The sequence below is a fragment of the Atractosteus spatula genome, chromosome 5 (genome assembly GCF_055471065.1).
Source record: "Atractosteus spatula isolate fAtrSpa1 chromosome 5, fAtrSpa1.hap1, whole genome shotgun sequence".
Taxonomy (NCBI): domain Eukaryota; kingdom Metazoa; phylum Chordata; class Actinopteri; order Semionotiformes; family Lepisosteidae; genus Atractosteus; species Atractosteus spatula.
The window spans coordinates 27,543,472-27,615,560 of NC_142710.1; the positions used below are offsets into that span (position 1 = coordinate 27,543,472).

A 72,089-nucleotide genomic window follows, 5' to 3' on the forward strand; every position below is an offset into this window, starting at 1 on the left:
ATAATGAGGCTCTTCACAGAACTGCTGTTGGAAGTGTGTGACAGTGACACAATGCAATACATAGCAATACAATTTTTATACAGTGACATTAGTCAGATTAAATTTGCCAGATCAAACAAAAAAAAAACTTTTAAAATGGGACTTTAATGCAAAGTACCAACCTTACTGGGCATACAGTACTTTTGAACAGCTTTATGAATTTATGATTGCTTAAGGAGTTACATTCAGAACTACAGAGAGAAGATTAGCTAATTTAGATGCCTTTGTTATCTAGGCAGCATAACATGATACAGGATTATAATTCAGACTAGAACAGGGTGATTTATATTGGACCTAACATTATTAATGAGATGGTCTGCCTTAAAGACTGAATTGTTTTCCATTAAAAATGCTGTATTTCCCACAAAAAAGTCAATGACTAGGGAAGCTGCTGTAATTTCCGTATTGTGGGGGATAGAGCAGTCTGGACAAATAATCTGTTTTTTTGTTCTACTATAAATTTTAAATGAAAGGAAATTACATTGGCATAAATCCATACAATTTGTATTGCACTCTGAATAAAATTACTGTTTTTCCAAAATTAAAGGACAGTTTTACCAGAATTGAACAAATGCTGTAATGTTTGGAGGAATTACAAAGGGTGTAAATTTGAACTAAAATGTATTGCTCTTTTACTGGCAATGGATTAAACAACAGATATGCAGAAAATAATCTAGTTGTGAAAATATTCCCTTTGAGGACTGAGATTAAACTATTATTATTCTTATAATGTATATAAAATGATTTCATTGTGACAAATGAGTTGAGAAGACAATAAGCAGAGAGGTAATAATCCAGGAATTCTCATGAATCCTGTTGCATTGCTTATTAATATACTGTAACTGTAACAAAAAATATTTAGTCTGCGCTTTATCGTGAGAGCTGCGTTCTTACTCTGACATTTATATTAATTTGATTTTATTTGTTATCTCCTGTAAGACAGACCAGGTGACTGAACTAGCACAAAGTTTGTTATCTTTCATCTCCACACAGATCCATATGGATGTTTTGACTCTGGATGTTGTTATTCTCCAAGTTGCCATTTTCATCCCTGCCCTAACATTTTTGTCACAGACTGACAATATTCCATTCTACACTCTACATAGTATACCAAATGCAATAGATCACACTGCATGAGCATGACCATATAGTGGCATCATGAATCATAAGCAAAATAGTGGTTATTAGCAGAAACACAGTGTTTATTTTCTCTGATGTTTCATGATTTGTCTAGTCGTTGTTATAAAAATCTCTTTATTCCTTTTGAAGTTATTTCAGATTCATATCATACTGTAAAATCTTATTTTATGGCTATTGACTCCTTTCGCAGAGAGCCCTTGAAGTCCATTCCATCTCCTGTGCAGGAAGATATCTGAACAGTGAATTGCTTCTCCTGACAGGAAGTCTTTCTCTCAAGAGGATAATTTCAGACTCTTTTGAGGATCTCTGCCTGGTCATTTGTTAGTATTGATTGCCCTGGTTAATGCACTGGATGCAAGAGAAAAATGCATAAAAAAGATTAAACCAAAACATCACCATAGAGCATTGCTGTTGAAATGACTTACCTCACTCATTAGCACTGGTGAATATTTAAACACAGTTTGATACTCTCCAGCACTGCCTGTGTACATGAGCAGCATTCGAAGAAAGTACACTTGGTCATTACAAGAAATGTTTTATTCAGTGTGCCATAGAGAATAAACAGAAAGGGTGAACAAAAAGCAGGATAGGGAGAAAAAGACATGAAACACTAAATTGATTTGAAGTAATTAAAGATTTAATACAATTTCAATTTATTTGGAATGCATTTTTTCATTGTTTAATTTGCTTTAATGTGTTTTTTTATATCAGAGCTATTTTCCAACGAATTTATTCCTCTGTAAAATATTACATTCGGATTTATGGCTTCCTGTTTGTTGTGTTACGAACAAACTGAAATCTAGGTCACACAATGAATTCAAATTTGGCTTCATTTTATGCTCATAACCAATGCATGAGTAACACGCTCAGGACCTTTCAATCTTTTGAACGTATCATTCTCCTTTATCTTGTAAATGCTTCAAAAGCAGCATTTATACCATTAGTAAGCCTATTTACTAAGTAGCAGAACAGGCTTTGTTCACAGAGTTGTTTTGTGAAATACTGCTAAGCCTCACTGTGAAGTAAAATGGACACACAACTTTAAAATGTTATTTTAGATCTTTCCCAGGCTGCATGTGCATTTTTAAGAATGATAATTAATGTACACAGTGATTGGTTGGCTCATCATTATTCTGGTTGTTCTCACATATTATGTTAGTGCAGACTGTTCTGATCCTGTCCCAGCCTCTTCTCAATCTCACTGATGTTCTTGTCCAATGGAAACGCCTTCCCCTGCCCTGTGATTAACAGATGAGAGACCTTGTCTGTGCAGCTTCTTCCTGCAGGACATGACTGATGAATTCCAGATGGCGCGAACAGGTGGATGCCTGCTACACCTTCCATAATGGATTCTACCCACTTCCTTGATTCCAACTGCCCATCCGTAGCAGTGCAGCCTAAATGGAGGACAGCCACTCCTCTGAGAGAGCAGAGATGGGGACCTCTGTGTGGGCAGCCAGACACAGCACACAGGGACAGCTGCTGGTCTCACATTCAAGGCACAGCCATGGTAGAAGTGCAGTCTGCCTCATGCTTGAACAGCAAACCTTTGACGGGATTAAGACACACTTAGCTCTGTTAGCCGCAATTATTTACAGTCTGTCACAAAGTTAAATTAACAACTAACACCAACATGAAATAGTTCATCCCAAAGGCAACACAGAATTGCTTTGGTATTTGGAGCTCATCTCAAGATTAAACTACAGGGCTCAGGAGCCACACTTTACAGTTTATCTGTGATGTGAGAAAAATAAGAAAAGCATTTAAAAGTTAGAATCTTAAAAAATGTCCCTGCAATATCATGATGTTAAAAACAAATGGAGCATTAGAGTCTTTTAAAATATTTTTGGTTACTTATTCACAAAACAGGTACGTCATGTATTTATGAATATTTGCTAAGTTTTTATGTTTTTGCCAAAGTTATTGAACAGCTTTTGGGGATTCAGAGCATATATTCAAATCTACATGTAAAGATACATATTGTATTACACTCTCAGGCAAGTGGTCTTTGAGTGTGTGATCTTGTCACTGCAATTCCCCATCACAACACATTAGCAGAGTTTCCAATCTTCATCAGTGGCAGAGTCACAGTCCATGGGGATCAGCGGCTGTGCGCACTCTGAAAAGAAAGAATTACAATGTCTAGAGCTGTCAATCTGCCTCACTCCACGGACTGCAATCACTGGTTTGTCATTGCGCTGCAACTCCTGCAACAGAGAATGGAGAGACATTAAAAAAGGAGCTTAATTTTGGAGGTTTTATTTCCTGAAGTGTCCATCTCTGTTCTTTTATTCACAGTGTTTTCTGTTTTTAAAAAAGAGATTTATCACAGATACAATAAAATCCCTCAAGCATGAAATTCCACTCAGACTTTGTTTTATTGCTATACTGAATCCTTTTCCAAGTCTGGTATGAAATGAATTTTGCTGAAACAGTTTATGGATCATTTTCTCTCCAAAGATAAATAGTGAAGATGCCATGAACAGATCAATACTTAAGTAATGCATCTCCAGTCATCTCTGATTGGGCAGGCATGGGAAAAAAAATAACTTAAACAAGAACAGAATTCTTAAAGAACATACAGAAATAGTTTCTAAAAAGATTTATGGTTAACATAACGCAGGCAAAAATCTATTGACATCGGATACATTCTTAGAAGCCTAAGGAAACTTGATAGTTTTAAAGTGAGGTTGTATGTTCAACTCTACACAATACCTGTCATTTGTATGAACTGAAACTTTACAGAGTTTATCCCTGGTCTCTGGATATTGCTTTCCAATCTAATAAGAAGTGTCATCATTTCAATATTTTTACAAAAAGTAGTCCAGAACTAGCATTGCAATATTTTGGGACAGGTATCAAACACACGAGTGCTCCCTTACCAGTGTGTAGTCTGACAGCTAGGAAGTGAGACTCCTTTTTTACCACAGAAAATACATTTTAAAGTAAAACCATTGACTTACATGAACTTACCTCTAAGCTGTGGATAAACCCACAACAACTATTTTACCACAGAACAAAACCATCATTTACAGTGGCTTGCTTCTGCTCTGCCAGTGTCAGGGCCAGTCATTTGAGCCTCCCCTCTGCACTCTCAGGACAGCAGCCACATGCCACAGATTCTGCTCTGAGACTGTTTCTTTTGTCTTTTATTTCTGTTTCTTGGAAACTATTGTCTGTTCAACATTTTTTTATGGTCTCCAATATTTTTCACTGCAAGGTCACCCCATGTCAAGGTCTAGAGAGCAGGGGCCAAAATGGTTTTAAAAATATAGAGGGAAAGGAGCGCTTAATAAAATGATTAGAAATAATCTGGTGACATATCTTTTTAATAACAAACTCTTCTATCCTCTCTTTTCCTTTTCTTTTCTCTTTTCAGAATCCAAGATAAACACCTGGCGGATGACATTAATGCAGGCAAGTGCAGAGTGTTACATGCAGGTAGCAAAAATGTAAACTATAAATGTTAGATGGGAAACACTGAGCTTAATGAAGCTTCTTATGAAAAAGACTTAATAGTTTATGTTGATATTATTTTCATATTCTAAAAAATATGTGGTAGTAACAAAAATGGCAACCAGAATGCTTTGCTATTCAATTAAAAGTAAAATTTTGATCAAAGAACACTATAGAAATTGTACAATGCAGTAGTAAGACCTCATTTAAAATATTGTTCACAGTTTTGGTCATGAGGATACAAATAATTCTGTACAAGAATCAACTGATATAAAAGCAACCAAATGCAACCAAATATTCCTAGGTTTAGAAACATCCTGGACGACAAGCTAAAACAACTGTATCTTTTCAGTCTTGAACACGAAATTCTATGCAGAGTTATTTCAAGTATTTAAAATCATTAAAGATATTAGCAAAGTCAAACCAAGAGATTTCTTCAAAAACAACAGTGAAACCCAAACAAGACATAAATGTAAACTAAGAGAAACTGTATTTAAAATTGAAAAAAATAGGAGTTACTTCTTTACTCAAAGAATTTTGGGAGTCAGGAAGAAATTAACGCTATCATGTTCTCCTGTCTCCTTTCAAGAAACACCTGGATCAACCTACTAACAACCAAATGAGCTAGATGTGCTTAATGACCTCCTTGTGTTTTTAATTTTTTGTATATTCTTTTTTTTTATTGAAAACTAACTGGAAACCTAGAGGATGATTCTCCAGTTCAGCAGATACACAGAGATCTGTCTTGCCACAGACATGATTGATTATTTTTGTTGGTCTGTTATTATCAATTTTGCTTAAAGATGACCTTGCAATGTGTTACAAAAGCTACAAAAAGCTAAATCAATTCCTTATTCACACATTCACCGCTGAGGTCATTCAATTATTATTTCAATAGTCTATAACATTTATCCTTTTAGTGAAGGAAATTTAAATCAATCACATGTCATTAAGTCTTGCATTTTACTGTGGCATTACAACCAGTGTGGTGTTTTGGCAATCACTTCGGCAGTGCTTTTGCACAAAAAGGAAGAGTAAAGATTTTAAGGATTAGTGCTTCAGTACCTGGCTCTAGGTATTGCATTTCTAGTCAAAGGCTGCAATCATATGAAATGCAACAGATTCTTTCTGCATTCACAATACGATAGTTTGAAGAAAGAATACTGTATTCACTTGACTGTGCACAAATTAATCAATGAAAAAGAACACAGTATATGATGACAGCATTAGGCAGAATGAGAGAAGGCAGAGGAAGATGCAGATTTCTAAGGTGAGAGCAAAAAAGATTCCAGAATACATAATGACTGCTTGATTAATGTCCACCATTCTGGCTGGGACTGCTTGAGCAGACCCATTTACAAAGCGTCCATTCATCCACATAAAACCCTTTGTGAGTATACAGTGCCATTGTTTCTGGTACTCTAAACTCCTTTGACATTACTCAGTGTGCAGAAGTAATATAATCTACTCCAAAATCACATTACCTTTTTCTCTAATCACTCTTGAGAAAGGAAAAGAACAAGCCAATAAAGTTAATAATAATGTAGTGGAAATGGGGGAAATTATTTCCCCATCCAAGGGAGATTCATGGATACTGGATGGAATGGAATATTACTCTTGACCCACAAGTGTAGAACACAATTACATGAATCTTGTAAATGTCTTCAAAACTGAACTCACTCTACTGATTGAATTATTGTGGATATTGTCAGTGCCTGCATACAGAGGCTATACAAAAAGAAAGAAGCCTGATGGAGGGTGTATTCCTCTGTACAAATCAGTGTTACGGATGAAGGGCAAACTCTTAACGGGTGAAGACGCAAGCATTCTTCAGATACTGTCAAGACAAATACACTCCAAAACTGCATGATGGTTGACCTGACATTTTTGTTTTTATGTGAAGCATCCCAATTTTTTTTTTCTGCACACTCTGTATTAATCTACTCCTATAGTGAGTGCATCTGGACTATAACCTTGTACTATTGATTTGTTATAGTGAAATGGGCTTTGGACACAGGAGGGAATGTGGATTGGGATGAAAGCTGTTAGTATCATCTGCTAGTCTATTACCCCTCAGCAGTCATGCATTCCTGAATCTGCAGGAAGGACATTATCTTAATTGAGAGACTGTTAATTAGTAACTAGCAGCTGAGATGCTGTACAGAAATCAGTTTGCCCCTAGTCCAAAGGAAGATACAGTTTAAGGCTGGAGGTTTGAATCCTCTGTTAAGCACTCCTAATTCTTGTTAAGATACTACTACTACTAATACTACTACTACTAATAGTAAAAAACCACGGACAGGATACCAGTCCATTACAGGATGTACACACACTGTGGCAATTCAGAGTGACTTTGTACTGTGGAAGGAAACCAGATTATCCAGAGAAAAAAAGGTGCAAACACAGGACCTTCAGGAAATGCAAATGACATCCAGCATTTTAGGAAGCTATCCTGGCAACCAAAATTTTAAGAGAACACATTAAGTTTTAATTAAGATTTAGGAATTCCTACCTAATTTCTGCCGTTTCCTCTTTCAACTAAAAAGCTCTCAAAAATATGAAGCTTGTTATAAGAACTTGCATAGCTCATTTAACTGTGATACATACAAATGTTGTAATGATTACATCCCTGATAACATCTAAGGTGTTTTGTAATGATTATATAAAACAAACCAAGACAAGAACTTCTATTTCAGCTGATACTTTATTTTTTTTTATCTGATAAGTTCCTATATCTATTTAAGCGCTCTAGTGTTTCATATATTACTGATGTAATTGCTAATCAAGTTTCAATGCAGGGAAACCTAGAGTTTCAAATTTAGAGATTTAGACCTGCAGTGTTATGATATTTGATATCACCTTAGTGTCCGGTTTTAGACTTCTAGACAGTCCTGGAACAGCGGATGTCAAAGTCGTGAATGGCATATCTTATCTCTGGCGGTGCTCTAAGCTAGTTCAGAACTTAGCTTTCTGTTATTCCTTTGATTTTTTTCTTTTTATGAGTCGCCTAGAAAATATGAAGTTGAAGTTAAGTTGCAAAGAACGACTTAGTGTTTACTCTTGTATTACGCAGATGCAGAGGGCTTTGTCGACTGGTGTATACGAGCACTTATGAAGTATACTGTACTGTAGGAATACTTAATAAACCAATTTCTCCAGAATAAGAAGTCACAGCTTCTGAAATTACCAAATCCAATGTATTTGTTAATTTCTGTGTAAGCACCTTGATATTTAGGAGCTAAATGCCTTTGAAATTTAAGAACTGAACACTGGATATTAGAAAACATGTCCCAGGATAAACCACAACCTCCACAGAGGAAGAAGAGCACTCATTAAGTAACTTAAATGTCTCCACCTCATATGACCATGGTCAATGAAGTAGTGAGGTGGTCTTAGACCTTGAACAAGGAGTTGGATGTGAATTGGAGTGGATAAATATTAAGAATTAATAAGAAGTGCTCTATCATTGTGGCACTAGAAGTGCTGAGCATTACAAAAAAGAAGAAGAGATGAAAATCAGAGTGAAAACAAAAATATCTCAAATATTCCTTAAAGATTTGAAAAAAAAATTAGAAAGTGCCACAATATGACCACATTTTATTTGAAATTCACAAAATGCTAAAAAATATATACCTTTCTTCTGGAATGTGGTAACTAGTGTGTATTTTAATTACCATTATTTCTTTTCTTGTACTTGTTTTTTAAATTATTTCCCTTTAAAAGGTCAAATTACTTCCTCTATAAAGTTAAATACACATCATGACATTGCAACCTTCTATAAGAATAAAGTCTTAAATCACCTGACAACTCAATTCAGAGTGCACCTCTCTCACTGGAGAATTGTGCACCTTCAATGAAGATGTAGCTGTGTGGAACAAAGACAGGTAAGTAGGTTCTCTAGGATATATGTACGATATAAATCAGTAGTTTCCTTTGAGACACACTCTTTTCATTCTCCTAACCAACATGTTTTTTTGGATCCTCTTCTGATATAAAAAGAGGGAGAATGGGCATGATGGGTATAGCAAGTTAATAGCACATCGATATTTCACATCCATTCTACAGAACTGAAATCTATGGAAATTATTATTTCATCAACAGAACAGTTGAAATCTATTGTATACTGTACTTTGTTTAACAGTACATACTCTTTTGTAACACATAAGAACATCTGTGACAAGAGCTAGGTCACTCAGCTCATCAAAGCTCTCCCTATCTGTCACGATCGTCAATCCCTCCTTTAGAGGGCACTCCACCTTGTATTATTTGCCATTACGCGCACCTGTCCCCTTTTCCACCTCTTATTATTTAAGTCTGGAGTTTCAGGGCTCTGGAAGAAGGATGCCCGGAAGCCCGCCTATCACCGGGTTAAGGAGAAGCCCAAGGGCACAGGCTTAATCACGGCGTCCTGACTACTGTGCCCGGGGCTCAGAGCCCCTGGCTCCATTATGGTTTTAACCTTCTATGTTCCTGGATTCCCTTTTCCCTGTGTTCGTTTGGATGGATCTCCCGGTACTTGGACCCTGGACTGCACCTGATTTCCCCCTGTTGGAGTTCCTCCTGGACAAGTGTGCACTCGCTTCCCCCGGCGCACCAGATCACTGTCTACACTGTCCCCTGTTCATCATCCCGTCTAATCCTTGCCGTGTCTTCCCCATTGTCCTTCTCCAGTCACTTCCAGATTATACTGTCATGCACAGGGTCTGTACTACGCACCACACAGAAGTCAGGAGCAGCTCCTGTGACATTATCCTTTTTATTGTCACAGCTTCAGTGTAAAGGTAGAAAGACCTAAGAACATGAACATACTCAATGTGTCTGGGCATTTTTTACATGCATTGATTCTCTGTGTATGATGCAGAATGTGTTCTACGGTAGGTACATTTCCTTTAATATGAGAACAATAATTGAGCTTGGAGGGAATATCACAGGAATACCCATGAGAATACAGCACACCTCACTCCCATGCTTAAAAATGATTAATATCCTCTGATGGGAGCTTAAAATCCAATAAGCTGTTCAGTAAAATCAATACATTAAAGTCCTTTTAGGAAGTATAAATAAAATCAGAATGATAGTCTCTAATTGTTACAATACAAGAACGAGAGCTTGGTGCTTCCTTCTTGCTGGCAGCCATTTCCTCTCACTACAACAAGTGAGTTTATGTGAAGCTCATTAACAGAAAGTCCTGTTGCTAGTGTGATTTTCTTCACCCTTAGTCTTATAATTGTACACAATTTGTGACTTGAATCACTTAGATGTTCGTTAACTGAATCTTTCCTTTTCTGAATGCTTTCTGAATTATTTTATCTTGCTTATGCATTCTGTTCATTCAGCTAATGACCCCTATCACACAGTTTTCAAAATTACAGAATGGGGATTCAACCACATGTCTGAAACGCAAGAGCAGTAATGTGACATTTGCGGCATTTCTTTCTCAAAAATACAAATGTCATAATGCGTACTGGTATATTCTTCAGCTGGAAGATTTTATTTAACATTAACCTCATGTGAATAAAAAAATTAAGCCAAGGAATGAACCCCTTTAACACATACACTCCCACCACTATCAAACAAACAGCACATGACTAACCTAGGGAAGCTTTGTTTAATACTGAAATACGTTCAGACTTATTCAGGCTCAGGAGCCCTGCCAGCAAGGAGGAAGGCAGCAGATGTCTATGTGTGCTGCCTGCCAGTGACTTCCATTTCTGTGGAAATTATAGAAATTAAGAATCAGGGCATGGAGAAGGGGGAGTATGCTATGGAATTCTGATTGTACTGCAGTTACCAAAGAGCCTGAGCAAATCAGGAAGATGCATGCATATTAATCAAAATTTTAATAACATCATAACAGTTATTAATGCATTGAACAATCCACTAATATATCTTACAGTGACAAGCATTGTTTTACTCAGTGCTAAACTAAAATGTCTTTGGTGACGCTATGTGCTCCGACATTAAAAGCATGTCTGGACTAATTAAAGTAGTGGTCTGTGGAATTCGCAACAGACTTGCGAAAGAGCACTGTCTGACCAGAGGGCCTTAATTTAAAGGTCATACGGACACTTAGCCAAGAAACTTTTCAAATAGTTATTAATGTAACTACAGCTATGTTTGATTTACAATTCTGTGTCCTTCTGTGTCTTGTGTAAAACTTAAGATTCTGAAGCTCTTTTACATTATTATTATGTGAGTTTCAGAATGTGAAAGAGTACAAGAGAACACAGATCTTACAAGTGCCCACGGGTCTGTTAAATTCTTCCACTTATTAACTTTCTAGTAAAAATGTGGCATACTGTGATATAATCCTGTAAAGCTACAGGCTGTACAGTAAAATAAATTTATGTGAAGTAATGGGAAAGGCAGATGCAGCATGTAAACAAATGTTAGAACTAGTCACCTATTCAATATGACATGCACAATTAGCATGACATTAGGAAGCAAAGTGAAAATGAAATAAAGCAACCTGTTTATGTATGATCAACAAAATGTATTTTTTAGGTGTCCCAGTTCCAGACCACACCTGTTTCAGTTGAAGCATAGAGCAAACCTTACCTAGCACTGTGCATATGATGTCAATCCATTGGTGAACCAACTTTCATAGTCAAAATGCATACTGTACTTTGGACAGCCATTTATCTTTTGAATGATTTCATAAAACAACTTCTAAATTATCTATCTAAATTGAGAGCAAACTATAATTCTTTATTTGATTCGGTTATTTTAAAAAATACTGTACTTACAGAAAAGGCTGGAGGAATGTTTTATAGCTTTACTGTTTCAGCCCAGTATTTGATAGCACAGCCTAGTTGCGATAAATCTCAGCCATCTGCTCTTTGGATACACTCACCATTGTGATTGATGAAGGAATTAACACTTCTGTCTAAGGACTCTGGCCTTGAAAATTTCCCAAGATGCCTGAGGGCTACTCAATATTCTGATGACACTGTACCTGCAGTATGTCAACGCCCTTATTGAACTGCCTCCAAACTTCACTAAACTAATATGAAAGGGTTTCATTGTGTCCAAAACAGTTTTCCTTTAAAATGTATGCCCTGGTGCACAATCGAATTCTTCAGACTAGTATCTCTTTTCTGGCACACACTGGAGTTTACAGTACGTAATGATTTTTCTCTGGTTAAGTGCATTTTCATTTGTTTCGTATAGCAGCCGATGAATGTGTGGTCTTGTTGTGTGGTAATATTATTGTTGCTGTTTCGTGCTTAGCAAATACCCTTATCCAGGGCAATTTACATTATACAGTACAGTATACCAAGTTTAACATTATGCGATAGTACAGTAGCAAGGAATCATGCAATTGTAGTTACTGACACCAATACGACGTCATTTAATAATTTATTTGAATATATACAAATGACAATAAAATTATACAGCTTTTTTTCTTTATTTTGATGGTACTGTATGAGTCTCATGCTTAGAGTGCCAGGATGGGGTGTATCAAAACAGAAGAGTGGAAATCTCAAGCTTCACTGCTTCACAGCCACAGTTATTTCTTAGTGGAACTGGAAAGATATATGCTGGGAATACCTTAATTGTTATAACTTGGAATCCATAGTTGTGTTACAAAATATGAAAAAATTGAGTTAGGCATATGTGCAATACAGCATATCTAAATTCACCATAGCCATCTTTTTAAAATTGTATTGTTATTTTTCTTGCCTCACTACTGTGTGCATATATTTTACTGTGTTGTTTTAAACTCTATTATATTGTAGTGATGTAACATGTTCTGCCAAGATAAGGAAGCCAGCAGGGTTTTAAGTGCCTCAGATTTTGTGTCCCACATGTTCTAGAACTACTGGAACTGGAACCTGGTGTCATCAGATTTGACAAACTTTTGCATTCAGCTATACTGTATGTGCTCAATACTTTTTCCTTGTGGTGCCTTAAATATTGCAAGTTTGCAAGCACAGCTTAGCATTCATAATATGTTATGTAAAATGTACAGCATTTGTGTCCCATTGAGAGTGTACTGTATCTCGTCTTGCGTCCATTGCTTGTCTGGATAGTCTCCAATTTCTTCATGATCCTTGATTGCATGAAGCGGTAGAAAATGGATCATTTTTGGACTTGTTACAATATTATGTGTGCTATATTATTACATCCACTACATGTGTTATTGCATTAGCTATAAACACAAAATTAAAAAAAGAAAATTAATTCTTACACTTATCTTTTGTTGAACCACATGTTTTCTGTCTAATCACAATCAACCCTGGGCACTTATTCAAATAACAACAACAAAAAAGCTACAAATGAGGCTTAATCAGACTGTTCTATTTTTTTTTTTAAATACAAATGTAAAGCATTTTTGCAAAAACCCCTGGCAGAAGCTGTTCCAGTCAAACAGCAAGAAACTAAACTGGAATTTTAACAAAAGGGCTTTCAGGTGAAGGATCATAGAATCTGCTTAATCAAAACTCATTTTTCCCAAAACAGAATATGTGTGAAGGAACAATCTTTTCTTGTAAGAAAGGAAGATACAGAACATTTCAGACTGTAATATGAGCTAAGAATATCTTAGACATAACCATGTCAGTCAGTCTTTTGAATTCTATACTAATTAATATTTGTTTACCTGGCAGATGTCTATTTGGCTAGATGAACAAAGCTCAGTAGCGCTGACAGGAAAATGCATCAATAATTACGAAATCACAAACCTCCAGCAACAAAATCTGCTGTCACTCTTGGACTATTATTAGTGAACGGACTGTTCATGATTGCCGGAAGGCACTTCGACAGTGACCAAGGCTTCTGGGTGGAGGCATTCAGAGTGATATCAGGATTCCTCCCTTTTCTTATTATTTATCAGTGTTTTGGGGTTTTCTTTATAGATCCATCAGTGCTGCTAAGTTTCCTATTTTGGTATTATCTGCAAATTGTGTACAAACTATTGCAGTGTACTAACTGTTCCAAAATCCAGATCACTGATATACAGTACATTAAGAAGAGTAGTGGTCCTAATACAGATGTCTAGCTCTATTCCACTAATTACTGTATATAAGTCATTGATCATTCACCCCTTATCAGTCATCTGTTTTCTATCCATTAACCAGTTATCAGTACAAAGACACTTACAGTATTTCCTTGAATATTTGCTGTCTGCATTTTGAGAATTAATCTTTTAGGAAAAACTTTAGGTAAAGCTCTTCTGAAAATCTAAATATACAGTACCATGACATACAGTATGATCCACTGTATTTGCTACCACGGGAGCCTATTTAAAGAACGTTAAGAAATTAGACATGGACTGTGTTTCCACACACATTGGTGTTAACTACAGCATTCTTAGAATCCCGTGATTATACAGGTCATTCTCTAGTTCTTATCATCAGTTCTGTAATCTTACGTAAAGTAGAAGCAGAACACACACGTATTGATTGTGAATAAAATTAACCATCCTTTTGAACTTCAGGCAGGAATCAAATCATTTCTACTTAGAATTATCACCCTGTAGAAGAAACCATATTTACTTCTTATCCTTCTTAAATCCATTCCTTTATACTTCATGCTTACTATACTTTTTATTATAGCGATCTCTGCAGCTATTGCAGCTAGAATGCTTTTGGGATATAAATTTAAATACCTTACTTGAATTAAATATTTAACTACAGGTCATGTCATGGAATCTAGAGTAGAGATGGGCAACTCTAGTACACTGAACACTTGAGGACTTCATGGCTTTTGAGGACTGCTGCCACTCCTGATCTAGAAGACCACTACCTGCCAAAGCCAAAGCATATTATTATGCATTTAAATCATAAACACTTCACAGCATTGATGAGATGATCTTTTCACAAGTTTCACAGAAACCTTTGCTGTCTACTAATTGATATTTTAAGCCTTCTGACATTTAATTATTGCAGCTTCCTCTTTTATTTCCTGAGCTTCAATTGCACTCAGAAAGTGATCTCCTAGAGATACAATATGTATTCTTTACAAGTTCTAAAATCTCTCAGTGCGTTTCACCTCAGGCAAGAGACAGCATGAACACATTTATAAAGAGCTGATATTCTAAGAAAGTACAACACAATCCTGGGCAACAGTGAGCTTTGATAATGATCTCTCTAAGGTTCTGCTGAATATAATTCTGCTGATTGATCTTTGGTGAGCTGAAAAGCAGGCCCACCCCTTTCAAGATGCTTTGCCCCTTTGTGCAGTCTGAAATTTCAATCACAAAAAGGTTGCTCCTTTTTGATTTAATTTAAAGCTAGTACACATTACAAAAGTTAGAACCAAAAAGTACACTTCTATCTTCTTGTTTATGTACTGTACTTGTACTTTCAGGTCTCTATCACTTTTACTGTAGGTTCTTATAAACTTTCAGTGAGGTTATGTCAAACCTAATAGCACAGAGTATGTGAGATGATGACCACCCATTTCTTCCCAGAGCAGAGTTCAGCACTCTTCCCTCGCTAACCAGTCAAAAGAGAGAAAAAGAGAAGAATATTTACTATAAAACCTGCAGTCAGTGAATGGAAACATGGTAATTTCTGTGGTATGTAACCAGTGTAGATTACCTGTACTTCAGTTTGTGTACTGTATGTCACACAACAAAGGAGGTTGTACAACTAAACTATAACATAGTGTCTCACGTAGAAACACATACTGTATAGCCCCAAACTCATATTGAGTGTTCAGTTGAACAACATCTACAGTACAGGTAGGATACAAAATCAGACATTTTCTGGTTAAAGTGCCTTCTGTTTAAAATCTTACTAGTGCAACAATTTACATAAAACGTTGATCATTGTTTTATTTCATGTTGCATGATGGTTTGATGTAACGGATTATGTCACTTTAAAAAATGAGATAAAAAATATGTGAATGAAATAAAGTGCGGTGGTCTATATCGATTTCTGAGTGTAATGAAAAACAGGAAAAATAAAGCAAAGTAGACTGTCCGGAGTGTCTGAAGAATAGTTTTTACAAGATCATTGATCAGTGTCACAGCCCTTGCTCGCTGCATGAGAATGGAAGCCAGCGTACCAAAGATAATCGATATGCCGTACTTTAAAATGGTCGAACACAATGGTAAGGACGCAGACGCATTTTTAACATTATAAATTATTAACCTACGTGTGTTTACGCGCATGAAAGTCTCTGTTTTCCATTTTAACTCCCCCTTCAATATGTGTAATTATTGTTTTACGCCTACATTGTTTAAACAGCTATTTGGTACATACTGTACGTCCAAATAGTAGAACGACATATATTTAAGCCATTTCATTTTTTTGCAGTATGTGGTTTCGGTACATTTATAATTATATATAACTAATAATATACTCTTGGCTAATTGACACGTCCTATTGCAAACAATTTGGTGGAATTAAAATAATATAAATGATGCAATTATATACTCTTGCTTGATAAATAATTCACACTCAACAAATGAAACGTAAGAAGAGTCATTCCTCCCTGGGAACTTTTCCTGCGTGAACGCTTTTCCTACACGGACTTGAAACGCGTCACTCGATGAACATTGGCTGATGTCTACTTCCTGTTTACAGTGGGTTCGCTTGGTAAACCGGTGTGCAAAGCGAGAATCTGGATTTATTCTTATAATTTTATTTTGAGTTGCCATCCCTCAATATGAATCCCATTACAGTGAATATCAAGCTGTCAGCGCGGACGTTGACGGGTGCTCTCAGCATCCAGAATAAATCAGCCGTGCACTGGTGAGTAAATGCATCGAGGAAATGCATTTCTGGTAGCTACTGTATAGTTCATAACACGACGGCAACCAGGAAGCGTGTCAGTTATTTACGAGTAAATATTTTTGCATTAAAGGTTAAGACACCTTCACAGGTCCCTATTGGTTTGCTTGTTCTCACTTCCGTAACTGTGCACGAATTCCCTTTCTCAGTTACTCTGTAATGTGAAATGCTTGGTTGGTTTGTTGTTAATTAATCAATGCTGTTCTTCTAATAATAAACAAAATATTAACCAATTATTTGGCTTCTCTGTAGCAATAATAATCACATGAATATAGCATTTTTTAACCTAAGGGAGCGGAATGTACATAGTTCATGCGTCATTGCCGTTAGTGCACCAGCTGATACGTGGCAGGCATGCTGAACCAGTAGGTTCACTGCATAACAGATCAGGTGGAGAAGTAAGAAATTCTCACTCGGGAAGGTCAAATGGTGCAAACCAAGACTGGTATTTAGCAAAAACCATGTGGTTAACAACTCTTCTCATACAAATAATGACAAGGTTTCATTAACCAAGTAGTCAGGACATCAAGCTAGAGCAGGAATAGGTCATCCTGGTCTTTTAGGGATGATGTGTCAGCAGGTTTACAAGGTCTCTTAAAAGCTCCGACACCCGAAGAGCCAAGAGAAGATGTTAAATTGGTCTCATTAAGACTGTAATGAGCTAGTTTAGGCCTTTAAGCATTGGAATGAAAGTCTGCATACCAGCTCTCCAGATGGGCCAAGATCGCTCATCCCTGGGCTAGAAAGTGGTAATGATGCTATCTAATGGGCTATTGTAATTTGTTTATGTGTCTGCTTTCACCTGACAGCATCTTGTAGATCTCATGCATGTGCTGAGTCATTACTGTACCGGCAATCCCAGGTGTAAAATGAAAAGTCTTTTTGGAAGTCAAAAGCATCCTTGCACTGAAGGAAAGTGAATGGTTAGAAGGGAACATAAGGAAATAAACTAATTCACTTTGAAAAAAGAATGGATAAGAAACAGTGATAGTGATCCAACTCAGGCAAAGTGTCTGTGTGCAAAGGCTCATCCCATGGGAAAATCATGGCCCTGAGGGATATCAGTGGAACACATGTAATGGACCACGTACTGTTCAGACTCAATCCAATTATTTGAATCAGTAGAAACAAGTTTGTATTAAAAATATAACATGTTATGCACATCTTATTTTGTCTTTACGAAGTTTAATTTTATATAATCTGCTATGACTTTGCTGTATGTTTTAGATGGCATAAGCAGAGCTCCTAAATAGATTAAATGTGAAAAGACGCAATGTTACTTAAACTTTGAAGATTTTTATGACCCTGTTTTCTGTTTATACATCAGTCTTTCTCTTCATTTAATTTTATGTATATGTAAATATGAGAAAAGCAGTAGAGATAAAACAACTGCGCTGCTTTTTGACAGAGTCAGCAATGGAATGTCAGGCTGCTCTTATACTGTAGGTCTTCATCCAGTTTTTAGCTTCTCTGATATAACACTACACTGTCAAAGCACCTGGTTTCACTGCCCCTTAGTCTCTGTTTAGGAATATTTTTTTCACATCTTGTCTGTGTTGGTTGACTGATGTGAAGTGTATGCATACTGTAATCATATTTATTTTCAGTTTCTCTAGTCATTTCGAGTACTGCAGTGAAGCTCTTGAGTTCTGAAGAGTACTGTTAAAGGTGACGTCAGGTTGTTACGTGTGCTGCTAGTACTGTAATTGGGTTTTGTTGTCCTTGGAGAAGTGATGTCTGTCTGTTTCTGTCCTTCACAGGGGCTGGCAGGGATTGATTGCTCAAGGCTGTCATTCTGTTATCCTGATCATTGATCCTAAAACTGCACAGACCATACAGGTCCTGGAGAGGCATAAAGCTAATGTTGTCAAGGTAATCCACGCAGCCTTTGTATTTTGTGCAGTACCAAAGGTGAATTAGAGATCATTGTCTGTATTTGTCAAGAGCTCTCAACCCTGTTCTGTGGAGCTTTTTATGAGAGCCAAAAGCAGACTGTATAATGCACTGAAATTATGAAAATGACAAGCAGGGTGATTAATTACATGCACTATGCATACTTAGATATTCTGTTTCTTGGTACCAGTGTATTTTTTTTAATTTAATATGTTGTGATCTGTACTAAATGAAAGAGTTCTTGACAAAGGGTGACTTAATGCACTCGGTATGTACAAAAGTATTCTTTGTGTCCACTGAAAATAGTTTCACACTTCCAAGAAAAGTGTGATAGGAAGTGGTAAAACTAAAACAAAACTTTCAAAATGTTTGATGATCATCTGCTTTTCTTTCAGTTCACTATGAGTGAGTGCTGGAGTAATAGTTGTCCATTGTTGAATAATTTATAAATGCTTGTCCTCAGGATTCTTTAGCTCATTTCTCACATTGCAGTTTAATTTTGTAAACCACTTTTGTAAACTGCATGCACTTTTTTTTGGATGATACAAAACATCTGTAACTATATTGTAAAATCATTGTTTGCTGTCTGTGAATATCAGGGCTGGTTCTGCTGTTTATCACAGGGGTGATGATCGGTATTTTCAAACAGGCTTGTTTCCAATAGGTGAAATGGGCTAGGGAAAACTACCACCACAGCATGAGATCCCCATACTCTCTGCGCCTGGCGTCTGCAGACATGTCTGGGAAGATCATTGTGTGGGATGTGGGGAATGGCACAGCGCGCTGTGAAATTCAGGAGCACTCCAAGCCAATTCAAGGTGAGGAAGGAGTGTATTATAATCCCTGCTGTACAGTATTCAGGAAGTTTGGCCGGGTGGATGTGCAAACTAGGCCACAAGCTGTTAATTCACTACAAGAGCTCAGTGCTTTTTAATGCGTGCCAAGGAAGGCTTTAGCAAGTTTAGTATTATTCACATTGTTTTGGCTCCTTATACATTCTGATGAAGACATTCAGTGTTCATGTTGATTTTTCTTTTGATTTACAGGATTAGTTATGTTTTTGTGCCTTTACTTTTTTCATGACCTGGCCTGTACCCTTGTGTCCCTGTTGTGCTGTGATACAGTGGGTCAATGCTGTTTGCAGATGGTAAAGGAGCCAATTCATGGATACTATAACAATTTGGACACCACCGAATTATAGAATTGCCTCAGCCATGTTTTGCCAGAGGTTGTTTGACAAATGAGCTCTTTTGCCGCCACCATTCCACAGTGCCGGCCCTATGGGGTGCTTAAGTGGCTGAGGATCTCCATGAGTAAACTGAGACTGCCTTTTCAGAATCATCTCATGCTGCGAGGCAAATGTACTGGGATCTTAGACTTTAAAACATCACTGCAACATTATCATCCTTCTTGGCTCATCAGAGATCACTGACTATGCAGTGTTTATGTGATTCTGCTGTGTTGTGAAGAATTAATGCACAAGGCCCCAGTGATGCTGTGACAGATCTGTTACTCTTGAGTCAAAGCTGAATACGTACAATAGTGCTTCTTTCTCCTTCTTTTTTAAAATGCATCTGCAAGTCTTTAATTCCTCAGTGTTCCTGCTGCCTCTACCATGCCAGAAGGAGAGGATGTTTGTTTTGATGCTTATAATCCTCTATGGGATTTTGTCCCACTCAGGGGTAGACAGCAGGTTTTATATTTCATACTTCACTAACCTCACTTCCTGGCCACTGCATTTCCCAAATTCATCACATCTGCAGTGTAACCCTACTCTGTGTGCGTGGATCTTCAGAACAGTTCTTGCTGCCGTGGGAGTAATTAGCTGATTGTCACCCACTCGTCTTCCCCTCTGAGCTTCCTTCATTAAACTGTGAAAATTGTCTCTCTAATGCCTCTCATTCCATTAAGGGATTACCAATTTTAATGTCTACGACTAACTTTCTTTCACTGTCTTTCATTCCTTTTCTACTATTGATGTTAAAGTCCGATAGCCATTAGTAAAACCTGTCACTGATGAAATCTGCTAACCATTAACGGAACTGAACACCTGCAAAAAAGCCTGAAAGGAGAGAAGTGAGGGTCAGTGCGTTATTGCTACACTAAAGGAGTACATCTGTACAGAATTGTGTGGTCCTCACCATGTTCTCTTGTGAAAGGTGGAGAACAGGAAAAAATGCTTTTAAAAGCCTTTCACTGTTTCTAAAATGCCCTGTATCCTGCAGAAAGAACAGACAGGGCTTTGTGTCTCGTTTAGTTATAAAATGGAATTGAAGAGTTTTGCAGTTGTTATTAAATTTACCTTATGTGCAGGGTGGCGAGTAGAGTCTGTTCTCGGGTAATAATGGAATTATCCCCTCTGGGAGTGGGTAGCTGGTGCAGAGTGGGCTGTGCGTTCCAAGCAGTGAGCTGGCAATGATTGCTTTGTGTTCTGCGACAGACATGGAGTGGCTGTGGAATCAGGATGCCTCCCGGGACCTGCTGCTAGCTGTGCATCCTCCCAATTACATTGTGCTGTGGAATGCTGACACTGGGACCAAGCTGTGGAAGAAAAGCTATGCTGAGAACATCCTCTCCTTCTCCTTTGACCCCTTCGACCCCAGCAACCTGGCCCGTAGGTTCAATGTCCAGCATAACATGTCCTCACCTAGCAAGTTTTTCTTTTTTTTTATTCTCCAAAGATTCATTAGAGAATGAGCAAAATCTAAAGGGAAGGAACCATGTGCACTTTGAAGCTGTTCTATGAATTAGGTGTTTAACACATTTCAAATTCATTGCCTCTTGTTCTGCTCTTAGAAACCAAAACCAGCAAACATTATTTTAAAATAAAAAGATTTTAATGTCACACTTCTACATTTGTGAAGAGAACACCAGTTTACACACGTCATGATCAGCTAAGGGATAAAATGCTTATCATGGACTCTATTCTTTTTATATTTCACTCTCCTGACTTTCTTTTAAAGACCTGAAGGATAACCTTCAAGAGGCTGTAAGTGTAGAATTTGTCATTTTGGTTTTTACACAGAATGTTCCACACCAGAATGGAAGTTAGAGCAGCTGTCTTGCAGTTCTGAGCTGTGGAACATTCCATGTAGAGTTTGCACATTCTCCTCATGCACACATGAGTTTTCTTCAGACTTTCTGGTTTCCTCCCACCTTGCAAAGACATGCTGCCTGGGTAAATCGGTGTCTGTAAATTGTCCCAGTGAGCTTGTGAGTGCCCTGTAATGGGCAGGTCCAGCAAATAGTCCCTGAGACAGAGACACGTGAGTGGCTTTCAGATAATGGATGGAGCTCTTCTTTTTTAACGTAAATGTAGTTTTAGAGTATTACCAAACTTCACTTGGAGGAAAAAAATATTTCGAAATGTTCAATTGCAGTAAAAATGAGAAACTTTTTTTTAAAGTCTGATATTTTTTGTTCTGTAGCCAATACAGGAATAGTTTTAAGAGCATGTGTTTGTGGCTGACATTTTTCTCATTTGGTCTCTCCCTGTCCAGTACTGACAAGCGAGGGGATAGTGTTCATCTCTGACTTCTCTCCGTCCAAGGCCCCTGGTAGCACTGGGAAGAAAGTATATATCTCTAGCCCTCACTCCAGCCCCCTACACAACAAGCCAGCCCCCCCGACTGGAGCGAAGAAAGCCCTCAACAAGGTCAAAGTCCTCATCACCAACGAGAAGCCTAGGCAAGTCTGCCAGCTGCAGGCAAACAAATCTCCTGTTGCAGAGCAGGGTTTTATGAACTGCTGTCATACTGGCTTTTCACTCTAATCTAATCCCTTCATATTCTAGCTTGCTTGGCAAAATGTGTGCTTTTTATGTGCTTGTTATAAAGCAGCTTGATAAGCTTGCTCTTTTTAACGATGTGGACAAGAATTGTTTTTTATGTTATTTATGGTGTGAAGAAATACAAACTGGGCAGCAAAAATGTTCTGTACTGCAGAAGATTAATTATGCATTCGGTCAGCATTCTGACAATTTAAACATTTGCTGTACTTCATTTTATGAGGCTTGGCATTATTATTTACCTAAAGCTTTAGAAGTCAATGATAAAAGAAAACAGAACAAAACCAACAAGCTGAGTACAAAGAAGTGAAACCAAGTTGATTAGCCTATTTTATGATGTGAAAATCTGACATTCCAAATAGCTTGCAGAAGGTGGTATAATAAGCAGTGTTTTGGGGCCTGAACACTGTGAAAAGCATAATGAGCTAACTGGTGAACATTGATTAATGTGAAAATCAAGGGTCAGAACATCTACAGAATCAACCTCTGTGATCTCCATTCCAGAGGGCTGCTGTGACAGCTCCCTATTATCATCTCTGTGCCATTCTATAGAAGAGTGCACCTCTTCAGCAGACGGAAACACCTTCTGAACCATTAAAAATGATATTTTTCAGGTGCATGGGTAAGCTAATACAGAGAAGATTTTTTTCAAATCAGCTTTTCTTGAGGTACATCAGGTGTTTTGTACCATACCCAGCCGGTGTCCGTGCTCTAATCTGCGTTCATTGATTTCCTCCTTTCAGATCAATAGGAGTTTAAATGTGTTGTGGCTGCTGTTATTTCTGCTGTTTGGCTACAGTGTATATCATTCTTATTACTTATCCCTTGTAGGATCCCATTAGGTGGTCTGTCTTGGAAATGGATATAATTGATTTTCAGGAGTTGTGCTGATTGCAGTGCCATATAGTGTACCTGTGCTGTCTTATTGTTTTATAGTAGTCTGGCTTTGTTACTACATTTAAGCCACATAGTGAGAAGTATTAGTTTTAGACACTGTTTACTTTGTAAAGTAAGCCAGCCATTTGTTTCCATCCACAATTGGAGACAGCATTTATATTTATAAAGTACATTATGCAAATGCTCCACTTAAAATAAATAGAAGTGTACAGGGTATTATCATTGGCTTGTATGTTCCCGGTATCAGACATATTCTTCAAGACCTATTTGATGATGTAAATTGCCATTACTTGTCAAATTTAAATTTGAATGACTTTGACTTTTATTTTTAAGATAATAGCTAATTATGCAAATTGTAGGTTCAATTTCATTTTATGCTGAAAGAAGAATGTTGCTTTGCAGTTAACAATGCAATAAGGTAAAAAACATGATCACCCTTTGTTCTATTTTAACTCTTCCATGCTTATATGCTTATTGTCTTGTGCATCTTTGTTTTTTCAAATGACATTTTTTTAAACATTTTACTTTTCTTTATTGACAATCCTGCTGGTCGTAAATACCATGTGAGTGATTATCCGTAAGATCTGTTGTGAACAAATAAGAGAATTTGGAGAGAGATATTTTAAAAAAATAAGTTAGGAAAAGTTGTTTAAGGACAGATAATAGCAGTGTTTGGCGATAGTCTGGTGCTTCCTTGCATTCTTTAATGCAGCAAACAAAAGATGGTGCTGAGTTTTGTTTTTGCTGCAGTATATGTAGAATTTTCAAATGTCTAAACATGGCCTTTTGTAGTAAGCTTTTTCATTGTCAAGATACAGCTGTAGAGTATGGTAAGTTTGTCCCAAATTTATTAAAACACAAGCTTAAGTCATTCATTCTTTGCTGCATGGGAAGCTGTTATTTTGCTTCCTGCTCAGCTGGAAAAACCTTTTGTTTCCAAACATGAGAGCTGTCAGGGCTGTGTTATAGTCAGCTGCTGCTGTGTGTGGGTGGGAGGGACAGATTATCTTCTTGAAAAGGAGTATTATCCTCAGAGATTAGACCTGAACTAGAGTTCCCCAGAACACACCTTGCTAGGCACTGGCAGTTAATGCTTTGCAAGAGTCTACTTCAATTGTCCCAAATCCTAGCAGGAGTATATATGAATGCCAAAGCATGTTTCTCATTAGGCATGCAGTTTTTTTCCTTTGAAATGCCTTTAAAATCTCTTAATGTATGCAGTAGACCTGCAGTGATGGATTCCTATTTTAATAGAGTAAATATAGTTCTAAGTATTTGATGCAGCCTGAGTTAACAAAGGTTTATAATTTGGTAGTGTCAGTCTTTGGAAGCAACTTTGGTTAATAGTACGATAGATATGAGTAAGAAGAACCTGTTTAAATTGACTAGACACTGGTTCAGTACGTTTATCATCCCCTTTGCTGTCTTTACAGCTCCCTGCAGGGAAATCATTAAAGACCTGCAGACTTGGGTCACACACATTAATCCCACTAATGCTGCACTTGACAAGAGTCTTGGCAGACTCTTTAATTAGTGCTCCTAAGCCCAGTTAAGCCTGAACCTCAGGACTGGTCTAAAGGCCAAGTGGTGACTTCAAAACAGATGATGTATGACTCAGAAGGAAAAAGATCCTCTGCAGCTTTGGAATTGCCCAGTTATGTCATAATGCTTCTGTTCCTCCAGGCATAAATGTCAGTCTTCTCTACATGCATCTGCATCAGGGCCTACAAGGTACGCAGGGCCAAGCACGGTATATGGAAGTGTTGATGTCTGCTCTCTTATTCATGTTTGGGGATTAATTGAAGTTTTATAGTTTTGCTTTTGTATCAGAACTGCTCTCTGTAACCTGTTAGGTTTCCTTGTGAATCAAGTACTGCAATGGAAATACATTTTAATGTGTACTTTTTACTTGCCAGTGCCGAGTCTGTGACGCTGAATGACTGCCTGCAACTGTCATATTTACCATCGAAGCGAAACCACATGCTGCTGCTGTACCCCCGAGAGATCCTCATCCTTGACCTGGAGGTCAGCCAGACTGTGGGGGTTGTTGCTATAGAGCGCACTGGGGTGCCTTTCATACAGGTAAACAAAAAAAACTCTTCTCATTTTAGTTGTAGCATTTTTCTTTTATTTCCTCTGTTCTTGTAAAATGAAAGGTTGGTGAGAAGAAAGTGGTGCGTTAAAGTGGTGAGGTAGTAGGTCACAATGAAAAAACATGGGTCTCAGAGTGGTTTCTGTGTACTCCCAACACTGATGTTTATTTTAGTAGAATCTATTCAAGATCCACTGATTTTGTTTGATGTTTCTGCCTTGTAGCTTGATCTCATAAGATCTTAGAAGCTAAGCAGTGCTGGCCCTGGTCAGTAGTGGGATACAGCAGCAGGTTGCTGCTGTAAGTAGTGTTAGTGGACCAGTAGGTGGAACTGTAATATCTGGTCCAAGATTTCTGGGGACACTGTGTTGTAGAAGAAGATGTCTTTCAGATGAGATATTAATGTAGGCTCCTGAGTACTTGGTCATTAAAGTTTGCATGGACTTAATTTATTCAGGTTGTTAACCCCAATGCCCTGGCTATATTTCAGGCACACTGTGGCATTTCAGAAGTTCATTATTAATTCATTTGTTGAATTTCTTCACCTGATTTGTTGTGCAGTGGGGTTAGTTGCTCAGAATGGTTGCTACACATCACTCAGGTGGGTGTTGCACTTGAGTGGTAGATGAAGTGGGTCCCCTTCTATATGTAAACCATTTTAAGATTCTACAAGTTGAGAAATGTCAGATAAATGGAAGGAATCATTTTAATTATCAATCTTTTTTAAAATCCCTTAGGTAAACTGGAAATATGTTGAGTGTGGTCAAATAGTTTATTATAATATTTTGGAGAGGTCAGGCGACAGCGTATCCCTCACTATTAATGTATTTTAAGTGATTAGTATTTAAAAGTTGGTCAGTAATTGGATCCTTCCAGTATCTATCGGCATTTTGCCCAGGGTCAGACAGTCTGCACTCCTCTGCATACTGCCTGCCTCCCACCTTGACTATACAAGTTAAAGAACAGCCAATTCAGGAGTGTTTAGGTTTCGGTTTTATTATTTTCTATATTTTCAGGTTCTGTCATTGCTTAAAGAGTATTTTTAGTTTATTTTGTCCACGTTTGTTTGTAATTAAAGACCCTCCCAGAGGTTAGCTTAGAATCCACTTTTGAATACGGGGACCTCTCTGTTTATATCCAGGTGTGTTCATTAAGGTTTGCTGCTGGCCCCATCACTAATCTTATTTCCTCCTTATTATATAAAAAACAAAAAATATACAGTATATACTCTATTTTATTTAATACGTATATTGGCTAGAGCAAGAGTCATTTATTCATGCAACTGTATGGTTGTTATCCAATCTCTATGCTTTTTATATCCTAAACTGCTGGAGGAGAAAACATCCTATGTCCTGGGAGGTAATGAAAATTCTGTGGATTGATGCCATGAATTTCTTTTCCAGTCTTGCTTGTGGCAATCTGTCTTGCACATTGAAAGTACAGTCATCTCATAGGATGATAATTCAGAAAGATTGTGCTCAGCCAGAGATGTGTATTTACTTTTGGCCTTCTGATTATAAGCCAGTTGTTTTGTTATAATTATGGATTCGGAAACACCTGCCAAGCCAAGTGAGTGCTCTAGCCCTCTGTCACAGTCGAGGAGACACGCTGCATCAGTCACAGTGACTGCAACGAACTTACAAGAGCTCAGTGTATCTTAAGTATTATAAAGTACATGTCAGGGATGCAATTTGCATTACAAATTATATTCTCAGAGATATGGCAGCAAATCCAGCCAGAGTATAGAGGCTAAGGATGAGCTACTGTGCCTACTGAGATGTGCATTAAAAAGACAGCAATCTCTGGGGGTCTCCCCACAACTGTTGGGACTGTGTTGAGTTTCTGATCTGTGCACATCTGTTCTTTTATTCGATTTGGATCAGCTCCTCAGTATAAGAAATATTATGGCAAAACGTTTTTGCAGCATTTGTGGAGTTTCTCCCATCTGTTTCTAATGGAATCTGTGTGCCAAATAGCGTTTTTTAGAAGAAAAGCTTAGTAGTTTGTAAGTGCAATGAATGTTAAGTAAGCATAATGTAATGGGAAAGGGCTGTCATTTAGGATGAATGAATAATTTAGCTCTGGTGAAGTTTAGAGTTGACTGATGCTTAAATTGTCTTTTTGCAGTCTGTGCGACTAACAGATTCAACCTAAAATACTTTAACATTGAAATACAACATTGTGCTGCTCAAAAGAAGTAATGAAGATGAAGCATACTTTCTCCCATGCAGGTTATACCATGTTTTCAGAGAGATGCACTCTTTTGTCTACATGAAAATGGCTGTATCACTCTGAGAATCTGCCGCTCCAATTCCAGTGTGCTGGAGGACACAGGCAAGTGACAGTGGACCGAGCTTCTCCGATCCCTTCTTTAATATTATGTTGTCCATATATGTTGTGAATACTAATATAATAGCAAAAGACTTGTACTGAAGATTATTGGTTTTATACTTTTAACTTTATTGCACATCATTAAAATTAGAAGCCATTATCTTATATTCCATCTGTGAATGTACCTGTCAGTCCTGAGTTATAAATTCAGAAATGCACTTTCCCACCTCACCTACCTATTTCTTTTATCCTGCTTCATTGTCTTTTTACTTTTCGCACCCTCTTTTTTCCTTTTTCTTAAATTGTTCACTCTAGTTCTTTTCGATCCTCTGTTCAGATGCAGACCAGAGTGTTCAGGAGCTGGTGTATGACCTGCGTTCTCAGTGTGATGCAATTCGTGTGACAAAGACAGTGCGGCCATACTGCATCGTGTGCTGTCCTGTCAATGAGAACTCTGCTGCCCTCATCATCAGCGATGGAAGGGTGATGCTGTGGGAACTCAAGGTTCATGCTGCCAGATCTAATGTGCACCACAGGTACATAGTGTTGCCTTCAAGCCAGGATTAAACTGTTGAGTTTTTTTTCCATTACCCTTTAAGGCCTATAACTTGTATCTTGTCTTACCCCAGGTTAGACTTTTATACTGTGATCATCTATCTCATGTGACCACCTGTGAGCTTTTGATTTGTAGGGCTTTGTAGGATGTCACCTCCCAGGTGCTTAATGATTGATTGGCTCATCAGGCATGCTTTATCATTTGTAAGAAGAACAAAGCTTTCATCTTTCTTTCAGTCATTTTCCCCTTCTTGTCTGAAGATTGCTCTTTTCAGAAACCAGTGCGTCTTAAACATACGCTTGAGCCATTTTCTAGTGACCATTGCTACAACGAAGAGCTTTCTAGCTGACAGGAGTTGAGTGGAAAACAGTGGTATTTTCATTCTCTTTTTGTGTGACCATTAACCTCCATCAGCCAGTTTATGTGTCCCTTTCTTATCACTAAGCATGTTCATCTGTGCTGAGCTTTGTCAGAGTTTTTTAACATAGCACAGTAAAATTTGCATTGTACTTCTGGCACCTGGACTTGTAAATCACATGCAACACTGCTCTGGTTTACATTTGATGTACTGTATGCGATGCATTTTAATTCTTTTTTGTTCTAAGCAATCTAATTTCTTTGATGTATTAAAGTGCAGAAGTGGTATATGAAGTATATGTAAATGTACATTTCAAAAAGAAGAAAAAAGTATTTAATATGATTTGTCCTTTGGAATGCCATAAGAGTAAACATTTAGAATTCTTTATGCTGTTCACAGAAGTGTGATACTGTGATGAACACAAAATCTCATATCCCTCTTTTTTTAGCCTTTTATTTATAACTTTCAGACAACAGATTATTACATGTAATGGTCTAGTAGTTGCAGTTTGCAATAAACTGTTTTTTTTAGTCTGACTTCTTAACAGTTATCTCCCTGTTATGTTATTGTGCTTTTACCAGATGTGTGCAGTAATCTTTTAAGAAAATATTAATTTTTATATATAGCTTTGCTTTTTGTCCTGGAAAGATGTGAAAATAAAATACTTAAAACTGTCAATATTCAGAAAGGTTTTGGTGCTGAAAGCAGCAATGAACTTGGATCTGTGAGGCTGTATAGTTTTTGCCACACCTGCTTGTGGTCCAGCAGTGCACAGCAGGTGTAAAACATGGAACAGCTGAAGAAGAGCACAGTTGTATCCAGTGTATGCAGCAATAATATGTAACACTGAGGAAGCAGAACAGATTCTAATTTTTTTTTCCAGCAGCTCAGGAGTGTCTCCTCTCTACTCTCCTGTCTCATTTTGTGGAATACCGCTGGGACTCCATCAGAAAAAAATACCTGATCTATCGCTCGACAGCATGATCGGTAATATCACTGAACTGTCCGATTCTTATTCTTAAAATGCCAAATCAGCCTTGATTTTGTCTAAATCTTGTGGTAATTAATTGTTCTGGTTTCATTTACCATCAAAGAGCATTTGGTTGTTTTGATTCTTTATTTGTTAACTTTCATATCAATGTGTTACAGGTCCAGTTGTTTTTACTTTGGGGGAAAATACGGTTCCTTCCTAGATAAGTGTGAAATGAATCAATATTAATAATAGAAACAGTAACAGTAGTGACAGAACGTCATCCATATTAGTACTGTGAGCTTTTCAGTCTTTTATTTCAGTTATCCATCAATGGAAAAAATTCTGTAGTGAGGACAGAGCCGAAGTACTTGCTGATGAAGCATGTTAATGTGTCCCTTACAGGACAGAGCCTGATTTCAGGAGATGAACCGCCTCGTGCCCCCTTACAGCAGGAGGTCCATCTGAAGTTCCTCCTCACAGGCCTGCTGTCAGGGCTTCCACATCCATCCTTTGTCATCCGGATGTGCCCTCCTCTCACCACTAAGAACATCAACCACTATCAGCCCCTGCTGGCCGTTGGTGAGTTCTGCGGGAACTAGGACCCCTTGCTCATTTTGCAACCAGACTGGACACAGGGAAGCCTCTTTTTACTCCTGTGTGCTTTGAACAATAGACATCAGTTGCTTTGAAAGTCACAGATTAACTGGAGATGTGAAGTTCTATTTCTGTCTCTGACATGTATTGAGATTATACAGGGTTCAAGACCAAAAGAAAAAAAGTCTCCATGTGGGTTAAAGTTGAGACAATATACCTGTATCTCTCTATTAAAGATCCCTAAAGGCTGTGTTATCTCAGTCATAAAACCACTATCAGGATAAATGATGTCACATTTATAACAATAATTTCAACTTCTGAGAGACTATGGCCATAGACCAGAGTAGGAAGATTATCTGAGGGAGCCCAACACTGAGAACGAAATGTTGGAATGACAAAGCAAACCAAGAGTGCTCAGTTTGACTGGATTTGGCATTACACATATGACCCGAACAAATATTTGTCTACTGTAGGAACATTAAGGGAAATTACTCTTATTCTAATTTAGTTTATGACATACACGGATAGAATTTCACAGATTTCACTATAATACGGTGTTGACACCACATCAAATGTAGATTTAATTAATGTACTAAATGAAATATCATGTCAGGTCAGAGACTGACACATTAATTACATGAAAATTGAATATATCGGCATTAAGCTTTTCCCTTCGACAAGCTGGTACTTTTACTGCCAGCACTTTAGCCTGTTGCATTTTTCATGCTGGTAAAAACCTTTTACTATCATAATTAATTAATCACTTAAAGTGTATGCAAGTGCATGGAAAGGTGTATCTGAATGTTATCACCTTCTTTCATGGTACCATGACAAAAGCCCCATTTATAAATCAGCAACAAATATAAAATGATGGTACCAGCCTTGGCCAAACATGTTTTTTAGGAATGATCCCAAATATGCAGATAATTGCAAAAAAGCAACATTATTGTAAGTTTATGAGTATAGGGAAGACTGAAGGACTTCAGTGGTAAACATGGGTATGATTTAAAGAGTGTGACGTGACTGCAGGTGTGTCTGCTGTTCTGTGGAGGCATGTTGGCTTCTCCAGTACTGACCATTCCCAATCACTGAAGCCAAGGGGGCGAATCTGCCGCTAGGTCCTGCACTAAGAATGATAGGTCCAGATTGGGCTCCCCTCTGTCAGACCTCAGACAGTTTTCAAAGCAGAAATCAGGGAAACATAATTGCAGTACAGTGGATTAGTGATTAGTGACTTGTTGCCTCTGGCACACCTACATTATTTTGTTATATCTCATCAGCATCATCTGCTCTCTCAGAAGTGTCTGAGTTATAGTGGAGTCAGGTTCAACATCCTTTATAGTTTGCTGTAAATGAATAATGTAGGGAAAAGAGCCCTTAGGTTGCAGAATTTTGATTCAAATCTGTTATCTTGTGTTTCCGATCCAAATGTTTAATAAAGCTTGCCAAAGACACTAATGGCATGCATAAGTCAAAGAAGCAATGGGATTAAGAGTACAACCGGTTTAAACAACTAATTGAAAAATGTATTTGTGATATGCCTCAGTAATGATGTATTCATATGGCAGACATGAGTTGAGTCCTGGTTCAGCGCATTGGCAGGGTAATAAGTAAAAGATTCCCGATAACATCTGTGCATTAGAAAAAAAGCCCTCCAAATCAGTTTGTGCCTTCTGGATTATATGTTGAAGTTTAACTCCTCAAAGTAATTGTAACAGGCACTTCACCATAAAAAGAGTCCGCTTGGCTTTTTACCCTTCTGCTCTTGGATTCCCAGCAACTGTATCAGAGACTTTCTGATTCTGGCTGAAGCACTTGGAACCAGCAGTGTTTATCCTCAGCTCAATCAAACAAGGAAAAAGAACTAGAACAGTTTAACATCTTTTCTCTTGTGTTTTGTGTGCAGTGCATCTAATTATTGTTAATTTCAGCTCTTCTGGCTTGGAGAGGGTTACATTGCTGGAGTTTTTGTCTGGTTGAGATACCTCATGTTTAAAATACACTGACATACTTTCCCACAAAATGGATTGTTGAGACATGCTGACTTTGTGGTTTACACATAGCCCTAATCTTCAGTCAGTGTTTTGTTAATTATTACCCTTAGTGGTGGAAACCCCTATTAATGAGCCCCATCACAGGAAATTGACCTGAGCTATAGTAAGTCTTTATCTATAGAGCTTGTGTGCAGAATACGTCTGTGAGCCGCAGGATTGAAGATAAAGGGCATCTTCTAATGAATTTATATTAAAGCAAGCACCATTCTTCATGACAGTGTTCTCATTTTGCTGAAACTAACCCTTCAATAATTAATTTGCTAACTGTGTCATTTTAATTAATTTACCCCCTTTGTTCAATGTTTCACTAATACACAGGCAGAAACAAAAAGGAAAGCAGCTTAGTTGTGAAAGAATTATTCTTGTTTTTGTTAGTCTTGTAATTAGCATGATTGGAGCAGTTAATGTATTAACGTAAGAATAGTATATTTAAAATGACAGCTGAATTGCTTCTTGTTTAACTCTTTCTCTGCATTTTCAAAGAAGCAGGACCGAAGGACAATTTCCTCTCTGATTTATATGAATTCATATTTTCGGAAGACTATTTGGAAGTAATGGCAGTGTCATGTTTCATTGACCTTTCTGCAGTATTGCAACATGTCTCCCACAGAAATAGCTTCGATTATTAGTACAGTAGGCTGTGTGGCAGAATTGACAGCCATAGTTCCACTCTAGATTTGCATGAGTGTTCTCACTCACTCAGGGTTAACTAATGCTGTGATGATGCAACACTTTTTTAATAGTAAATTAAAAATGTGAACCAAACCTTTAAACCTAGATAGAATTGACAAGGGAAGCGCAGTGACTTGCATGCTGTAGCTGTGTTGAACCATCAGGGGTGGAAATTGCTGACTGAATCCCATTCAAGTCAGGCTCCCAGACTTTTTCTTCTTAGTCTATTACACTGCAGGGCACCGGCTGTTACTGCTGACAACACTGAGTTTCTTCTAGCTGTTTTGTGGGAGGTTTGCATCTCCAGTCAGCCTGGTAGTGACTCAGAAACAGCAGGTAATTAATTTGGATTCTGAAAAAAAGCTTCATTTCCTTCTTTGTTCCTCTTGGTGAGCATTACGCTCTGAGAACCAACACAGCTAAGTACAGGAAAGAAACTTTGCAAACTGCTTCTCTTATAAGGGGAAAATGTATGATTACAAAATATCATATTTTATGAATTGTACAGATTAAATTAGCCTGTGGCAATTTTCAACAGTGAGGCTGAGGCTAAAAATAGCAATAATATAGATCCCTAATAACAAAACGGAAGAGAGCAATCAAAACTAAGCATTTCTTCAGAGCTGCAGATGATATGCCTCCTGGCTGAGGGAACGAGTCTAGAACAGTAATGGGTAAAGAGTAACTGTGTCTCTCACTGAACACAGTTAATGAAAAGCAGTTAATTAGCTTTAAAAAATAGATCATTTACTGTATTAACAAAGTTGATCATTATTTATTTTAAAGAACCAGTTCTTCAAGTGGAACAAATTTGTATTTCTAAAAGGCTGAATGTGTCTTATTACCAAGGGTGTACACATATTAAGAAATTCAATTTATAATGTCCCAGAGCTGCTCATAAACCCACTTGCTTCTATGGGCTCCAAAAAGAAACCTATCTGATTGCTTTGCCCTAAGGAGACTGGAGATGAAGTGATAATATAATAACAGGAGTATAAATAACATAATGTACCTTTCTGTCATTTGTCTCTCTCAGGTACAAGCAATGGGTCTGTCCTGGTCTATAACCTCACAAGTGGGTTGCTGCATAAGGAGTTAAGTGTGCACTCCTGTGAAGTCAAGTAAGGCCTGTCTTATTAAATATAACATCCAGAGCATTCAATACTGGCAAAGGAGAAAGCTTTGTCCTTTGATAAACTAATCCTAAATGACAGCATGCATCTTACAAATATGAATAGGTCCTTATCACTTTTGTGTAATTAGATACCAATATTTAAAAATGGATCATCTCCATCTGATTTATTGGATTTCAGGCATGAGAGTAAAAAAAATCAATGAGATTTAAAATGATGACAGAAGCTTTAAAGGACATGTGAAGGAGAAGAGGAGAAGGAAACTGTTTCCTGAAATGTGTTTAATGGTTTTTTAAGATATTGATTAAAATAAAACCCTTCTATTTGATGGAATGTAGCATATTTTATTTTTTCCCACATTGTAGTATTTCTCTGCTGAAGAGTTGATATTCAAAAAAGAAATTCCACACTTCATTCATCAGTACCATTTCCCGACAGAAAAAGAGAGAATTCTCTGACCTTAAAAATATTAAAAGTATAAATCAGTAGCTCATGTGGTTTCTGGACAGATTTTTTGGTACTTTAGCCAAATCTCAAACTCCATTTATAAACTCCTGTGAGAGTTTGAAGGCTCTTCAAGGCTGTTACAGATTTTTATGCCTCTATAGTGTAAATATTCCATATATAATGTTTAGAATAATAATTTGTTGCATTTATATACCTCCATCCTAAAGGAATGCAAAACGCTTGACATTTTGGAAGGAACCCACATCATCCACCCTGAAATTGCAGCACCCACCTGAGTGATGTGCAGCATGCATAGTGTGCCAGTAGCCCCATTGTACAGAAGATCAGAGAGTGAGTGGAACAGTGAGAAATTGGTTTGTAAATTAAATCAAGAAGGAACTTTAGGGAGGTCAGACAGTGCAAAGTGGAATTTAGCCAGGACAGCGGGGGTTAACACTCCTGCTCATACAAACAGTGCCATGGGAGCTTTAATGACTAGGTAGACAGACTCAGTTTAATATCTTATCCAAAGGATTTCACCTTGTGTTGGACCACTGAACAAACCTGAAAGTGTGTGGTGGTTTGGAGCAAGTTATTCCTGAGAAGATGAGAGCTCATCTTGAGAGAGCCGATAAGCAAGGGGTTGGGGTGTATGCGGCAGACCGCAGGGATGCAGGCCGGCAGAAAGGCATAGAGTGCAACAGGCAGCCATGCAGAGGTTGCAGATAGGCAGGCATGCGGCTCAGGTGGAACAAGCAAACGCACATGAGGTAGATCTAAAGGGATAACTACACAGGCAAGAGCACTGGAGAGGATTCACGAGGTCGGGTGATTTGGGTCGGAGGACGGGTTGGTGGAACAAACAGTGAGTCAGGCAAGGGAAGATGTCCAAACGTGAGAAAAAAGCACTATGAAAACAAACCCGCAACCCGTCTTTCCTTAGGCATCTCCCATCACTATACTAACTATCCTTGTTTAACTACTGAGATCTGATAAAAATTGAGCTACTGTGTGGTTTCCACTGAAGAACAGAGAACACACTGGCAGTGAAGGAACAGAGACAGGGGCAGTTTCTTCATGCTCCTATTGGGCCTCTAGCCTGTAAAGCCTTTTAAACAAGAGTGGGCTTCTGGCCATCTGCCCAACACTGTATCCAGTGTAATCCCAACAATTGTTGCAATTTCACTAGAAAATGTGCTGCATTAGAGAACTTCAATATATGTCATTTTAATTTTTATTTTCTTAAAGAAATTACAGAGTTATAATTAAAAGATAAAATTTCAGTTTTTTATTGCACTGCCGCTGTGATTATTTCTTTCTCCTTGTCCTTTGTTTCCTTTAATTCAGTTCTCTTTGTAAACATTTTCATTAAGACAGAGAAGCCTTAGTATATTTCTATGACTTCGATCCCTCTAGGCAATACTGCAGGTAAAGTTTTCTAGTCTTGTTGTCGCTTTCTCTATTCATATCTTCATTTTTGTTCCAATTCTGATGCCGTGTTTCTAAAGGTTTCAGAGCTGGGGTAAATGTGACTCCTTCACATTGCCAAGAGGAGGGAATTGAATTTTTATAACAAGTTGTAATTAATTACATCACTGCTAAATGTATTCCTACGAAGACAAGCCAGTTTTGTGCTGTAGGCTGGAATAAGCACATCTTCTACAGGATGTGTATTCAGAGATGCAGGTTTGCTTTATTAAAAGTGAAGCTAAAGAAATATGTTCTAAGCTGTGACAGGCTTATAGGATTTCAGGAATAGTTCAAAAACATACAAGCAACCTATCCTTACCAGTCAAGGTGATACTTTTACTGTTATTGTATCACTTCTTGCATTTTTTTCCCGCATTTATCAGAAACTCAGAAAACACCTTGGGTAACTACATTTGTTTTTTCTGTATGTCACTTGTTCTCAACCCGTCTTCAGAGACTGACATTTCTCGCTTTTGTGCTATCATGTGTTTTTTTTCCTTAAGCCTATGATAAAAATGATATTTTTTTATCTTTGTTTGGAATGTTATTGAAAGGTGGTTTTGACAACGTTGTGGGTATTTTGGAAGTATTTGTTGTGGAAATGTAAGCATACACTTTTGCTGTAGTGGCACTGTAAGAAAAATAGCCTAGTCAACACATTGTCATCACATTTCAACTGTATTAATGTCTTAACAGATACCATTGTCAATGGTGATTTGAAAGGTATAACAGGCCCTTACTTTACTAGGGCAATTTCATGATTCACACACACACATAAACTAATAATGGTTACCAGAGGTATAGTCAAGAGTGTTTTATTTTCAGGCTAAGAACAATAACCAAAAAGTCAGCACCCAAAACCACTAGCATTATCTCAATCTTTTATACCAAACCAAGAGTTAATTACACCCATATAAGAATGTAAATTCCTAATCCTTTAACCAGTTAACTAATAATTAACAAATACATCCCCACTGTGGCTATTTATAGTTAGCTTAGAGACCATATAGTGCCCTCTGATGGCAGGTTACCTGCAATTATATCCCTTTCTAGCTGGCCTGCCACAAAAGGCTTTAACAGGTTTGTGTTTGGGAAGAGCTATGCTTTCACTACTAGAGGAAATGATAACGATGGATATCTGTCCATACTGCAATTATAGGTTCTTGTGGTACTCAGAGCCAGGCACTTTATATTACAGAGGAATTGAATGGGCAAGCCTCACCAGTTTCCTGTCTTTCGCCACATCTACTCCTAACAACCTGGGTCTAGTGAGAAACGAGCTGCAGCACGTGGATCTGCCCACAGGTGGGTGACGTGATAGACAGGAGTCAGAATCTTACATTTTTATTTGAATCTGTTTCAAGAGTGCATTAATGATTGTGAAGGAAATCAATCAATTTCAGTGACATTTTCAATGTCATGACCATTCTGTCGAGGGTACTGTCTACTGACAGAACTTTGAAAATAAGGGTCTGTTTCTGATAATGGTAATTAAACCTTTCTAAGTGTAATAATTACTGCAATACTTTAATATTGTCCTTTTTATGTGAACAAATTGAAGAGTTTGTATGTGACCTTTGAAGCTTTTCCAATTGAAAACCCAGTGTGTTTTTTTAGAATCACATTATTTACTGTAGATAAGCAGGTCTGTATAAGTGACATTTCTTTAGAAAACTGCAATAACAGACTTTGATGAACTCCAGTGGCAGTGCTGAAGGGCGTCTCTGTCAGAGATTCTGAAATTAAAGCACACAACTGCCTTAACCTCCACAGCTCTGTTCAGAGACCATGTCTGCCTGTTTGTTTTGCATGCAGAGAAAATGGTTGAATAATTAATACTGCAGCAACCATCACACTGGTTGTGTCTTGAGTGCAACCAGTAATCATGGTAATGTGCTTACCTATATTGCTGTAGCAAGAGGGATCAGTGAATTAAAGTGTTGAAGTATTAAGCTTCACATAGATCTCATTTTGTGTTTTGCATAATTAACTCTCCTATAATACAAAACTATAATATTGCAGACTATTGAACTGGTAGAGGAATAATATGAGAACAAACTGCAAGCATTTGAACAATAAGTATCTAATGTTACAGTTATTTTTTTCATACTTCCTTTGCTTTTTCACATGTGGCATCTTTGCCGTTCAGAGTGAGTGCTGGTGCCATGTGTTTTTTTTCTCTTCTCTGAGCAGCAGGGGCTAGGTAGGGCATGTGAAGCAATCCCTCCTTCATCTTGCCTTTGTGTGTGAAGGTAGAGATGAAAGAGATTGGTGAATCAGAGCATGGTATACTAGCCCTCTGCTCAGGAGCTGACATGAGGACATGTCATGTGTTTCCTTTAATTCATAAACCCAGACAGGCACTTGTCAGTGACCTGCTGAGGATAAAGAAGGAATTGGCCAAATTTGTTCATTTATATGCTCACGATGGTCCCTTTACATTTGGTGATTCCATCCTATGATGTATAGCACAATCGGTCTACTGGGAATGACTCGCACCTCGAAAAGCAAAATAACTACTTGTCCAAATTTGCTTGCAGATGGCAAAGTGCAGATTGCATCTGCACAGCCAGGGTGTTTAACGGCACAGGGAGCACTAGTGGAGCATTGTCCTTTTCACAGTGGGGTACATGGAACCCCTTATTTTCTCAATCTCTCATGGAACCAGGGTTATTAAATGGCTTTTAGCTTTTGCTTTTCATAGGCCTTTCTTTGAAGGGAAAGTAGTGCCCTACATATTTCCGTACGTGTTCTAGATAGTAATATAAATGCTAGAATGAGATGCTTGTGTAGGAATTGTGGACCACGTCTGCGTCTGCCCTGGTGCTATAACCCACCAGAATGGTGTTGCCCCATGAGAATGGTGTTCACTGACCCACTCTGAGCCCCAAGCCAAAACCCTCTGTGGTTCTCTCACTCTGCTGCATCCTTGTGTAAATCAGTGCTGTGCGCAGAGTCCTCAGTTCAGCTTGAGTCTCCTGAAGCACTGTAATTACAGGTAGCTGAAATGAGGAAACTAGAAAATGAATGCATGCACAATTAAATCATAATTCGAATCTGGCAATCAAAAAACGTAGGTGGCAGATCTCTCATGAAAACAACAAGCAAGTGATAAAGTAGGGCACATTAGCATTTATTCAGCAGACAGTTGATTACATATATTTAAATTTAGTCTGTTGTTGCTTCGTTTTGCAATTCCCTTGATCAATTTTAGTAGAGGACTTAAAAGCCAAATTGCTTTTTTAGTTCTTGTTTTTTATACAGTGCTTCCCTGTATCCTGCTATAAACAGTGTAGGATTAAGTAGCATGTAAGTTATCCAAAATTCTTCTTTAAAAATCTTCCAAATGCAGTTATTCCTCAGTTTAAAGAGGGAAATAAGGGTATTTTGAAACAGGTAAGCACAGCAGACACTGCATTTCACATAATTATGTTTGTAGTTTAATTTCTCTGATGAATGTGTCCTGTTACCATAACTGTGAGCACAGTTCTTCACAGTGATCAAGTCAAAAGTCAAAAGATCATGTTCTGGTCTGAAGTAGTTTTGCCCTTGAACTGCATCTCTAAATGCCCAGGGAAATCACACCTTTTTCTCACTACCAAGACAGTGGGTTTCTATAGTTGGATATGCTGATTAATATGTTCAGAGGGCAAGACGTAATGAGGAAACAGCAGATCAGTATTGTGGCCTTAGAGGAAAGGGGAAAACAAAGCATGTAGTGCAGTAAGGAACTGAGTGCTTGAAAGCCGAGCACCTCCTTTTACGTTTGGTTTGGCATTTTGTCAGTTGTCCTTAATAAAATGGTTTGAGGTTTGCAGAAAACTACCACAAGGTGCTATTACCTGTCAAACAGGGTAGGTAGTTGGGGGTGAGAGTAGGAGCCTAGTCCAGAGAGATGTAAGGGATGTGACAGGTCAATTACACAGGGTGCACTGCTTGCAGTCCAAATGAAGTTTTCCTTTGATTGTTTCTAAATAACTTCTTCCTCCCAGGCAGGAGCTTGGCGTTCCGGGGTGAGCGAGGCAACGATGAACCTGCAATTGAAATGATTAAAGTGTCTCATCTGAAGTAAGTATGCCTAAGGTCCTGAACACCTCAAGTATAAACTTTAATAATGCTTTTTTTCACTTGATTAAAGCCTGGCTTGTCAATCAGGAGCTGATTGCTTGGCAAAGATTTTCATTAAAAAACACACACAAGTGGCAGCCTGTGAGCAAGCTAGTCTTGAGTGAGTGGATGAATAGAAACAAATGATTCTCTGACAGAGAGAGTCCAGTGTCAACAATGGGGTTTAATTAACCTTCCCAAAACATTTCTCCCAGGACTAAGTGCTGTGAAAGCAATACCAGGTTTCTTTTTGTTTCTTTCTGCCTTCAAGATCAAGTTCTCATGCTATTTAAAATTGCCTTAAAAAGCCTTTGTGTCCTGTTACTGTCCTCTTTTTATTCTGATATTCAGGCTAACATTTCTAGGTGCTTTTATTTGCTTTAGAACACTTTTGTTGGGTTACAGAACTGTTGTCTACCCCTTAATCTTCCATTACCTGCCCTTTCCCTTCTGAACCTAAGAAAGAACTATTACCTGGGGTTTTCCATTTTAATACCTGGCTAAGAAGAATTGTAATAATACCTGGTCTTATATGTGGTCTGTTCAGGTTTTTAAAAATATTTTCTAAACGATGTCAGATGAACTTAAATGACATTAAAAAATAGATGTTTAACTTCGTATTTAAATTAAAGAATGCATATTTCTGATATAGTGGGTTCTGTAACCCATGCAAGCTCTGTACTTTATTTGAACTGGGGAGCTGTATCTAAGTGGTGAGTATCTGCCTCAGTTCTGGCTCTGCCCTGTCTCTGCCAGGCAGTACCTGGTGGTGGTGTTCCGGGAGAAGCCGCTAGAGCTGTGGGATATCAGGACAGGCACTCTACTCCGAGAAATGGCCAAGAACTTCCCTGTGGTTACCGCACTGGTAAACAGCTGTCTGAGATGCAACACTCATTCTGCATGCTGGCAATGCTAATGCCTGACCTCCCACCTCCACATCATCCATTTTAATATATAAAGAGTATTTTAAATGTTTAAAGGTTTGCATAATGCCTGTCTCAATGAAACCGTATTTTGCATTCCTATTTCATTTTCGTTTTATGCTGCTTCCTGGTAAAAATAAACTGTTGAGATACACTGTAGCAATCCAAGCATGCCCCCCCCCTCCCCCGCATGTGAACATAATATACATTCTGGGTTAAGTAAAGGTGAATCTAGATGTATTCGACTGTCATCAATGCAAGGTCTGTGGCACATAAACAGCAGGAAGGTCCTCTCATGTATTTCACTCTTGAGTGTCATCACTGTTTTCAATTTACCAGTGCTTGACCTTGTCTTTTATGGTACTCACAAAAATCCTGCTTCACACAGATCTCTTAATGTAGGCGGTTTAAAAGCAGGAAGGCTGTGTTTTGCAGGAATGGTCACCTTCCCATAACCTGAAAAGCTTGCGGAAGAAGCAGCTGGCAGCACGAGAGGCCATGGCCAGGCAGACAGTGTCTGATTCAGAGCAGAGCAGTGTGGAATCCTCCGTCATAAGGTAGGGCAGGAACAGTGCATCTCGTCTAGGTGAAGATAGATTGCTAAATTAATCTGTTCTTTCGGAAGTAGAGTCAGAGACCTGTGCCATTATCTCTTTCATTACACCGTGAACAAAACCCACAATTCCAGAATGAGGTCGCAGTTGTAGTTTTGCTAGTTTTTCTGCTTTGGAGCTCTTGAAAGCCAGTCCAAGTGTTCGGTATGCCTATGCAGACCTGTGTGTTGTCTGCTCAGTCTACTGCAGGAGGCAGAGAGTAAGTCTGAGATGAGCCAGAACATCTCGGCCCGGGAACATTTTGTGTTCACTGACACGGATGGCCAGGTGTACCATCTGACCGTGGAAGGCAACGCTGTGAAGGATGGTGCCAGGATCCCCCCAGATGTAAGCGTTCGATGACCTCCCACACATGCACACACTAAACTCGCATTACTTCTGCCAGGCACAGAAATGTCCCTTCTGCCTTTCCTGGGGGACCCATATTAATACTTACAGCGCCCACTTCAGCGCTTGTGTACTGACAGAGAGGAGAACAGAAAAGGGAAGGAAATGGTGGAGCCTTGTGTGTCAGCAGAAAAAGAATCTCTCTTGTCACAATAAAAACCTTAATTGCACAGTTTGGTGTTTTTTCTAATGTTTGCTTTCAATCAGGATGAACTAATGACCATTATGAATGTATTTTCTCCACATTTATAAATTTAAACATGTATAGACTGAGATTGATTTACAGCGAGTTCAGAGTTTCTAAAGTGATTCTTTGAGCCTATAAATAGTTTCTCTTATAATAACAAAATGGACATCTTAACAGGCCACTTGCTCTTAGCTATATACTGTTGGCTTGTTTCTTTGAATCTTTCTTTTTTCCAATCATTTTGTAATTAAACACTGGACTCGGGCCTCTTGATGTTTTGTTTAATATACAGTTTATTTGTATGTGTTTGCACTTCTCCTTGTTCTGCAGCATCTTTAGGTTCCATACATTCACCTTGCACTGCAGCTTCCTGAACCTTCCTCTTCACAGCACCAGGCCATTGATTTTACTAGACATTAAAGCAAAGTGAAGAATCATAACGATTGCATGTAGCGGTTCATTGGAACGGGTGAAATAATCCTCAGCAAAAACAAAATTAAAAGTTGCTGAAAAGGATTATAATGATAGAGTATGCATGAATTCATGGTTCATGTCTTCGGGTTATCTTTTGGAGTCGGTGTTTAAGAAACATGTTCATTAACATTTGATTACATTTTTAAGACCACACAGACGGCTTTACGCCAGAGAGTGGGTGAGAATGTAACACAATTCATGTACTACTCCTTGTCCTCAGCACGCCTATATGTGCCACTTGTGCCTCTTAAAGAAACAACAGAAATGAACTTACAAAAACTGCCAATATACAAGTGCATGCAGTTAGCTTTACCCCATATTGCTTTTTGACATACATCATTTTTAATATGGTCATACTTTTTAGAAATGTGCTAAATTCGCAAATAGGCAATGACATTTGTTATTAAAAATTAAAAAAGACTGATTTTTAAAAAAAGTCTTATTCTCAATTTGCCAAAATAATCAGTGCTTTGATATATTGATTTACTTAATCAGCCATGGTTTCTTGAATTTTGCACTCCTTCAAATATTAAGTTCACACTCTTGGGGGAGGTTTTGGGGTTCTCATCTTTCTAAGCAACACTGTTACTATATCTTATCATAGATTTTCCCCCGTTATTAAAAAATAAAATACAGCTTATAGATTACAGAGTCCCTTAATTTAACCTTTATGGCTTGTTGCTTTTTCACCTAAGACAGAACCTATTTAATAAACCCTAAATTCAGGGCAGTTTCATTGCCTTTTATGCCGATAATACAGTCAGACTGAGAATGATTAATGAAGGTGGCCATGCTCTTACGAAATAAAAACCTGACTGACTTTCTCTATTATAGAGAGACAAATGAAAAGCAGTAGATTTCACTTACTCATTTCCCTATACTTTGTTACTGTGACAGATTTAAAAAGCAACACAGGGGATTAGAAAAGAACATTGTTTAAGAGTCTTTGAATCTGAGATTTACCCAGCTCTTCTCTTATTAAGTTAGTATGATGAAAGAAATGTTCTCCCTAAGTTTGGGATTCTGTGCACTTTTCCCACAAGATGTGAAACAGAACAATTCAAGACCTTGTGTTCCCTTTGTGCAGAACTGTGAAATTACATCCTGTTCAATCTAAATGGGAGAACATAGAATCCTCTTTACTGCAGAGAAATAACCCCCTCTGAACTCAACACAGAAAGTTAAAATTGCACATACTCGTTTTAGAGCCTTGTCGGGAATGATCTATGCTGAATCTTGCTGTCCTTAGTTTTTTGTTATGAATCATTATCACTATAAAGTGGTGTGGTTTATGATTTAATAGGCCTAAGATGATGTGTATTTTGTGTTGCATTGCAGGGTAGCATGGGCAGCATTGCATGCATTGCGTGGAAGGGAGACACCTTGGTTCTTGGGGACGTGGATGGGAACCTGAACTTCTGGGATTTAAAAGCCAGGCTTTCCAGGTGCAGTGAGCAGTCATCAGGCACTTTGTTTCTTAGTCATTGTAGTCATGTTTTACCCCATATCTTCTGGAGTTGAAATAAGAGTACAATTCTGTAACAGATGAGTCCATTCCTGTTTTTTAAGTTGCACACTGTTTAACTAATTAAAATATTTAAGCAGAAGAGCGATTTTGTGTGTGTATCTAAACATGTTCTCAATTGTCTAGGCCAGTAGAAACATGAAACATCTAGCCGACGGTGCAAGTGGCAGTTATAATACAATGTTAAGTGTTCTGGTTTAAGGGGGATCCCCACACACCGTGGGTGGGTGAGGAAGATCCGATTTGCTCCAGGGAAAGGCAATCAGAAACTGCTGGTGATGTACAATGATGGAGCTGAAGTCTGGGACACCAAAGAGGTGCAGTGCTAAGTACAGAAATGCTTGTAAATGTTGTGCATGGAAAGAACCAACAGTGTAATCTGCTGAACAGGAAGGTTATTTGTTTCATTTAAGTTTTAAATAGAGCAATGCAGTCTACAATCTTTTGTCTCTATTTTTCTTTATCTCACTCTTGACTGAGAAACCATGGGCGTGGGAGTGAGGCTGTGTTTATGGCAGGCATTCAAGGTCTCATCACCAAATAAAAACAAATATTTAGCAATCTTAATTTGAGAAACTTGATTTGTTTTATGGAAAATTACTTTTATTGGAGTCCACAGTTTGTGAAGTGAAAGCAAAGAACATAATTGCTGTAAAAACAACTGTAAACTGTTGGAATAAGCTTTCCTCATCACTTTGGGAAGTTAAAGAGTGTGGATCTCTGTGAAAATGCCCTACAGTGAGAGAGATTTTGATGTTGTCTACGATTTTAGAAATGCGAATGGTGGATCCAGGGCTGTAGGTATACTTGGGACCTCCTCTTTCCAAGTGATACCCTTCCTGCATTGTACAAACAAACTGGTGCTAAAACCCAAGTAGAAATTGCAAACAAATGTTTTAAAGTTTCGATAAGTAAAGTAAAACTTCCAGGTGGGGCTCAGTGTGTATAAGACAGCACCAATGGATTTTGGGACATAGTGAGCTGATGTCTTGGTGATTCTTGCACAGGTGCAGATGGTGAGCAGCCTGAGAAGCGGCCGTAATATGAACTACAGGATCCTGGACATAGACTGGTGCACCTCTGACAAAGTGGTCCTGGCCTCTGATGATGGCTGCATTCGAGTCCTGGAGATGGCAATGAAGTCAGCAAGCTACAGAGTGGATGAGCAGGAGCTGACAGGTGGAGAGGCAGTAGCTGGGCTTTTTAACTGGTGCCATTCTCTAACAAGAAAATGCGGTTATCTTCTTTGTATCATTTGTTATATATTTCTTATATATGTCGGTTTCTTTGAGTGTAAGATAAGATAAGATCACTTTATTGGCCATATACAATTTCTTGCATTAGGAATTTGTCTTTCCGCATACCCCATCTTGCTCTCCATGAGACACACAGGCTTACAGACAAGGAGAGAGAAGCTTGGGGTCAGAGTGCAGGGTCAGCCAATAATACGGTGCCCCTGGAGCAGTTGGGGTTAAGGGCCTTGCTCAGGGGCCCAACAGAGTAGGATTCCTCTGCCGGCCACAGAATTTGAACCAGCAACCTTCCAGCCACTGGTGCAGATCCTTAGCCACAGTGCCACCGCTCTTTGTTTCTCCTCCTTGTGTAGGATGCACGTTTTTGACGTTGCTGTCTCATTTTTGTGGTTATGATTTTGTTATAAACGTTAGTGCTTTGTATTTGGAGATACTGTATTAAAGGTGTGTCAGTACCTGTGGTTTATCAGGAAAGAAAGAATTTTGTTTAGTGCCAACAATGTGTGAAGCGGCAGCAGAATTGCCCATGTACAACCATACCATATTAAAAGTTAGAAACTTTAGAAATAGCAAAAGGGTCTAATTTTAGCACTTATAACTAATTTTTTCTATGACATATTTCATCCCAAAGCACTTTACTATAACACAATAAAGAAAAGTACGCACTACTAAATATAGTAAATTAAATACAATTGCAATCTAGAGTTTAATGGTTTTCGACTAGATGTGAAAGGTAGATATACAGTAAACATGGCCTGGAAGGTCATACCACAGCCTTAGAGTGACTGATAAGAAAGCATGATGTTGCAGTGTTCAGAACCTCGATTTGGGATGTGAAGGAGTGAAAAAGTCCAAAGAACTCATGTAGATATATAGGGAGTATTCAGGTGCCAAATCATTCAAATCCTTAAGCAGCAGTATTTTTTTATTTTAATTTGAAATATACAAAAAAACTAGTGCTCAAAAACCAAACCAAGTTATATACAGGATGATAATGCATTTTATTTTTAGTTAGCTGATTTTGAATAGTACCTCTACTCCCATGGTGTATATACATTGGCTATCTAAAAGATTGGCTTAAATTGCCCATGATTCACAGAGTTAGGTGTTTGGTGCTTTGTCACAGATCAGCACAATAGTAGATATCTCACCTTTACTTTTGTTAACAGTCCCACAGTATATATGGCTGTGATTTGAGATGCTTGACTTTATGTGCTGCAGAGATCCTCCATGGCACATTACTGATCATAAAGGTGTTAGGTTTATGTGGTTCCCAGCAGTGTGCCAGCTATCAGCGTTCTTGCGTTTCTTTCCTACAGATCCCCTATGGTGTCCATATCTGCTGTTGCCCCGGGCTGCCCTCTCTCTCAAGGCCTTTCTGCTGCATCAGCCCTGGGATGGCTCCTATACACTGGACATCACCCACATGTAAGTCTGTCTTTAACTCCAGTCCACACCTCTTAACACATTTGGAAAATTAAGTTCAACTTTCTTTAGGACAGAAAATATGTGCTGCTTCTTTACTGAATAAATCCATTTGAACAGACAGCTTTTCTCTTTTGTGGAAGCTAATTCAGTTGGACCATGCAGTTTGAGGCAGTCATTGGGTCAATAAACTACTAAGCAATCAAATGTAAAAGATTACCTGATTTGCCTCCACTTAGCTGTAAAATTCCTAATGTTGCTACTTACAGTACGTCTTTTTTCTAAATAGATTATTTTTTTAGATGTTTCATGTCCTTCTCTTTGTAATTTATGTAGAAAGCATTTTGTTTTCTCCTTTCAATAAAGAAGATCTGAATGTAATTTGGGCTGAATGGAGTTAAAATGTTATTTTGTTAATATAATACCATTTGAGAAAAAATATTTTTTGGTTTGCTTCTTTGCTGATAACATTTTCATTACTGTGCAGTAATTATACTGAGAAGGAAGAGGTTAAACTTCAAATGCAGGAACAGCTCAATTCTCTGTCCAAGTAAGTAGCTTTGATTATAATTATTGGTACTGTGATATTAGTTAGGATTGTGGGTCATATTATTTTTTAATGAAATGGTTTTATGAGTGGAAAGCTTATCAGTTTTCTGTAATTATTTTTACCTGTCTTCATTATTCTTCAAATCAAGATTTATGAAATGTTCAGAGTTTTGTCACAAGATTAACAAAGTATAATTTATTCAAAAATATAAAAGTAGATGTACTCTTCACCTATGAAAATATGCAGATCTTCCCTACAGTGTTTTTTTTAATTAGGATGCTTGAAAGCTGTATTATGTTTGCATTGTGTGCCTATTTGTGTTTTCTCAGTGATATCAAGGGCATTTTGCTGGATCCTGAGTTTAATCTCCTGCAGAGGTGCATACTTGTGTCCCGGTAAGACTGTGTGTTTCATTATGTTGACACAGTAACAATAGCGTAATTCACTCTGAAGAACCAGTGAAATGTTGAATGGCATGTAAAATGCCTTCTTTTATTATACTTTTAAAGTAATGCATGTACACCAAAGAGAAAAGAATAACAAACTTAAAACTGTTGAGGTGAAACTCGGTAAAAATAGTAATAGCTAGATGCAAACAGTTACTAGTATAAAAACAATGGATTGCTATGTCACCAAACATATTTAAACCTGTATTTATATTTTTACAAACCTTATTGTAGTTTTTCATGTCGGTGGAGCAGCAATTTTTACAGTTACATAGCAAATAGTAAAGACAGTTGATATAAACTTTTTATAATTGGAAAGATATATTGTTATTATAAGAGGGAGAGATAAGATGACTTTATTGGCCATATACAATTTCTTGCATTAGGAATTCGTCTTTGTTCTTTTGTCATCTCCATGAGACACACAAACAGGGAGAGAAGCTGGGGGTCAGAGCGCAGGGTCAGCCATTGTACAGCGCCCCTGGAGCAGTTGGGGTGAAGGGCCTTGCTCAGAGGGCCAACAGAGTAGGATTCCTCTGCTGGCCGCGGGATTTGAACCGGCAACCTTCCAGCCACAAGCGCAGATCCTTAGCCACAGAGCCACCGCACCACCCCATACATAAACTAATTGTTTTATTTACACAGCTTTCACAACACTTTTAAAAAATTTTCAGTGCCCGGATTTGTAAAATATTGCCTCTGAATGATTTTGACTAGAGCTGCATGAGGCTCTTAACTAGATGTTTTCTGTGATTTAGAAAGGAAACTCAGGAGATTAATTCTTAAAATTCAAGAGCTGGTACAAGAATTTGTGTTCATTAATATGTGATAAGAAATTAAAACTGATTTAGCAAATTGTAAAGGAAAATGAGTTGTTCTCATGACCATTTATTCAAGTTTTATATGTCCTAGTCATGTGTAATACCTGTTTTTATGAATTGGTATAACCTAAATGGTAATGCACGGGCAAGTCAATTCATGTTTTTCAAATCCCTATGGAAGCTGCATTGCAAAAAGTCAAACAATTATCAGGGCAAATGTGATTTGACGTTTGAAGCATTTATTGGTATAAGAGTGTGTTAAGAAGATCAGAGGTGGTTTACTGTGTAGGGTATTGCAGTTTAAAGTGTTGTTTTGTCTGTGTTCTGTACAGGCTCTTTGGTGATGAATCGGACCTCCAGTTCTGGACAGTTGCCGCCCATTACCTGTATGCCTTTTCCCAGGGGAAGCTCCTGAGTGTGCCCAGTCAAGACCAGACTGAAATGACACAGGACAAGTTGGCTGGCCATCTTGACATCTGTTACGACACGCTTTGTGAGAACTCCTATTTCCAGGTACATTGTTCTGTTGTGTAGCAGAACACTTTGAGTGTAACATATTAAACCATGAAGACTTACTCTGTATGGAGCTCAAATCCTAATTACTGACGTGTAATCTTTTAAATGAAAAATGCCATTTGTTAAAATAGATGACTGTTCAATGTACTTAAAAGTGTATACATAATTTTATACTAAATAAATTAGTGAATAATCTTATTTTAGGTGTTAAGTGCCAAAACTACTGTTGGTAATTGTGTATAGACTTAAGAAGATGTGTGAGTGCAGGAAACCAGGCTTTTCAGTAAATCAGAGCTAACCACAGTCCAGTAAATGCATTTCTTTTTTAAAATCTTTCATATTTCCACTTACATGTTATAAACCTGTCAAAAACTGTTTGTTAAAACCCCTTAAAAACAGAACTGCTGCAAGGACCACCAGAGGTGAAAAGTCGTAATTCGTTTATTATTTATTTTGAGCAAAATAAATTTGATGAAAAGGCCACGTCAGGCTCTATGCATTGCCTGAGCCTCCTAAGAGACAACTGTTTTCCATTTGCAAAAACTTTCTAAATATTGTTCTTGCCAGGAAGGATTCCAGTTGTAGTAGAGGGATACGAGACTGTGAGCTGCTGTAGAATGTATTATTCACTCTGGAGCAGTGACACCTATTCCATAGTGCCCTGCTGTAAAAGCCCTGCACATTTGTGGTCGTCATATGGATTAAGCATCCCTGTCTGTGTAAAAGATTGCATATTGCCCTCACATCTCTTTAGCCATTTAATTATTATGAGATTGCTTTTCGAGATCAATGTTTTACCTATTAAAGTTAGATGTTTGTGAATGTGCTTCAGCCTAGTGAAAAGATGTTGGTAGTAAATTGATTTTTTTGCAGAGAATTCCCTTATTTCAGAATGAAAGTCTGAATATACCTGAATATAGTCTTTGATACCTTAGTGTAGTGATGGTCCCTGTATTACGTACAGTAAGTGATTAATGCTATTTTCATTTTTGCAGCTTGGATAAGAAGTGTGTGGAATTGATCATGTCTAAAAGACTTACAGTGCCCTCCTAAAGTGTTGGGACGTTGAGGTCAAAATTGCTATTTTTGCTGTTTAAGCAAAGAAATACCAAAAACAAAAGGGGAAATTCTTTACGTCTGCCTCATTAATCTTTTCCTCTAAAATCCAAATTGCTTGAGTAAAAATACTCAGCAAAAATAGCAATTGTGACTTTACTGTCCCAATACTTATGGAGGACACTGTAAATTCATTTCACATGAGGTTAGAACTGCAAGGTTTCTAAATGAGGAGTGACAAAATCATACTGCCATTTTCATAACTGTATTTGCTGTGTAACTGCAGTATACTTATGAACTAGCTATAGAGAGACATGCAGTAAAAATAAATCTATCTGATGTTGTTGATATAACAAAACAAAAGTAATAACTGCTTATTTGTATACTTTTATGCTCTTACTACAACTTGCACGATACTTTGCTGCATTTACTGATTTATTGCTGTTATAATTATTCCTTTCTCCAGCTAGACAGAAAATTTGATTTGGTCTGCTGTTTGGGGAAATTCATTTTTTATCTTGCCAAAGGATGCATTTAAGCTGCTTCCACTAAATACATTACTCACTGAATAATGAGTCTTTAGTTTGATTTCTAACACTGTTACTGAATATCGCATTTTGTCACCCTAACTGAAGTCATTTCAGTCTGAAATCCAATTAATTGCAAAGGAGAAATCAAATTCTCCACTGCAGAGGCTGGCATCTCCATACCTTTGGCTCAGGCCCCAGAAGTCTTCACATCTCAGTTTCACTACAGATTTGACATAGTCCAGAGTTTTGTGTTGGGGGCCCAGGAGTGAATGACTAGGGTATTTCTGTCAGCTTTCTCTGAGTTTCTCTGGAAAGTACCACCCTTGGATCAGTGTGTGATGTCATCTGTCAGGTGCCATGAGTTTGAAGGCCTAAAGTATTGAGGCTTTCCTGTTTGCAGGGGGCCGAGTTTTCAAACAGCCACCTGCCCATTCTCTCTGTGCTTGCTCCCTTTCCTTTGCAGAGATTCCAGCTGGAGAGAGTGCACTTGCAAGAACTGAAGAGGTCCAATTACGAACACACCAAGAAATGTGCAGACCAGCTCCTCCTGCTGGGCCAGGTCAGTTATTACCAGTCCTTCTGCCTACTATCTCGCACACATCTGCTACCCGCAGCAGACCATCTGTAAGCGCTGCTGCCGTTAGGAAATAACATTTGGCAGTCTGGAATTTTTTTTTGAAAGTGAGATGTTTCTTTTGTTTTACTTATACATGTTAGTATTTGAAATTCTGAAAGTAATATCAATATGAAAAAATGTTAAAAATAACAGTTTGGCTTATGCTTGTTAATGGTTTTGGGCATTGAACATGAAGATGCTATCGTCTTCTGCATTTTTGACTTAAGACAGACACTGTCGCCATTTCTCCACTGTCGACATTTTCTCCATTTTTCGAAAATTTAAAATTTGTAGCTGTTAATATTCACTCTTATCTTTGCACGTTTACCTCATTGATTTACCTCAATAATCTTTGAACTGCTGTTTTTGTTTTTTTCTAATTAGTTAGTTGTCTTTAGCAAATTGTACTAGCCTATAAGGAACACTGATCAAGATAGAGGTAGGCAGTGTTTTGCAAAACAGTTACATTTTTTTCTTTGATGCTGCAAAGTAATATCAAGTGAGCATTGTTTTTGATCACACAAAGGATGGGAAACTATTGACTTAAGATGCATTGATTTAATAGCATGATGATTCTGTTGCCTATCAGATGTGTGTCCTGAATATAGAGTAGTGTATTCAGTAATTAATTCTGTAATTTAACTTTAAAGTTTTAGGTCTTAATTTAATTCAGTCTTCTGTTTTCTGACACCTGTTTTCATGAGAATATTGGAAGTGTGATGAGGAAGGGACATTTCTCCTATTTTATGTAACTTTTTTGTGACATTAATCAGCACTTTGATTAGCCCACCATTTTCATGTTATTTGTGATTATTTTAGGCTACATCCCCTGAACACTGGAGCTTGATATTTTCCTTTATGCAGTCACAACTCTGTGTCAAGAAGGTGCTTTGCATCTTTTCTTTTGCTTAAAGAAATACTTACCAGCCAAGGTTTTGATGCTGATAATATGACTTATTTCAAGAAGCTGGATGAGATCCTTGGACCAGTCACCTACTAAGTACTAAAATGGCTTGATAGGCTAAATGTCGTCCTTTCATTTTTAACATTTCTTATGTTCTCTTCAGTTTAGGTACAGTATGTTGTTGTACTTGGTTGGCTTTTGAGTGATTTGGGTCTTCACCTATCTCTTACAGTATACCTTGCAAAGGAGGGTTTTATTTAAACGTCACTTCTACCCTCAAACTCAGTCATTCAATGTGCACGTTTACGTTTCTGTAAATACTTCCAAATTTCATTTCAAAGTGCAACCAATTATGCTAGCAAAATGGGAAACGAAGTAGTTGTATTTTTTGAGAGGGGAACTGTAGGTCAGCTTTGGTCCTGCTCCAGTATCACTTCTTTTTTTTCCTGCTTCTCAGACCGATCGTGCAGTACAGTTGCTGCTAGAGACCAATGCGGAGAATGCCAGCTACTATTGTGACTCACTGAAGGCCTGCCTGGTCACCACCATCACCTCCTCCGGGCCTTCACAGAGCACCATCAAACTGGTGGCCACCAACATGATAGCTAACGGGAAGCTGGCAGGTACTTTCATAGAATTAATAAGGTGTTGGAAGTGTTGTTGTCTCATTCTTGTAAGTATATGAAGCACCATCTGTCAAGAGCTATAGCAATCCTTTGACAATTAAAACCATGTCTCACAGTCATATAGAATTAACATGGATCTTTTTGGACACTCTGATCAGCATTGTGTGTGGTGTAAAATAGGTAAGGCTCTTGGCTTGAAGTGGGAGGTCCATTTTGTTTTGGGTTGTTTTGCATCTACTAGTCCTGGACCCCTTGTTAGAATAGTAGGAATCATGAACTCCAACATGTACAAGTACAATTTTGCCAGACACCTGCTGTGCCAGAAATCTCAAGCATGGGTGAAAATTGTCACCCATCCCAGCATGACAATAAACTAAACCATACATCCAAATGGACAAAGAAATGGTTAACTGCACACTAAATAAATCTTCTTGACTGGCCATCTGAATGTCCAGATTCCAATCCTATTGAACATGAGTGATTTGAACAAAAGAAGGCAGTTCACAATCTGAAACCACATGGTCTGAAAGCCCTAAAAATATTCTGCCTAGAGTAATGGTAAAACACCCCCCTCAGAACTCCTAGATACAAGTGCCTTTTCATTGTAATCCATGCCAGACGTAGTGAGTTACAAAATACAGTAGGAATGTAAATTCAGTATTAAGTATTTTCTGGACTAACATCATACATGTAAACATGACTTTGCTCTTTGCAATGCTTTCAAGATTACAGTATAACATTTTTTTCTATCCATAAATCTTTGTTATATGATGGGGTTTTTTCCTGTGCTTTTATAGTAATGTGAATTCTCTTTTACTTAGCACTGTTTGTAGTGTAAATGTATATTTACCATAAACAGAACTACTATAAAAGAAGTTTTGTTTTTCAAGATCACATGAAAAATGCTTCGAATGGATGAAATATTTGCAGTAATTTTTCACATTTTCTTGAACTGCACAGCAATTTATTATTTTGAAGTTACAAAATGAACTCCACATTTTCGAAATCAAAGTAAACTAGTTTACTTTATAGATTATAATGATCTTATGCCTTCCTGTAGGGGCTTTCTTTTGAACAACTGAACTCAAGACAGGTTCAGTGCTTTGGCAATCATATACATTTCAGGTTAGTTTTTGCAGTTAACCCCAAAGCAATGTGTTGAAATAACTTGAACTGTATTAAGTATGCGGTGTTATTATAAAACTATTCATATTGCTGACATTTCATTTAAAAAATTGAGAAATGGTTTTCCCAAGGCACCTGTACAATGGAGAAGTAAAGTTTTTTTCTTTCTTTCTCGATTTAAAGCATTGACTTGTAAATGAAGGTCTAGCAAATGGCAGAGAAGTTCATGACAGAAAATAAATTCCCCTCACTGGTGCTTGATTTGTTGGTAATTCAATGTTTCTTCTCTCTTTTCTAGAGGGAGTGCAGCTGCTGTGTCTGATAGATAAAGCAGCTGATGCCTGTCGCTATCTGCAGACGTATGGTGAATGGAATCGTGCAGCGTGGCTGGCAAAGGTGTGAATCAAATTTATCTGAAAAGAAGAGGTGTCCACAACCTTAGACTTTTTCATAATCTGGCCCTGTATGACATAAAACTGCATTGACATCATAATTTTGATTTTTGATTAAGAGGTTGGCACTGCAGCTGAGGTTTTGCTGTCAATGTCAGATAGAGAAATGGGTCTGTATGCAATGCTCTGGGGGCTGTGCTAATGACATCAGTGCTATGGATACCTATATATGTTTTATACCTTTCCCTCTTGAAATGTTTAAAAAACAGGACCGTTCATTTTGGCTTTTATTTCCCTGAATGTCTAATTTGGTGTATAACTGTGGCGCATCTCTGGTTGCAACATAATGCAGTGTATAATAAACCTGTGATTATGGGGTACTTTTAAATGTATTAGCTCTAACACAATCTTTGCTCCAGAAACCTAGACCATTGTAAATCTTTGCTGAATTATTCAAAATATATGCAGCACACGTGTTAATTAAGAAATGAAGAAAAAGTGGAGTTCAGGTGCCTAGCTCGACTACCCCTTATCTAGGGCATTGCAAAGACTTTTGAAAAAACGAATGACCATATTTTGTCAAATCTAGACGCTAGACTAATGATTATGTCGTGAGTTCATTTAAAATATTTATATACAAACAATAAAACAGGGTATATGTCTGTAATATTAGTTGCTATATTAGTGTATTTTCATATTATCTTTGCTTCCAGAGGAATTATAGCGCACATTGATGTAGTTGTGTGGTGGACTGTTTAGTCCCAGGTAATAGCATTGACAAAAATGGGGTCTTATTTGCAAAGGTAAACCTTTCCTGGACTTATGCAATACTATTTCAGGTACGCCTGAATTTCACTGAGTGTTCTGAGGTTCTGAAACGCTGGGTGGATTACCTGTGCTCTCCGCAAATCAACCAGAAGTCCAAGGCTGTCCTGGTGCTCCTGTCTCTGGGCTGCTTCCAGAAGGTGGCTGAGATGTTACAGAGGTAATGTCTGACCTTTATTGTTCGTAAACACAGCACAGTCTCGCTCCATGGTACAGTAAATCATCAGTGGAGGGTGGATTTCACCTATCCCAGTGTTTCTCATTCTGCGTTTGTCGTAGCATTATTTTTACCTATGAATTCTGTTATTAAATTTGTAGATGAGTTTTAGACTGACTTACAACTTTGGGGCAGAAGAAATCAGTAATTTGTTTTTACTAATAATCAGTTTTTCACTTGTCTGTGTTAATGTTAATGTGTTTAACAGCCTTTACATTTTTGTGTTCAGTGATCACAATTTGTCTGAAGCAACTTATTATTGTGAGAACCAAAACTAAAAATTGATTCACAAATGTTAAAGTTTTATTTTTTGAAACATTCCTACAGCAGATGATAGTAAATAACCAGGAGGAGAATTATAGCTAACTGAGATGTTTCATTCACACTGATCGAGAGGTTAATGGATAATATTTTGCTTTTCTTGTGTCTTGTAGCATGAGGTACTTTGACAGAGCAGCACTCTTTATTGAAGCTTGTCTGAAGTATGGAGTAATGGAAGTCAATGAAAACACAAATATCCTTTTTTAATAATACTTATGCACAGCTTAAAGTAGATGAATGGGAATAAAATTAATAGATTTTTTTACCATGCAGAAAGGAAATTCTGTCTCTCTAGTCATAAGGCCCTACTTCCTCTGTCCTGGGTAACACCACAGTTTTGATAATGTATTGGTTTTGCCCTTACTGTGGAAAGCCCATTACAAAAGCAGCTCTTTGTGCTCACCTATGGGCAGGCTGTATGCAAGAAGATTGCTGACTGCTCCAGGCTCTGCTCCATTTCCCTGAGAAGCTGTCGCTGTACTGTACATTCATTCTAGATCTCTGAGGAAAAGATCATAGTGCACAGGAAGCATTGTCAAAGAATGCCCTTCACTTCTGCGGATGCTGTTTGCATAGCTGACTGGGATGTGTTCATAAATCGATGAATAGGATTTTCTATTATTCTTCAATTTTTTAAAAATTTGTCTTATTTTCTCACCCCTGGTTTCTTTCCTTAACATATCTCCACATAAACTGATTGGCACTGTGTACACTGACTACGCCAGGGTGCTGAGGGCTCTGGGCCTGCAGGAGGGGGCTTTGCTGTGGGCCTCACGGGCTGGAGGGGCAGGGGAAGATCTCATGGCCGAGCTGTCAGACCCCTCCCTTGAGGTGGAGAAGGAGGGATGAAATTAGAGGACTGGCAATAGAGAGGCATCTGGTCTGACGTCACCAACAGGTTCCCAGCATGTGGATCACTCCCATGATCCACACACTGCAGCCCCTGCCCCTTTCCACCCAGATGCACAGCACTTCTTCTTCTCTTGCTTCTTTCTAGTTGATTGAAGGAAGCGTTATATGAACAGAACCATGTGCATTAATACAAACTTCAGAGGAGTTTGTCAGAATTTAGGACACGTGTTGAAAAGGACACGTTGATCTACTTTACAATAGTCATGGCTGTTGTAAAGTAAATTGTCCAATTAAGCATTGGAGTATTGGGTTTAGTACAGCTATTCTTATGTCCACCTTGCGCATGCATCATACACGATGATAGGGATGCCTTCGTCTCTGTGCATTGTCTACCCCTGTCTCACAAGCTCTAAATGAAAAAACAATTAAGAGTATTTCTTAATTAACAGGTAACCAAAGAAGTTGTATTGTCTTTAAGTAAACCTATAATAGAGGTTCTTAAAAAAGCGTTGTCAAATACTAAATTTAATGTGTTGTAAAGGAACTCCTTTCCAGCAAAAAGAAACTATAAGTCAAGAAAAGTTCTGCTGGGACCTGTATCTGGGGTGCAGACTTGGGATGGATTGGAGTGTAGTTCCTTGTCAAAATTCATAATGATATCAGTGAAATAATGGATTTGGAATCATTCTATATATAATGTTTACATATGTATTTCAGATTTTAAAACTTGCTCTATTAAAATCAGCAAAGATCGATCAGCTCATTGACACTGAACCATCCCTGCAGAACCACTCTCCTCTCCTACTTCTGCCTTTTAAATACTAAACTGTTGGCCTTGAAGATTTGTTGTAAATACTTGAAAACTCGGTTTAGATCTGAACTGTACAGAATAAAGCAAAAAGTATAAGATCCTGGTAAAATTTAATTAAGTGCTAGAAGGCAGGTGGTTCAATTAAATGCATTTCTATGTGCGTTCTGCAGAATCAGTGTAACTACACCTGTATTTGTTATAGTCTTAAGGGTTAAACTATCAGCACATAGCTCTTGTGTGTCTCTGATTAGTGTGCAGAAGCATTCCGATTAAATTGGAGTGTATAGAACCAGATAAATTAATGTATGCACTGTGCCGTCTCCAGAGGAAAACCTTGGCCAGGACCAGGTCTGAGCAGCCACATGTCCCAGACTCTCTCTTTATGGGGCCGATGCTGAGGGCAGGGTTACCATTTTCATAAAAATCCATTCTGCAGGGTCCTTTTTGCATATCAAGAAATACATTTGTTTTCTTCCATTAAATATTTCATTTAGTGACCGATGGTTATATTAACATTTTATCTATGGAGAAGCCTTGGCTTTGTGTCTGGTATAATGCTGTTATCTTGGGATGTTTGTTAATATGATTAACAATGCTCTAACTATGTGTTGTGATGTCTTTATATGTCCCTGCAATTAATACAGAAAAGAAAAAAAACATAAAACTAACATTTTGGTGAGGCCATTTTGAGAGAACATGTTTTTTAGGGTTTAAATTAAAAAAAATAATAATTAATTGGCTTCAGGGAAAACTGTCCCTAGTGTAAGTGTGTGTTTGTGTCTATGTGTGCCCTGCGATGGACTGGTGTTCTGGCCAGGGTGTATCCCGCCTTGCGCCTGTTGCTTCCTGGCTCTCCTGCAACCTGAATTAGATGAAACATTTAGAAAATGAGTAGATGGATGTTTATCAGCTCCTTTTACCATATAGAAGCCATTCAATGTGCTAAGCATTTGCAAGTAACTTTGAACAGCTCAGTATAAGTGTTTCCTGTCAAGAAATGTGTGATTAAATTATAGAGTATATTGTCATGAACGGTATATACTTAGTTAACCAAAATCATAATACATTTTGGTTTTCTGTTTTAATGGGATATTTGTAAAATAGCTTGCACATTAGTAGTACAATAAAAAATGTACTCAGTTGAGCTGAGATACACAGTAAAAGGAAAATCTCTTCATTTTCCCACAAGATTTGAGATAAAATGCATTCCAATCAGACTTCAGAAAGTACTCCCACAGGGCCAAGATGTATCCAGTTGCTCACTCAAAATTGAAAAGAATACATGAATATAACTTAAGCTTACTCAGCTTGTTCCATTTCCTTGGTAGGGAGTGCTCATTTTAATGTGGCCGTGAATTAGTAAATTGATTGCAAGGGCAAAACAACCTTTGCTTTGGTTTTTCAGACTGGCTTAGTGCATAGTACCTACAAGATATGGGCACTGTCCAGTCTCCTCACAGTCCCAAAGACATTGTGAGAGGGCCACAGTTCATTCTGCCCTACACACAAGCAGTGAGCTGCAGGGTCGTTCGGAGGGAGATTGTGGTAAAGAACTGAACTTCAAGAGCCTAAGTCATTATTCTTCTGAATTTGTTTACTTCATTTTTCATTTTTTGCCCTGCTGTATTATTGGGGTTTCTTTCCTTTTTCTATTACCCAAATTATGTTTTAAATGTTCAGTGCCTGTGGCAGTGTACTGTATAATGCCTCTACTGACATCACTGCTACAGTACATCAAATTTGCTAAGAGTCCAGACATCTGAAAGCACAATCCCCTGTCCTTTGCGGCTCATATACTGTAGCTATTGAATACACAGAGAAGTAGTCTGATAAAAGTAAGCAAAGAAGAAACATTTTTAACTTTTTTAACATTCTCTTTTTTCAAAGATTTTATCACTTCGTGTCGGGTAGTACAGATAATGGGCTTGGTGACAAAACCTCTCTCTTCTGGGTATTCCCACTATACCTTACTAACATTCGTAAAGTTCAAAATCACACATATGTAGAAAGGTCTTCAAACTGTATGTGAATAATGGTTCAGTATTTGAATGTCACTGGTTTGGTGTCCTTGAGGAGAAATTGTACTGTAGCAGTTATGTCATGATTCAGAAAACTCCAATGCAGTCGTCTTTATAAGCACTAATTTGTTTCAGTGTAACCCTACATAGAAGAAGGGGATAGTAATGGAGTATTGGATTTGTACATTTGTAAGTTCTCACACATCAATTAGAGAAATCAGAAAACCCCAAACAGCTGGGCTCTGCAGCTGTAGTTCAGAGCTACCGAGGTCTCTGAGTTTACATCCCTGCTGTGCTGTTGACTATTTAATTGACTCAGTTAATCAAGATATAATCTTCAGCCACTAATTTAAAATGGATGCAAAACTGGAAATATCTAAGGTTTTGAGGTCCTGGAGCTGAAGACCACGGCTGTTTGGAAAAATCGAGCTCTGTGCTCTCTGTATGCACTGTTCGTATGTCTGACAGTGTCTGTTTGTGGGCAGGTGAAGAGTGTCCTTTTCCACACAAGCCACAATGTAGCAGTGATGGCAAACCTAAGGAGAAGTGTAAGCACAAGTGGAAAAGCACACTTCCATATTGTGAAGTAAGAATCTCGGAGCAATTATCGGGAATGTTTTCAGAATTATGAGACCAATAATATGAAGTATCGGATATTTAGTTTTGGAATACAAATAAGCTTGAATTTGTTTTCTGAAACATCTTATGATTTGCTGGTAATTAAAAAACTGTTTATGAAACTTGTGCCTGATATGTTTTGAAAAGCAGTTTATGAAGATATTGTAGTTCTTTCAAAGATTTATTTTACTTTGTTATTGATTGTGCTTACTGTGTAATTCAGCCAGACACATATCAGTTAAGAAGTGTCTTTATGTTTAGGTTGTTGTATTTATAGAAGCAATAAACTATATTAAAACAATTTACACAGTAGTTTGCTAGGATTATTGAAATACCATTTAAAAATGTTTCTTGGTTATTTTGTAAATAAATGATTCCATATTCATGATTCATTCCATGCATAAAATTGCTGATGAATTGATAATAAATTGTTTCTTAGGAAAGTGTTGCCATCTGTTATCTTCAAAGAAGTATAGCCTTAAATAATTATATTTGTACTTTTTAAGTTGTGAATCTATCCTGTTCTCTACAGATGCATGTTAACACTAGGTGGTAGTGTTGTCCTTCAAAAGCCTTTCTAGAGCTTCCATTGGGCGGCTGTGGAATTCAGGAGTGAATGATATGCATCTCATATTATTTCAATTATTTGTAAATCACTTAGGGAGAAAAGTATTATTTAAATGTATTAAATGATGTTCATAGGTAGATGTTGCACTTTCAGGATTAGACAGAATGCACAACTCCCTTTAAACTACCTGGAGATATTTGCCCCAGCCAAAGTTATTATGTTTTTCACTGATCTTCAATAACTGTACATCTATCCCAGAAAAAACACAGAACTGTCATCAGAGAGAGGTGACTTTTCCCTGTAGAACAAATGTTTCTAAACCAATTCCACAGTCTGGTGACTGGGCACTGTGCTATAGAAGATGAAATGTTAAACTGAACTCCACATTATCTGGTCTTTTAACATCCCATGACACTGTTAAGAGTAAAGGTGTTAACTCTGATGACATGGTAAAATTCTACTCTGCATTTGTATGATCTATCCTTCATAAAGTTCCCCCTTAATTTAGTGCTTTATCACTTCTCAGCCTGATCTGCTGTATAGAGGACTGAATGGCTACCAGACATCAAACAGGTAGGTGTCACACTGTAGAGGTGGGTCAAGTGGGCTTCACATATATATAACATGCTTACATGTATATTATTATAGGAGTTTTTCATGTTTTTTTCAGGATGAAAAGCACTATAAAAATACAAGTGTAATGATTGTATTATTGTGTTTATTTTTATTATTGTTGTTCTTGGTGTTCTTTTAGTAGTGCTAAAGACTGGGACTCTTGAACTGGTAACAGATGGTATGTGTTTATGACTCAGTGTTTTGTATTTATTTCTGTAATTCTTGCTATTTTTCAAGGTTTGGACAGAGCCTTTTCCATAGCGTGCCTTAGAATTAAACATCCCCAGATCATGGGATGAGAGAGACACAGGATTTAGATCACAGTCACTCTATTGTAAAATCAGTGCAGCTCACCAGATCAATGCTTTTACCACCAATATCATAGACATCCTAAAGATTCAATATATTGTTTACTGTGCTGCAGTATATGATTTACTAATTGTTTTTCCAACAATGGTTTTTCTTGTCCAACAAGAGACTATTTCTCTGTTAACACTTCATTTGGTTCATCTGGATCCGGAAGGTCTGTGTTGGTTTTCTGTTGCTTTTTCTGTGCAGTACAGTTCCTCAGCAAAGAACGGAAATGAACTACTAAACTACTAAAGCGCTGAAAACCAAGACTTTGCTTAAATTAAAAACCTTTTGGTATATTGGGTATATTATAAGCTTTCAGAATGAAATCCATTCTTAATTCTAAAACTAAACCCACTGTTAACCTGTGTTATTAGTATGCAAGGCAAACAAAGGCACTTTTTAAAATTGATGCTGAGATTTTTTTTTCAGCAAAGTTTCAAATAGACAGGGTTGTTCCTGCTTTGCGGTGTGTAAATCACAGACTCTGGAACTCTTCCCAGAACCATTCAGCCTGAAGAAAACTGTAAAACACTGAGCCAACAGCTTGTTCCACACACTACACACAACTTGAATGGTATTTTACTGTTTCCTGGGAAACTTTTATTTAGATACCCCAGGGACCAGTTGCTTGTTCTCTTTGCAGTTCCTGTGCTGCTCTTTACAAGAACATTCTTCTGCTTGATTTGCATTTTATTTTCTAAGTTCATTATTCACTGAAAAAGTAAGGTCAGTAAATCTTGTTTTTAACCAACCCAAGTTCCACTCAGTTTAAGCAATGAATAGTAATAGCAGTAAAATTCCACATAAAGACCTAAACATGTACAGTAATAATAAGAAATTGATGATATTGTATAGCAAGTCGATGTGGAATTAAACCGCATTATATTACATGAATTATTGTGAAGGTGATTTTTGACTGTCCATAGATTGATCTCACTGATGATTGCTTTACTGTAGTTTAAAAACTGAAAGGCCAGTGCTAAGACATTTGAAAATCTTGGCTTTCGAGTAATTCAAATTCAACAACAACTGAGCAATATTTAAGAATACTGGGACAGATTGGATTTGAGCAACCTATGGTTGTGTTCTTTCTCAGATACTACTGTTCAATATATTTTACGTGCTTTTCTGCCACTGCACAGAATCCCACTGCATCCAAATTGGTTGTCATTGTTCATGGTAGTGATTCAAATTTGTCACTTCCTGTAAGAATATCAGAATCAGACCCAGGATTATGTAAATCTGTCCATTTCTCACGTTTCTGTATTTCCACAATTAGGCTAAATAGAGGACCTTACTGTGAAGCAGTGGTTTGTAGGTGTTGTAAGGTTGTTGATTTGGGTGAAACGGTAGTGTCTGCGACAGCAGTTATTCCTTCTTTCTGCCTCGCTCTTTGTACTTTTTCTTTTTCAGCCTGGCCTCTCCTAATCCCCTCACCTGCTATCAGCAGATCGCAGATAGTGCCTCCACTTTCTCCTTCACTAATAATTTAATATTTTAATGGACTATCTTTGCCAAGTCTCGGGCACTTCCTTACTCCTTATCACTGAATAAATATTATCTTAATCTCACTGAAACTCGCTGGGAAAATGAAGGCATGGGTCTAAAGTGAACATGCCTGATTTATCCTGCCTCCCTTTGGCATGTTTTCACTCAAAGCCCTTAGTTGGATCATTTAGAAAGGATCAAGTCCCGAGAACAAATGCTGCCAGACGAGGGAGTGTCTTAATGTAATGATTCCTTTAAATAATTTCACATTATGAAGAAATCTGAGTATTTTTCTACCATTCTAGCTACCTCGGTCAGTTTAAGAAGCTACGTTCTTTTTCACATTCTGAACTTAACTTTTTGTGCCAAGTAAAAATGTTTAAATTAATACTTTATTTAAGTTAGGCAGACACACAAGGACAAAACTTTTTAGTATATTCTAAACTGTATATTGTGTATCCCAATGTCATGCTGCGGATATTATTAAAAGTGTTGTAAATATGTCCTTTAAGCAGTGTTTCAGGTGAATGCCTTTGCAGCAGAATTTGCCTTGCATTGAGAGGATTATCAGGACTGATTGCAAAGCTGCCTTCTCTCGCCAAGAGCAGACTCGGCACTCCTCTTGAAATAAGCCGCCTAATAAAGTATCTCTTGTTGAGATTTCTGCAGGAAATCTTTGCTACAGCTCTGCGAGACTGTCAGAAATTGCAAGATATTGGCCTTTTCAGAATAGATGTCCCTAATTTGCAAGGGAATCATATTGCACCAGTTTGTCTTGAACTAACCAAAGTGATTTGTGGTTGGAGCTCCATGTGTGATCTTTTTCAGAAGAAAATGTAGAATAGTTATCCACATTCTTGATGAGGCAGTGTCCTACTAAAAAAAAAGTGTTGTCCACTGTGCTTTAGGATGACATGTTTTTTTTAAAGGGCTAGTTTTGCTGGAGATATGATGCCTACATGTCTTTGCAGCAGGGGAGCTCAATAGTCTCACTGCCCGTCAGTGTCTCAGTGGAGAAGTGGGCAGGGAGCAGTACCAGTCTCTGAAACACTTCTCGTGCGAGTGCTGATGGGAAAGCAGTGGCAAGTGTTTTTAATACTGGATATGTTTGAGAGGAGGGTTAATTCACACCAGGCATGTTTCCACGTGCAGCGGAAGTCAGATCTCCACTGGACTGTAGTGACCCAGCACTGTACTGCAGTATGGCTAACAACAGTTCTTACATTTCATTTTCTTCTTCATCTTGTTTCTCTTCTGCCTCTTTGTCCTGTGCCTAGGCTGATAGACTATTACGACTGAGATTTGGTGCTACAAACTTATATTCTTATAAAATCTAGTTTTGTCACGCAAATTCAGATCAACAAAACATGGCATCTGCCCTTTTTTATGCTGTTTTTATACCATCATGAATATCAGTGGTTTATTTCTCTCCCTTCTTGTACAATTTGGTGTTTCTCAGGAAAGTTTTACTCATTTAGTTTTACGCATTCGTGATTTACTCAGTACCACCAATATCAAAGCACTGACTCCCCAGATTTCCCAAAGACTATGTTGTGGATGAAGCCTGTATTAGTCGTGCACTTTCCCCATAACACAAGCCTTCTGTCAGGCCTGGTCTCGCACATCTGGATAACATTCAGCAGACCAGCATGGGCATACACAGCCTTTACTGGCTTTTACTGTAATCCTCAGCTGATGACTGCAGGTGATGTTTATGTTGGAGATATATAAACTGTTTCTTATCTGATCCCAGTTATATGTTACATCGTATTATGTCAGTAGACCATGACATTGCTTTGCCAGCACTAAATACCTCAAAGGGGAAAAAAAAAAGGAACAAAGAAATAGCAGAAACAATGGGCTTTTGATTGCATTAACATCTGATGACATCTTGATATTGGGTTTTGTAAACATTTGTAAAAAATTTCTAGTAGCTAAAAGTTTCTTTAAAAAGTTGTTTTTGGTTACTTTATGCTAAGACAGGGGAATGAATGAAGAAATTATCTTTAAAGAAAGTAAATTCTGTTAACACTGTTAAGTATGAGGGAATGTCCATTATGAATTTTGATTCCTGTAATGACAGTAGTCGAAAAGATGATTTTCTTTACAATAATGACTTTTTTTGCTCCCAAAGCTTAATGACTGTAGCTTCAACTGTTAGCTATGCCGAGTATGGTAAGTACAGTGTGTGTATGAAAGAGAGAATGTATTAACTTAAGTCTCACAAGACCAGCTGTCTGACTGTTGTACCTGTTGTACCTTGGGTGAGTCAGACATGCTACCAGTGACATGTAGTCAACCATTATCATATTTCTCCAGTCCATTTGCTGTACCCCCAATGCAGGACTGAGGCAACAATGCTATACAAAAATACTTTGATTCATCATTAAAGATTACCTTACATAATACACATCTGCTCATACAGGAATTCACACCACTACACCAGAACTTCTATAAATTCAAACCGCTCACAATTATACTATTGTCCATATTAATTATAATTACACATTATATTACATTTTATTATTTAGCTGTTAAACAGCATTTTGGATGATTTAGTTGTGATCTGTATGTAAGTCTCTTTTAGCTTTTTTAGATTTGGATATTTTTCCTGTATAAATGAGTAGACCAGAGTTCAATTGGCTGGGGAGACGCTCAGGTTTTTGTACAACTCTGCACTGAATGGTGTGTCATGGAGATGAGTTTGCCCTGACTCCCAACTCCCATTTTTCTACTATGCGTTTGTGAGGCCTACCCAGGAGACCCTTAGCATTCCTGGGTCATTGCAAGATAGCAGCAGGAATCTGTCCAGTGAAAAAAGCTAATAATCTATAATCCTTTTTTGTTTGTGTTTTCTAAAGTAATTCACTTTTAGTAAGTCTGAATTCTCCTTCTCAGTCTTTTAGGGTAACTGGATTAATATGCTTTTTCCTTCGAATTACCTCATTAAATTAAGAATCTTTTCATTCGACTGAACCCTTTTGATTCTTGTGCAGGTAGTGTTTTAAATAGATTCCCATAAAACTAGTTGAACTGTGCCCTTGATGACCAGAAATGAGTGGCCTTCTGGTTCCACGGTACATTCCAAAGGCACTGTGTACATGAGTTGCAGCATTCCCACCTGAGATTGGCCTGGTGACTCCTGGGTTATTAGACCTCTAAGGAAAACCAGGCTGCTGACATAAGTAGTTTTGGTGGACCAGTAGGTGGCACTCTTTCCATGGGATCAGATTTTCCAAATCAATTCCCAAGAATGAAACAAGAGACTCTGCAATAGGAGGACTGAGATGCTGACTAAATGGGTCATTAATGATCCCATGCCAGTGTTTGGAGGACTAGCGGCATAACCCTCATTTCCTGCCTAAACTGCAAATGAGGCTTCCTCAGTTGGGACTCCCTATATTTCTGCCCCTTAATTCGATTCTTCTCACTCCTCCACCTGATCTGCTTGTGCATAACGGTTGACTCGTGTTATCCAGCTGGGCATTGCACTTCTATGGTGGATGAACATGGTTTCCTCCTATACAGTACAATATGTGCAGCACTTTAGGATCCTTTGGAATAAAAGACAATTGTAAGGAATCGTTAGATCATTTGCTGAAATCCATGATCACTGCCCGTAGCATGCAACAGTCTTAAAACACCATTTGTATATTCACAAAAATCTCAAAATACATACTAGTCAGAAAGGGTCTGGATCTGTCAGTAGTTCTCAATAGGTGGCTAACACTTGTTTGTCATCACTTACAGCATATAAATACAGCCAGGTCTCCAGCAGTTTGTGTAAACAAAATGAAACACAGAAGGAACCAATTAACAAAAGCCAAATTAAGAGCTACAAGAGAAATGGGCGACAGAGGCAGATTTTAACAAGATGTTTTTAATCCAGCTATCTGAACAAGCCATCATAGCACAGGCAGTGTTGTAATGGTCAATTTCACCACCTGCAAATTAGGTAAGAAAGTCTTGTGGCTTTAACACCATGCTAGTGAAATGTTTTCAATGAAACACTCAGGGTCTGTAGGGAAATTACAGAAGAATTTTAGCTATTGCAGAGGAAATTGCTTTTCCTACTTGATGGACTGAAAGCTGCTGCTTCAGAGAGAGAGGTGTATTCTGTTGGGCGCTGATTTGGTGTGGTGAACAAGTGCCTCTGTCCAGGATGTAAACCGATGGCAACTCTTGAGTGGAAAATATCAGTCATGCCATCTCGGAGCTTGAAAGAGAATGAATTTCACTACTCAAAAGGCTTTTAATCTGCCATAAATGAACGTTAATGTCACCGTTTTTTTTTCCAGTGAAATCAATTCTCAACTAACTTTTAAAGGCTGTACTGTACCTTAATTCATACTTTTTCTATTTCTATTTATTTCAACTAGAAGTGTTTTTCAGATAATAGTTTTAACACTGAAGATACTATTGATGTATTTCCTATCAATGCACATGCACATAAAGCAATTGAGTCTTCATTAGCACACTTTTTAAAAAATATTTGGCAGCCTTGTAATTATATAGCCTCTCAGCAGTAAAATACAAAAGAATGTGAATGATTAAGAGACATTTTTTTCTGGAGCCTTGAAATTAATAAGTCCCTAGGAAAATGTAGATATAGGCAGTCTTTTGACATTTTTTGTGTTTTCTTGAACCACTTTCCTCTATACATTTTTATTTTGGTTTGTACTTTTATGTTCAGAGTCTTAGTGGCAGAAGTAAATGGTGAGAGTTCTGATGAAGAGGAGCCTGGAGCTGTTTGCTTCAGTGACACACCTGCACTGGGCCTCATTGCCTGCCAGCCTAATCCACACCTTCCCATTGTGCTGTAGTTTCAGCAAGACTCCGTGTGAATCAAAGCCCTAGCAAGGCCTGAAGGGATACGCTTTCAAAATCTCTCTATGGTATTAAATGAGTTAATCCGGGAAAAGGATTCTCCACAGACAAATACTTTAATGTTTTTTTTTAGTATTGTTGTAAAGTAACGGATGAAAATATAATGATCTGAAGAGTTTAGAGTAGAGAAAGTAACACGTAATCCTAAAGCATAAAACACCTTTGGGATTGAAAAACATAAGAAAGGTAACAATTGAGAGGCAGCCACTTGGCCAATCTGGCCCGTCTGGTAGTTGATTCAAAGTGCTCATCCAGCCGATTCTTGAAAGAACCCACAGTATCGACTTCAATCGCATGGCTGAATTGCTTGTTCCAAACTCCCATTTTTTGCTAAAGAAATGGCTTCTGTTCTGCTTTAGATTCATTTCCATGTAGTTTCTGCTTTTGTCCTCTTATTTGTGTTTCACTGTTCATTCAGAAGACATCCACTAGTTTAAGAATAAAAATATTTGCTAAGGCCTTACAAGTGCATTATACAATTTGAACTTTTAATTCTACACTTTTAAATATATAGCCTAAGATTGTTTTTCTTTTTTTCCCCACATTGTCTAAAGCAGGGGCGCCCAACCTTTTTAATGTAAGATGTACTTTTTCATTTGCCAGTCCAGTGCGATCTACCAGTGTGAATTTGAAGCTCTGATATAGGAAAAACAGACTGTGGGCACATTGGTTCAATAATGATACTAAAATGACAGCAAATAAAACCTAGTGACATGCTACAGTGAACAAGTAATGTTCCCCATTTTAGAAAAAAGTATATCCTACCTTAATGTGAGCATTGGCACTGAGAAGATGACTCAGAAACAAAAGTTGATGACATTTTTATTTTGTCCCTGCAGCTTGAAATTCAGCAGTTCAGTCAAGTCTGTGAGGAATGCTAAATCCAGAAGCCACTGGTCATCCTCTAATTGGGCATATTCAAGATGTTTAGATGACTTGAGAAACTCTTTGATTTCAGGCAACAGCCGTCTGAACCTTGCCAAAAATGTTTGTTTTTTAAATCTCCAAACTGCAAGTCAGCAGCCTCAGCAAATGCTTTCTTTATTACTTCTCGATCCCTGAATGACTTTTTGCGTTAAGCCAGGACGTGGCTCACACGGAACGATGCGATGATTGCCGCTTTCCCTCGTCTTAGGCCTCGTGAAAAGCGACTGCTGCTAATTGAGGTTTACATTTTTCCACTTTTCTTTTCCGTAATGCACTTTTAGCGGGAGAGTCCACATCATACGTTTTGTGTGCAGTTTTGAAATGTTATTCTAGATTTCCCTTTTTCACGTAGACACTAGCATTGCAGATTTGAATGCGAAAGTACAAACAAATAATCATGCTCCCATTCCTTGTGATAACAGTAAGTTTTCAGTCTCTTTGCTTCATCGTTTTCACTCAAACACTACAACTATCAAATAGGCAACCAAACTTATCAAGCTATTGGCGAATTTGTCACGGCCAGTCTGTTTTGTAGCGAATGTGTTGTTTGTGCGGCAATAACCAAGAGAACCCACTGAAGCTAAGCAGGTGTGAGCCTGGTCAGTACCTTGATGAGAGACCTCCTGGGAAAAACTAAGGTTGCTGCTGGAAGAGGTGCTAGTGGGTCCAGCAGGGGGTGCTCACCCTGCAGTCCATGTGGGTCCTAATGCCCCAGTATAGTGACGGGGACAGTATACTGTAAACAGGTGCTGTCCTTCGGATGAGACGTAAAACCGAGGTTCTGACTCTCTGTGGTCGTTAAAAATTCCAGGGCGTTTCTAGAAAAGATTAAGGGTGTAACCCAGGTGTCCTGGCGAAATTTCACATTGGCTCTTACCAATCATGGCCTCCTAATAATCCCTATTTATGCTTCATTACTCTGCTCTCCTCCCCACTGATAGCTGATGTGTGGTGAGTGTTCTGGCGCAGAGTGATGCCGTCGCATCATCCAGGTGGGGCTGCACATTGGTGGTGGTGAAGGGGAGTCCCCATTATCTGTAAAGCGCTTTGAGTGGAGTGTCCAGTAAAGCACTATATAAGTGTAAGTAATTATTATTATTATTATTATTATTATTACTATTACTATTATTATTAACATTCTTGGGTAGCACACACAACACTCTTTATTTACAGAACTTCTGTAGCCTTTTTTTCCAGTGTCAGCCAGCACTCAGGGAAGAGACTTTTACAACCCATTCGACAAGGATTAAAAACACACAAGGGCAGTGACGTGTATGACATCACATGCACGACATCACATGCACAGATCTGAATGAATTTTAAGGCTATTGAAAAAAGTAAATAGTCAAATAGCCCATTTATTTTTTGCCAAACAATCTTGTGATCGAATGACTGGTCGCGATCGATTGGTTGGGCACCCCTGGTCTAGAGAATGTAAATGACATGTCATGTCAATGTAAACTCCCAAGTCTTTTTCATAAGTAGGAACAAGTAATAGGTTTATTCCATGCTAAAAAGAGAAGGCTGAATTGCTTCTACAGGAAAGGGACTCGGAGACAGCTTCAGAGAACATGTTAGGGCTGTGAAAATTAAAGATTTCTCCAAGCCCATAGTTTCAGATTTCACCCCTGATGGCCATGATCACACTGATCTCTCCATCTGCCTTCTCAAAGTAGGGTTTCTTAACTCCTATAGCAGAAAGACATCAGAAACTAAAATTATCCTGAAACTTAGTTCACACCTTCCCCCTTCTCGTAACGACAGACTTGTTTTCTTCCAGTGCTCTCTATTCATTTGTAGGTTTCATTTCACACCTTTCCTTACCTCTCTCGACCTCGCACCACTCGATTGGCCCCTCCTCCTCTCTCCTGGCTTTTGTTTTCCCAAGCTATATTATCTTTCCTGACTGCCCTATCTTTCTTACACCCGAGGAAGGCGCCACAGCTGAAACATTGTTTCCTTTCTTCTCTTTTCAGCATGGAATAAACCTTTACTTGTTCCTTTGAAGCCTACACATGCTGACAGAGCTACCCACCTGAACTTTTTCATCAGTTGCATCTTAGCTTGTTTTAACAACATGCATGTGTGGTTTAATAAAACAGCAGTGTGGTTTAGGATTGTCAGTCAGACAGAATAAGGCATAATAAGATTGAACATTTCAGTGAGGATTATTAATGCCTTGTTTTGGGAATGTTTACCACCCATTGGCTGTGTTTTTGGACAATGAAGTGCCAGTTGAAGAGGGAAAAGGACAAGTGAAGGAATAGGAGCCTGTCGTTACTCTGTGTCAATGTAATTTAAAACATGCTGCCACTGCACAGACAACACCAACCCCATCCCATCCTAAAAGCAGGTTCTTTAAAGTCTCAAGGTTGAATTTCATTTAGGCATTTTATTTATAACAGCTTGACTTTGGAACATTTCCGGTATCATCTAATCTTTTTAAACATATTTAGATTCGTGATAAAATCAACCTGCACATTTTAAAGTCCCCATGCTGTCTATATCATACTTGTAAGGAGCGTACTTTAAAATGGCAGGCTGGTTTTCTGCCATCGTATTGCAATTAAAGATTTTAATGTGAGTTTGTGCAGGAACTGGAGAAGATGTTGTGAGTGCACAGGCACCAGCTTCATGGGTACTGTGTGTACTCAAGCATTGCCAATATTCATATAAATCTTTTCATTAAAGAGGGGTAAATGCCTTTTTATTTTCCTCTTTGTTTGAGAGATGACCATGAGATTTCACTTACTCAGTGCTAAAAAAAAATTCTTGTCCCGGACTCCATAGTTAACTTACCAGTTAGTTTCAATGGATTGATTGACTTATTATAACAAACTGTTGTTATAAGTGACATTTGAGATGAAAAAGTGTCTGTGCAGGACAACCACTGCCAACAAGAACTTAACGGGAGATATGGCTATTTCAGAAATATCTAAATCTATAATTTGGAGACCAACCCTCCAGAAAATGACAAACTACAGTTATCTGCACTTAATTTGGCTTAGGGTGTGGGAAGTGTGAATTTGGCTGTTACTGTGAAGCATCTAACAAAATAATGAACATGAAAAATCTCTGTGTAAGTATAAGTTCTGTGAAGAAAAACAAAATGTGTTTTAGTGTCCCAAGATCTTATTACATTGGACATTGAAGATGATTAAAGATGCTGTAAATAACTTCCTTCGTGTTGCACTTCTGCTAATGAACACGTACTCCTGAACAACAGTATGAAGCCTCATTAATAGCAAGTTAATGCTTTATTATTTTTTTACCCTTAATGAAGGAAATGGGGGGGGCAACAACGTTTTGTTTATGTGAATACATTTTAGACTAGTACCCATACCCCCAGTAATTTGCAAACGTTGGCTCCAGTGTGTGGGTGTTAGGAAGCCAGTGTAATTGGGCAGCTCTCCCATTGTTATGTGGAAGGCAATTTTCACTGTAAGCATAAAAAAATGAAAACTGGATTTTAGGAAGA

General features: G+C 38.0%; 1 protein-coding gene across 3 annotated transcripts; it reads left to right on the plus strand.

Annotated features, from left to right (window-relative positions):
- Positions 1–16,142: 16,142 nt before the first annotated feature.
- On the plus strand, positions 16,143–60,117 carry wdr11 (WD repeat domain 11). 3 transcript variants are annotated; one of them, XM_088917080.1, is made up of 29 exons: positions 16,143–16,337; positions 18,137–18,248; positions 18,934–19,087; positions 20,710–20,883; positions 21,770–21,956; positions 24,870–25,035; positions 27,277–27,379; positions 27,714–27,912; positions 29,177–29,277; positions 29,666–29,842; positions 33,620–33,704; positions 36,832–36,938; positions 39,626–39,701; positions 40,497–40,605; positions 41,099–41,220; positions 41,457–41,604; positions 43,664–43,770; positions 44,053–44,167; positions 44,858–45,029; positions 46,423–46,531; positions 47,016–47,078; positions 47,408–47,473; positions 48,678–48,858; positions 50,911–51,006; positions 52,425–52,590; positions 54,017–54,114; positions 54,950–55,095; positions 55,587–55,666; positions 56,162–60,117. In XM_088917080.1, exons 1-29 carry the CDS (start codon positions 16,252–16,254, stop codon positions 56,320–56,322), a joined length of 3,666 nt encoding a protein of 1,221 aa, XP_088773206.1. In that variant the 5' UTR covers positions 16,143–16,251; the 3' UTR covers positions 56,323–60,117. The 3 variants fall into 3 exon arrangements, with proteins under 3 accessions (XP_088773206.1, XP_088773205.1, XP_088773207.1); XM_088917079.1 differs by having other exon boundaries at positions 16,162–16,337; positions 29,174–29,277; XM_088917081.1 differs by having other exon boundaries at positions 16,168–16,337; positions 18,919–19,087; positions 29,174–29,277.
- The last annotated feature ends 11,972 nt before the right edge of the window (positions 60,118–72,089 follow it).

What these genes read in the sequence shown, in the direction of transcription:
- wdr11 (XM_088917079.1), top strand. Translation starts at nt 16,252, where the DNA reads ATGAATCCCATTACAGTGAATATCAAGCTGTCAGCGCGGACGTTGACG. An exon ending in TCAGCCCCTGCTGGCCGTTG is followed by an intron (nt 29,843 to 33,619) that starts GTGAGTTCTGCG and finishes TGTCTCTCTCAG; the next exon opens with GTACAAGCAATGGGTCTGTC. An exon ending in AGCTCCTCCTGCTGGGCCAG is followed by an intron (nt 51,007 to 52,424) that starts GTCAGTTATTAC and finishes CCTGCTTCTCAG; the next exon opens with ACCGATCGTGCAGTACAGTT.